Here is a 62,757-nt window from a genome sequence, read left to right on the forward strand (position 1 = left end):
TTCCGGGGCGGCGCCCGGGGCCCGCCGCCCTTGAGGGTGGTGTCGTTGACGTGGAGCCTGGGGAAGAGCGGGCCCATGACCTTGTCCCCCTCGCCGTCCTTGCCGCCCCTCCTCATCGCCGTTCGTCCGCGTCTGGGCTAGCACCACTCGGCGGCCATGTATAGGCTCTCCGCGTGCGGAGTCAAGAAGATCCAAATCCTCCAGAAGAGAACAGGGGAGGAGAAAAGGCCGGGTTTTGCGGGCGAAATCGGATCTCCGCGACCGAGCTTGCTGAGGAGCGGGGTGGTCGGGATTGGGGAGAGGGGCGAGCGGAATTCGGATCGAATATCTGCTGGCTGGCTGTGGCTGGGGCTCGGGGACGGACGGAGCGAGTTGGGAGGGGAAAGTAGCCAGGAAAGAAAGGGAGAGGTGGAGGAGAGAAGAGCAGGCAACTAGGGATTGATTGATGCTACCATTTGCCACGTGAGATCCTCATCCACAACTCATAGCCGAATGGAAAAAACAAACAAATCTATGAAGGTTCAACTAGTAGTCTACAACCAGGCTTGATCGGCACAAGCACTTTTTTTTAAAACACATTATAAATACATGCGCTCATGTAAACGCGCATACACTCACCTCTATGAACGCGCACACACACGCTCTATCTCTATGAGCATCTTCGGACGATTGTGCCGGCGAATTAAATCTTGAAATTGACGAAGTCATCACATGCGTCTCGCTGTCGACAGGAACGTCGTCTCCCACTGAATTAATATTCCGCCTTTATGAGACACACATATATCAATACATATATATGAGATTTATAGCATGGTTGACGAAAACATGGACAACCATTGTTTATGGGTAACAAAAATATCGACAATTGTTGTTTCGTCGCGATACGTTGGTACAACTAACCCCCAAGGTGCAATCTCGTGAGCGAATCGGTTTCATGTTATATAGGCACGCATGTATACGTTATTGGCGTCTTGGAAAGACAGCGAAAGTTCGTCCTTCTCGAATCAGGTCACTTCACACCCACCTTGATATTGCCCACCCCCCTTGATGTACAATTGAATCTTAATCCATGCGTCCTCGACTTTTTCTACACAAAGGTTATGTTTTGGTTGCCTGCATGAGGGTCAACTGGGAATGCTTGAGTCAACCATTTTCATTGAGACATGCTTGTTCGGGTGCAGAGCGGAGCACCGGTCTCTCTCTCCACCATTTGCCCCCATCCTGGTCTCAATTTCTAGGAGGTTCTTCATTTACATGAGCAGGGTGGCCACGATTTAGGACCGATACTAAAATAATCTTGTCCTTGAAGGTTTAACTAAGTGATGTGCTTCGAGATCGGTGTAACCAATCCATGAAGTCGTGCTTCCGAGAATCACCTTTGTTATATCTGCGACAAAGTCCTAGTTTGCCAAAGCGGTATGACCAGGTGTTCACTATGGTGTCATCTATTTTACTCTTTGGACTTGTGTACCTTATGAGGCACGAGAAAAGTAACCATTGTGAGGTTTTAGGAAATATGACCAGTTTGAGTGGTCAATCTAATTTTTGATGAAATCTTCTATACAAACGGCCAGTTCATGGCCTGTGTCTATACGAGGACCGACCCTTGCGGGATAGGGTTAATGACTCTAATCAAATTTCTAGATCCGAGATATATTGTTTTTTCATTGCAAAATTTCCCCTCTCTCATTTCTTGAACAATGTTTGAGGGGACATAGTTGAGCTTAGTTCGGCATCAACCAAGAGAAAATGACAGGACTTACTCTATGAGATTTGACATCTCCCAACCGGCTAGGTGTCTTTCAGAGCATCCTATATTTGGATATACATCAAATAGTTTGTGAAGATTTGGATGTCGCGTCAAGATCTATCCCAAGTGGTTGACCTAGTTTTGAGTAACTAGAGCGCTTAATGAGAAGAAGGTTGAAACTCATGGCACACTTGCCTAATAACCTCGCCAACAAAGATGTAGAGTTGTTGCCCGCAATTTGAACTTCATGATATATCTGATATCATTTTATTTCTAGCTCTGTATCGATTTATTCTATTGCATCTTGTTTGCCAGACCAAGTTCATCCTACTCTTGCATCTGTTTTATTTGCTCATAATCGAAGTATTTTTCATAACTAAATATTCACCACCCTTTGGTTGGCACACCTCGATCTTACTTTCAAGATTGATATGAAATTAGGAGAGGCCTTTGGTCGCATTAGCATTTTGTAAAACTGTCTAGACATCGATAGGACTAACACGAGCTGGTTAAGTTTGTTGGAGATCGGTAGTGGAAACCTAGAGCAAGTGTTGGAGATCGGTAGTGGAAACCTAGAGCAAGGCTTAGGGGTGGACTGTTATGATGCATTTGCTAATTTAGGGAAAATTAGAATAAATGTTCATATAAAAGATAGAAGGTACTCCCTGTGTCACGTAGGAGGTGGCGTATAAAATTAGCAAAAAGTCAATAATTTCAAACTTCGACCAAATACATTGAAGAAAATAATACTAAATAAGTATATTATGAAAATATATCTTATTATAAATCTATTAGTTTTGATTTGGTATTACACATCTTCATATTTTTATACATATTTTTGGTCATACTTCGAAAGCATGGACTATTTAATCTAAGTTTATACGAAGGGCAGAGGTGTACTTATTTATTTATTTGTGACATGGTGAAATATACTACCTCCTCTTTGAAATATAAGCCTTTTTAGAAAGTAAATTAGTTTTTTTAGAATTATATTTTAGAACACATGAAGTATATGCGTGCACACGTACGAATGGTAGGGCCGTTAAGTGGATTTTGTTTGGTTTTGTACGCATACATCACGTGCATCCTAATTGCGTGAAGCTACTTTCCAGAGATTTAAGAATTGTTCGGAAAGAACTCGCAAAAGCAGCATGCATGTGGCAAAGACTCATTCAGGCTTTAATTAATTATTAAGTGGACAGTTTCACTGTTCACTCATCTTGTGGTAGTACTCTGCATTTCTTTTCTCCAGCAAAAAAAAAAGCACTTGACATGCCTTCGCGTGACATAATTAGAAAAAAACAATAAAATTTGCGAAGAAACAAAGAACAATGTGTGACTCAATTTTATCTAGATAAAAAATTATCTTGTCAATAAACACGTCTAGATGCATATATATATAGATAAAATTAAATCAATTAATTTAAATAAGATGGCTTACTAGAAAAGTAATTTTCTAGGACGCATTTGGTAGCTTTCAGATGGTTGGGTCAACCTGGGTGCGGATGAAATTAGCTGATTGGTCGCCCGTGTGTCTCCTTTGCATGAGCATGAACCTTAAAACGCCTGGGAGCGAGTAAGGGTGTGTTCGGTTTTCGGATGAAGTGGAATGGAATGGAACCATTCCATTCCATTCCATTCCATTCCACTCCATTTCATTCTACTCCATTTCATTCCACTTCATCCTTGCGTTCGGTTGATCTGGAAAGGAGGGAATGGAACCACATGGAGTTAATCTAAAATTTAATTAATTAGAGCCTAATTAATCTAAACATTATTAATTAGAGCCTAATTAGAGCCTAATCATGGAGGCGGAGCGAGCTGGGGGAGCGCAGCGGCCGGGCGGCGGCGACCTCGGGTGCGGGTGGCGCGCTCTGGGCCTCGGGTGCGGGCGCGCTCTGGGCGGCGGCGACCTCGGGTGCGGCGGCGGCGACCTCGGGTGCGGCCGGGCGGCGGCGACCTCGGCGGCGACCTCGGGTGCGGGTGGCGAGCTGGAGGTGGCCGGGTGGCGGAGTCGGGCGCGCTGCGGGCCGGAGCTGGTGGCGGAGTCGGGCCGCGCCGGCGCGCCCGGCGACCTCCGCGGCCGTGGCTGGTCGTATCCGCGCCGCCGCGCCTCGGGCCGTGGCTGGGGCGGACTCCGGTCGTCGCCGCCGGCGCTCGCCTGGGGGACTCAGAATCGGGGCGGTTAGCGAGAGGTGAGGGTGGTTAGCGAGAGGACAGCGACCCGTTCCACCTCGTCCGGCCGATTCGGCCGGACGGGTGCATTCCGAATATTGAGCGAATATTCGCTTTTGGGGAATGAGCTGGTTCCGTTCCACAGCAAAACCGAACGCGAGAATCCTTGGTCAGAATGGAACGGTGACATTCCGTTCCACATGATTCTCGAACCGAACAGATCCTAAAAGGAGAACGGTGGTCCATCGTTTCTAGTGGGACTGGCTAGTAAAAGTGCACGGTTGCGAGTGTTATTTTCTTTCTCCTCCTCAAAACTCGTTCATCCAACCCACTAGTGATTAGTACAAGGTTGCTCCGAATCAAGACGAGTTCTACACGAAAAAGATGTGCGTCGTTGATAGGGTTCAGTTTGACCATGGACGCTGAGTTTCATGAATTGTATCTTCTCCATTTCGTGGTTAAATTTGGAATTTTTTAGGACAAATTTCTTCAGATTTATCACACACACACAATCAACCGTTCGAAATCTCCTTTCAAAAGTAGCTTGATCTTTGCTGTTTCCCATAACTTTCGTGTTGCAAATTTCTCGATTTAGTGGAGGTTGAGAAATACATGTGTAGCTTCGTACAAGTAGGTTGAAGAAGAACAAGCGGAAGAGGAAGATGAAGAGGAAGAGGACGCTCACCGGCCTTCTCGTGACCGTCCACTAGGTGCTGTCGGAGCCTACCGTCTAGTAGGTGCCGTCGGAGCTGTAGATGTGCCCGGTGCTCGTGACCGAGGATGACGGCTGCAAATTCCTATAAACCGTGGGTGCGCTCAGCGGCGTCCGCATCGTCATTGGTGTGCATCCGGGCGAGCACGATGGCGCGGCCGTGGTTCTCGTGAAGACGAGGTGGCCTGCCGCCTGCTGCTAGCCGAGGGCGGCGACCACAAGTTCTTGACAACTGTGGGCACACTCGGTGGCGTCGTTGCCGTGTCGCTGGCGTCCACTTGGTCAAGCGCAACGATGCGACCGAGGTTTCTCGTGAAGACGAGGTGGCCTGCCACCGGTGCTCTTGGTTGCCGACGACGGCCACAAATTCTTGGCAATTGTGAACGCGCTAGGCGTCGTCGTCGTGTTGTTGGTGTGCATCCGGCGAGCGCAACAGTGTGGCCGAAGTTGTTTTGAAGACGCCGGTGAAAAGAGCATCGAAGCTTGGCCGGCGCGATCGTTGCCATCGAGGAACCACACTAGTGGCTTATGTGTCCGCTAATGCCAGTTTATGCGTCTCTAATAACAAGCAATAAAATCGAGTGTAGGCAACCAAACAACTTGGATCTGCTTATCTCTCGAGCAAACGGTAGCGATGCAAGTTACCGAACGAAATGCAGAGTTTGCCAAATTCTCGTTTCTGTTCGGCCTAACTCAACTAAGCACTACCCAGTTAGGTCACAAAAAGCATGCAGGCAACCAATCACGCCTCCTAATTATTTTTTTGGCGTCCCCTGTATATATGTAATACGTTGCGTGGAAACTGAAAAGTGCGTGTTTGTTGTTTCTCCGGCCGGCTGTACGTGTCGGCAATGATGCACTCCGATGGAGGGAAGGTGGTGACGCGGCCACGTCCCTGTATTTGTTCCGTGTTTTTTTTTTTTTGAACAAAGGAGGACCCGAAGGTCCCATAGGCTGCTTCATTTATCAGTCGGTGGGTTACAACTTACATCGAGGCCCCTAACAAATCGAGGGATAACAGATAAGGCCACGACTTTTACAGAAAAGACCCTAGGCCTAAAAATGGAAAAGCAATCAAGTCCTTGGTCTTCTCCACCGCTATCAGGAGATCTCGCCGCCCGGGATCGACGCCACCGCCGGGGAACATGCCACTTGAGGTGGTGTCAACTATGGAGCCCGAGCTGAGGTCAGAGAATAACTTCCACAAGAGCACTGCCACACAGCGGCGCCTTGGCGGAGCGGAAGAAGATGAGCTCATGGTGAGCTCGGCACCAGAGCAGCATGTGGCACAAGAGGCCACGGATAGCGGCGGCGACAGACGCCGTCGCTTGTGAATCGCAGTTGCAGCAGCCAGACGAGGCCGACGCGTCGATGGGGCATCACCCACCCCTCCTTCTCCATCACCACCAGAGTGACCAGATCGAGCAAGAGGGAGAACCCCGGCGCGCCATGTACAGCACCCACCTGCAGAAAGCCAAGACGAGGGTGTCGCCCTGCTCCGCCCTTCCTCCTCGCCGCCACGGCCGGCCAGGAAAAGAAGAGCATCATGACGCACACCTCCCCATCTCTTCTCTCCCTCGCCACCATGGCCGACCAAGAGAAGCGACGCGGAAACACGCCCAAACTTCAGAGGAGAGCTCCTAGGGAAGGCCTTATTTTGGGAGACATCGGCTGTGGATCTGCCCGACGCAAGCGGCTCCGTCCACCGGAGCACCACGAGGAGGCAAAAGAGCAGCAACCTGAGCTGGATCTTGGCCCGAAGATCACGCGCTCTGCTCCAACTACAGGGCAGAAGGCCCAAAACCGGCAAAACGCCGCAAACCCTACAAGAGCTATCTACTCCGGCGCCTTCTCCTCTCCATCTCCGGCCGGCTATTCCGGCGGAGAGGAGGAAGGAGTTGCCCGGTGAGGTGGAAGATGAGGACATGTACTGTAGAGAGGTGAAAGCGAGATTGGGGGGGGGGGGGGGGAATGGGGGAGTTTTTTTGTCAAGTTTCTTCCGTGTTTGGAGTAGCGGGCGTACCTACATACATGCTTGGACAGTGAGACAACCACATACGTGCACATATGCAGTGCAGTCTGCGCGCGTCGACATACAAACATTCTCGCGGCCGTCTACATCGCGTCGATCTCGAAGTAACCGGAAAATGAAGTCAAGTAACATTCCTGGTTAACTAGCTATTTACCGGAAATCTTGACACATATGTGGCTTTGCATATCATCAGCTCCCGCTTCGGTGCGCTCCTCGCTTACATGTAGCCTCGAGAGGGAGTGAATACTTGAACTCTTGCTTCAACAAACTCTTTATTACCAACTTCTTTTGGTTTTTTTTTTCTCGAGAACCCGCAGATAACTCTTTATTACCAACTTCTTTTGTTTTTTTTTTCCGAGAACCCGCAGGAGATCTGCGGGTCATTGTATTAAGTGAGAGAGATAGTTTGAGATACAAAGGATCCCCGTTTGGTTGTTTTGGAAGCAGGATCAGCCAACCTCCCTACCTAGCATGCTAGCCTATTCCTCCCCGTAGCCCACATCTACTAGCTAGCCATCCATGCCTTCCTACATGGAGTACTTGAGGAGGAGGTGTTTATGGGACAACCTCCAGGTTTTGAGGATCCCTCTCGTTCTGGCTACCTGTGTCGGCTGGATAAGGCTCTCTATGGGCTTGGGCAAGCTCCTCGTGCCTGGCATGCTCGACTCAGTTCTGTTCTCACTAGCCTTGGGTTTACCCCTTCTACAGCCGATACATCTCTGTTTATTCTGCGGTGTCCCAGTTTTACTATTTACCTGCTGGTTTACGTGGATGATATCATATTGGTGAGCTCCTCGACTATTGCTGTTGATCGCCTGGTTGCCAAACTCGGTGTCACCTTTGCTCTCAAGGATCTTGGTCCTCTTCATTATTTCCTTGGCGTTGAGGTATACACTAAGGGGCCTGGTCTTCTCTTGAGTCAAAGGAAGTATGCTACTGAACTATTACACCGTGCGGGGCTTCACAAGTGTACTCCTGTGTCTACCCCTATGGTCTCTACAAATAAGCTCTCCATTACATATGGTTCTCCTCTTTCAGCATAAGATTCTACTCGCTATCGCAGTATTGTAGGAGGCCTTCCGTACCTAACTATGACATGGCCAGATTTGTCCTTTGCTGTAAACAAGGTATGCCAATACCTTCATGCTCCTCGCTGTACTCATTGGTCGGCGGTCAAGCGTATCCTTCGCTATGTGAAGGCTACACTGTCACATGGTTTACTCTTGTCTCCTTAATCCACTACGGTTGCCCCTCTCTTGTCTGCCTTCTCAGATGCAGATTGGGCTGGTAATGTTGATGACCACCGATCCACGGGGGGTTTTGCCATATTCTATGGAGGTAACCTCATCTCATGGAGTGCTCGGAAACAAGCTACAGTTTCTCGCTCCAGTACAAAGTCTGAATACAAGGCACTTGATAATGCTACTGCTGAGATTATTTGGGTACAAACTCTTTTTGGTGAACTTGGAGTAATACAACAGAGTCCACCTGTGCTATGCTGTGATAATATTGGAGCCACATACCTCTTTTCTAACCTGGTGTTTCATGCACGTACTAAACACATTGAGGTTGATTTTCACTTTATGAGAGAACGGGTTGCTCAGAAGATGCTCCAAATCAGGTTTATCTCCTCCAAGGATCAGCTAGCTGACATATTCACCAAGCCATTACCATTGCCGTTATTTGAAGTTTGTAAACGCAATCTCAACCTTTCTGGAACGGTTGAGATCGAGGGAGGGTGATAAACTATGTAATATAGTCTGATACCTAACATGTATGCATACGGTCAGGTCATGTATAAACCTACGGTATATACCCCTGTAATTATTCTATATATATCAATACACGCCGGCCCTAGAGGAGCACGGTTCATACCCTAATCAATCTATCCTTTTGTCAGTAATATGAAAATCATCGTTCGTGGTTGAGCACACGCCTTCCAATAGAAGGTACTAAACAAGATCAAGGGTGGTTGAGGTTACATTTACTATCAAATTGGATGACGATAATCAAGTTTTCGAAACCGCTTTTGCTTATTTCTCCCTTCGTCCAATCAATTTCTCATTTCGGCTGAAAGAAAGAATATACAAGTTCAGTACATATCGCACTTCAGCAACGCGAACTGATTTTTCATTTTGTTCTGGATCTATAAGTTCTAATATCATCTTACTTTCCCCGCAAAAAAAGTCGGAGAGCTCACAGAATACAAAGAGAGATGGGAGAGAATAATTACAGCTGTGCGCTGCCCAATGCTCATACAACATACAGAATACGGATTCAAAAGTTCTTTCTTTTGTCAGTCTGGTGTTTACATTACGTTTTTTGACGCGCGCACACGTCGCAGCTAATTAATTAAGCTAAACCATGTCATCGGCAAGTGTTAGTAGCTACTACTCGTTCTGACCCTGCCACGACATGACATCTGCACATCGGGCAGGAATTATTGCTCTTGATCCAGCCGTCGATGCAGTTCTTGTGGTACAAGTGGTGGCATGCCGGCATCTCACTGCATGTCTCGCCATCCACCAAGGCGTCAAGGCAGATCACGCACACGGCCGCCGGTACATCAGGTGTGACGGGCGCCGGCGGTAACGGACGGGTGATGTCACGCGCCATACATGCAGGTAATAGCCTGCGAGTGAACCCTAGCAATGTTGTTTTAATCCTGCTAGGACAGGCCGGTGACCCTGAGGACGATGAAGCGTCCGCATGTTCTTCCTTGGGAAGATCATGCTGGAATTTGACAACGTATTTTTGGATGGCACGGACATCACAACGGATGGCCAAAGAATAATCGTGCCCAACATACTTCTCGAGATCTTCCTTCTTTATGTCTACCATGGGGTTCTCGGAACGAGGCTCGAAGGTGCGTGTGAGAGTGAGTGGCTCGCCGCCGCCGCCGCCGCGAGGGAGCAGAGTGAAGCGGACAATGGCGTTGACGGGTGGCTTGAGGTAGCCGCACGTGAACATGAGCTTCAAATGGACCAGGGCCGGAGCTCCTCTGTCGGGGTAGAAGGAGATGCGCCAGCTATGTCCGCCTGCCGGAAAGCCTGCCGGAAAGCGGTCGGTCTTGGCCGGCACGTGAGGTCCGCTCATCTTGCTGCGCGTGTAGCTGTCGATCTTAAACAGGTGAGACCAGGTGGTGGCGACGACGGTCGAGGCCGACACTGTATTGTGGGTGCTCATGCCTGCTTTCCTTTGATCGAGGGATTGCTTGTTACGTGTGGTTATATTGCCCTGCGCGACGCGTGACGGTGATCGCGCAAGCCAGACTAGGACTCGGACTCGATGTCCTAACCAACCTATATGGAAAATAACCAAGTCGATCCGTACAGTACTCGGAACGAGTGCTACTCTATATTGCAAGGAAAATACATCCATGCACATCAGCACATGGGTACCAAGCACCCATAACATTCTAAAAAAAATAGTAATTCAAAAGAAAGATACAAAAATTCAAATCCTTCTGGAAACCAAAGATGATCAAATATTGTACTCGTATAAAAATATTTGGACTCGAAATGATTTCCATTGTATCTTGTGGTTGTGGAGGGGCCGACATGGGCCTTCTCAACCTTATCTTCTAGGTCAACCGTTAGGAGCGCTCCTCTCCGCTTCGCTTTCTCTCTTCCCCATCGCGCAACCCCTCAGCGTTGCTCCTGCAGCCGTCTCACGTGACAACCGCATCATCCAACCACTGCTTCCTCGCCTTAGTCACGCCACATCTCTATCCTCGCTCTGCCCAAGCTCAGCCATGCGTCATCTTTGCCCAGGCCTGCTTCTCCCCCGACAGGCCCACCTTGCCCCACCGGAAACTGTCGGTGTTCTCCAGCCTTGTATCTGGCGAAGCCCAAACACCTCCAAATACCGCCGGTTTCCCGCGTCGCCTCCCGTTGGTATTCCACGTTGTCGGCTATCACTGGTTTCCCGCAAGGCGATGCCACGGTGTTGCTACCAAGATGCGACAATGTTGTTGCCACCGGTAGGGGTCATTGTTGCTACAAGGCATGTCAGCGTTGCTGCCAAGGGTGGAGGCATGGTGCTACCATTGGTGAACCGTCGTAGGTAGCGAGATTTGCTGCGTAGGCACAGGTGCATTGCTGCCATGTGAAGGAGATATGCCCTAGAGGCAATAATAAAAGTAGTTATTATTTATATCTCTATGTTTATGATAAATGTTTATATATCATGCTAGAATTGTATTAACCGAAACATTAGTACATGTGTGATATGTAGACAAACAAGAAGTCCCTAGTATGCCTCTTAAACTAGCTTGTTGATTAATGGATGATTAGTTTCATAATCATGAACATTGGATGTTATTAATAACAAGGTTATATCATTGTATGAATGATGTAATGGACACACCCATTTAAGCGTAGCATAAGATCTCGTCATTAAGTTTTTTGCTATAAGCTTTCGATACATAGTTACCTAGTCCTTATGACCATGAGATCATGTAAATCACTTATACCGGAAAGGTACTTTGATTACACCAAACACCACTGCGTAAATGGGTGGCTATAAAGGTGGGATTAAGTATCCGGAAAGTATGAGTTGAGGCATATGGATCAACAGTGGGATTTGTCCATCCCAATGACGGATAGATATACTCCGGGCCCTCTCGGTGGAATGTCGTCTAATGTCTTGCAAGCATATGAATAAGTTCATAAGAGACCACATACCACGGTACGAGTAAAGAGTACTTGTCAGGAGACGAGGTTGAACAAGGTATAGAGTGATACCGAAGATCAAACCTCGGACAAGTAAAAATATCGCGAGACAAAGGGAATTGGTAATGTATGTGAATGGTTCATTCGATCACTAAAGTCATCGTTGAATATGTGGGAGCCATTATGGATCTCCCGGATCCCGCTATTGGTTATTGGTCGGAGTGAGTACTCAACCATGTCCGCATAGTTCTCGAACCGTAGGGTGACACACTTAAAGTTGGATGTTGAAATGGTAGTACTTGAATTATGGAATGGAGTTCGAATATTTGTTCGAAGTCCCGGATATGATCCCGGACATCACGAGGAGTTCGGAATGGTCCGGAGAATAAGATTCATATATAGGATGTCATTTTATGTGAATAAAAATGTCGCGGAAGGTTCTATGGAAGGTTCTAGAAGGTTCTAGAAAAGTCCGGAAGAAACCACCAAGGAAGGTGGAGTCCACAAGGGACTCCACCTCCATGGCCGGCCAACCCTAGTGGGGGAGGAGTCCCAAGTGGACTCCCCCAGGGGGCCGGCCACCCCCACATGGGAGGTGGGAATCCCACCTTTGGGTGGGAGTCCTAGTTGGGCTAGGATTGCCCCCTCCTATGGAAGGTTTTGGTTCGGGTCTTATTCGAAGACTTGGACACCACCTCTTGGGGTTCTACCTATATAATGAGGGGCCAAGGGGAGGGGCCGGCCACCCCAAGACCACAAGCTGGCCGCCCCCATAGAGTGGCCGGCCACCCCTCCCAAACCCTAGCCGCCCCCTTCTCCTCCATATAGTCCGCGTAGTTTAGCGAAGCTCCGCCGGACTTCTACACCGCCACCGACACCACGCCGTCGTGCTGTCGGATTCAAGAGGAGCTACTACTTCCGCTGCCCGCCGGAACGGGGAGGTGGACGTCGTCTTCATCAACAACCGAACGTGTGACCGAGTACGGAGGTGCTGCCCGTTCGTGGCGCCGGAACCGATCGTGATCAAGATCTTCTACGCGCTTTTGCAAGCGGCAAGTGAACGTCTACCGCAGCAACAAGAGCCTCATCTTGTAGGCTTTGGAATCTCTTCAAGGGTGAGACTCGATACCCCATCGTTGCTACCGTCTTCTAGATTGCATCTTGGCTTGGATTGCGTGTTTGCGGTAGGAAAATTTTTGTTTTCTATGCTACGTTATCCTACACCATGGTGGTGGCACGATGCTTCAATAGGCGAGCCATCGTGTGTGCTGCCACTGATAGCCGGATTTGCTACAAAGCCAAAGCGGTATTGCTGACATTGGTAAGCTATCCCGCTGGCAGAGATAGCCGTGTGTGCAACCAAAGCACAACGCCGTTGGTGCCTGGGCACAACGGCGGCGCTGCTAAGGTGCAACATGAATGCTCCCAGGAGGGGCGGCGGAGATGCTGCAACGAGAGCAGGCGGTGCTTCCGGTCGGGCGGTGCTTCCATCTGTGGGACGCGGCGCTGCAGGAGGACGTTCTGATGCTGCAGTGGAGGGACGGCACCGATACCTACCGGGGATCGACATGTTGCAGTTACACTGCATGCGATGCTATGGGGCCGCCGGAGTTTTTGAGTGACGGAGACATGGTGATGTGATTAGAGTTCCATTGCGGGGCGCTCTTGTGCGAGGTGGGTGCACGCACGGGGTAGGTGGAGGGTGGGGATTTTTTTCTTCTATATATCAGGACACATGGCAAGCAGGGAAGGTGAGGGATCGGGGTTTCAGATCCCCGAGGGACGCTCAGCTCTCCTTTGTTTTATCGGACGTTGTAGGCGAGCGTATGTCTGATGAATCAACTAGATCGCGTACAAAGTCTCGATGACACACGTAGTGAGCAGCGCAGCGTGCATGCTGGGATCGATCGATGTCCTCTTATTAAGTATTGGCACCAACGAAAAATGTATGTGATAGAGAGGAGAAAAACTTTGATGAATTGTTGTTTCCTTCTGTTCATTAGGGAAAGCCCGAGATGGCATGGCGCACATACAATCTAAGTGAAACACTAATAACAATTTCTCACGATTGATGATCAGCAAGTAGAAAATTCCACAAATATATTACATAAAAACAAAATCATGGGGCCACTGATCCTTCAAATCTATTATCTGTCTTAGGCTCTTGTTCATTTTCTTCAAATCCCACTTTAGCTCCGCATCCACAACCAACGGTAGATTGACTGATCTCCCAGGTTGAGCCTCCTCCCTCCCTCACCAAATCACTTAAACCCTCCACTTGAAGCCTATCAGCCTATCAATGTATTCATCCATCCTAAATCCTAAATCCAAAGAAAAAACAAGAAACGGGGAGAAATTAGAGCAAAAGGCTGGGAAAGAACTCAGATCTAACCTTTCTCACCTCTGGCTCCCTCTCTCATTTCACAAACTTGCATTTATAGTTGCCATTCTCATCCTTTATAGTAACCTACCACTTTATTGGCGTGATGCATGGGCAGTCAGGCCATCTTATCACCGGCACTACACCATACTGTGTCATGAGGAGTGGGAGGCTGAAGTGGAGCTCGACATCTCTTGCTAGCCGCTATTGTCGCGATTCATCGCAGGAGAACAAGAAGAGGAAGAATGGGTGATGGCTGCTCCCATCTTGTACTAAAGCTAAGTTGAATAAGTTGTGGGTCCCGCTGATATGTGATGGGTCCCACACTCAGTGGACGAGCTGGGGATCCCACGTTAAGGTGGATATGTTGTGTGTCTCGCACGGCTCACATAATCTGAATTGCTAACTATGTCACTTATCGGGAAATGGCTATTTGGGATATCAGGAGCATTGCACAAGATATATTTGTGTGAACGATGTCGTTGTCCAAAGACGCCGCACACGATATATAAGCCCCTCTTGTAGACCCGTTACCCGGTTATAAACATGGTACTACCTCCTAAAATAAGTGTCTTACTTTGTCGAGATACGGTATTTACCTTGCCGCATTTTAGTTATAGAACATTCATATCTAAAAAAAGTTGAGACACTTATTTTAGGACGGATATGTTATATGTTATTTCATAAAATCCTGATAACATTTCACAATGCAAAACCACGGTCTGGTTTAAGACTCAGACCTGACAACTGAAGTTCTAAACAAACTATCTAGGACTCTTTAGATAACCGAGTTTTACATATCCAAAAACTACTAGGATAGCATCTTCGACCTGAAGCTCCAGGCACCATTGAAAGAGAAGAGTACCTCGCGCGCCATGCCGACAATCTTCTATACGATGATGGTTTTTCCTATGACGGTCAAGTCACACACCTGATCGTGAAGTAATCTTCTTGCAGCTTGGACTTCTCTATAAAATCGGAAAAGCCCCAGCCAGCACCCACTTGCTGAAAATTACATGTTACGATCTTGCTGGAACACTTAGAATCACGGTGTACTTTGCCATCCTTGTGCCGCAAGCTTAATGTGTACTTGGTCTGCACGTCGGTTGCTGCGGCGCCATCACAACGACATAAGAAGGCCGCCGCGTAGCCTGCATGTGCCTGGTCGTCTCCGTCAGGGTAGAACCTGATCTGCCAACTGTAGCCGCCGACGCTGAACGGCCTGGAACTGACGAACTTGCCGACGCCCATGCCCTTGAGAAGCGAGTAGTTTGTCACCGTGAAATTGTGCGCGGCGGTTGTGGTCTTTGTAACGCAGCTCGACGACGTCTCGGCGACCAGCGGCTCAGCAGCCCAGCAAGAGTTGATGTTTCCCATGGCAGAGTTGGCGGACGATCAAATACAAGGCCACGGGTCTGGTTCTGATGGAGAAGTCTGTTTCCTGGCTTGAAGGGAACCTGGCCGTATTAATTTGTAAGGAAGCTATTCTCTGAAGAAAAGCGGAGGACAGACTGTACCTCTACGAGGATCGATTCCGAGTCGGTGACTTGGAGTAGAGAGGAATCCTGTAGTTATGAGTCCAAACTCTGATTTAGGAGGCGTATCGGTCAAGGAGTCATAGCCAATGTCCGTGGGCGAGGGTGACTCCATTGTAAGAGCATCTCCACTCGTCCCCCCGAACAGGCTCCCGGCGAGCGTTTTTTCCATCCGGACGGCGTAATTCGGTCCAGTCGCGCCCCCGGTTTCTCGTTTTCGTCCGGATTTGGGCCAAAATTCATCCGGCGATCCCACGCCATCCCCGGCCCCCCGGGGAGCGCTCGCGGACTCCGGACGAAACGAAAGCGCGCGTGGCCCCAACTTGTCGGCGACAATGGCCTCCGATCTACGGCAAAACCCTCGTCTTCCCGATCTACGGCAAAACCCTCGTCTTCCCGATCTACGGCAATCCCCTCGTCGAACGAAAGCTTTGAACTCTCAAGTGGTGCAACATAGATAGATTATATATATTTCGAATATAATTCGAATAAAACATAAAAATTACATATAAAAACTTTAAAACTAATTTAAACTACTTCTTCTTCTTAGAAGGCCCCGCCTCATCGTCGTCGCGGCGACGCTTCCGGCTCGTCACCTCCTCGTCGGAGGAAGTTGACTCCTCCTCCTCGTCAGTGTCCTCAGCCTCTTCGTCGTCCTCCTCCTTTTCCTCGGCCTCTTCCTCCTCCTTTTCCTCGGCCTCTTCCTCGGCCTGCTCCTTGGCCTCTTCGGCCTCCTGCTCGTCCTCCTTGTCGTCGTCCTCGCTGGCCGGCGGAGGGGAATCGTCGCTGCTGGACGATGCGGCTTTATCCCACCAATGTCGCCATCCAGGCGGCTTCCCCTCGCTGTCGGTGTTCGATGGCCAAGAGAGATCGCTCATGGTTGACGGAGGATGGTGACGAGAGAACAGATGAATGGCGTCGGCCGTCGGAAACCGTATATGTAGGTCTCTCAACGAAAGAGAGCGGCGGTTGCTCTTCCGCGGAGTTCGTGCTCCATTACGGCGGTTCTCGCATCGAGGCCACTTCGACCGTTCCCGACGAGTCGTTTCGGCTCTCCAGTCCACTTCGCGACGGTTCAATGCGTCGAGGGAACTCCGACGATTGCCCTTCCCGGTGACTGCGCCGTCGCTATGCACGCGGTGGGTGCGCGTCCATGGGCTCGCGGCTGGAAAATGGGCCTCCCCAGGCTAAAAACTTCATCCATCCGGCGCTAAGTAACGCCGGATTTCGGCCTGGGAGCCCCAACGGCTGGGGATGCTCTAAGTGTTTCAACCAATGTCCGTGGGCGAGGGTGACTCCATTGTAAGTGTTTCAGTTTTGACAGTGTCATTACATCTGGAGACTTTTATCTAACCGTATGCATTGAGGTTAGTACTCGCTCCATTAGCATCTAGATTGTGTTTTGGGTTTAATCAAAGTTAAAGTTGGTAAAGGTTGACTAAATAGTAAATATTTAGGAAAACGTACTAACAACTGCCACACGGACACGGGTACGGTACTGCTTAAGGCCATGGATAGAGAAAGATTGGACGCAGAAGTCGGAGTTCGTGTGCCACTGCCACACGGACACGGGTACGGTACTGCTTAGGGCTCGCTAGGCTATATAGATGTGGTGGTGTTCTCCTTCCCCACCGCAATCAAAGCCTGAGACACGGCTTCTTCGACAAGGAGTTCTAATTAACTAGAAGATGCCCAGCCCCGACAAGGAGGAGGAGGAGGCGAGCCTCCTCGAGCAGGGCTTGGCGAACCTGGAGCAGCTGGACGTGATGGAGAACGACGAGCGCAAGCCCGGAGCGGGCGGCAAGGCGGCCGTGGACCTCCCCAAGCTTGCGGTGGCTGAGGACGGGCAGGTGATGGTTCTGCTGGACCAGGAGTGCATCAGCGAGTTCTTGAAGTTGTCCCCTCGTCCCGAGGCTGAGAGGCTCTCCCATTTGATTACAGCGTCGAGGCCCTCAGAGCCGCGGGGTTCACAGACGAGCAGCGGATCCAGACCATTGCAACGGCGTTCCAGGCCTTGCAGCTTTTGTGGGACATCAAGAACGACATCATCCAGCAGTACCTCGACAAGGGCTACGCCTACGTTCGGCTCTTTGACAGCTCCAAGGTGATGGAAAGAATTTGTGTGTGCCTAGCTAGTATCAATGTATGAATCCGAGAACGTTTGCTATCAAGTTACTACTCATATTATTTCTGATCCTAAATTAGTATGACTATATTTGTCTATAATAAATGTAATAATTTCATAATATACCAAATTGACGCTCACTACCCAGTCTCGATCAAACGTCGCATTGGTTTCTTAGATTATATATCTTCCCTATTCCTAGATTAGATCTTCCCTATTCCTAGATTACATCTTAGTTAGCCCAATAAGTCCCTAAATCTTCAGATCACATCCGGTAAAATCAGTAACGTGCTCCCGGCGGCGTATGTGCAAGCATGCATTACCGCCCAGGAGGTCCAAGGCACCATGTAGTCAGCAGCGGCATCAATTGACCCCGCTCCCCTCATCGACATCTCCCGTCAAGATCGTGCAAGGGATGGCTGCAAGGACACACACCAGGACACGTGCATATGCGTTGTTCAGCAACTCTTAATGGTGCTAGGGCAAGGACGCGTTGCAGCTCTTCATCGAGCCCAACGCCTTGCCCAATGCAACCTCTTCTTGTAGAAAATGTAGACAACAACCCACTCATTTTCTGCTTTTATCATAATCAAGTACTAGTACATGTATGATCTTTATATCCCCAAGAACTTGAAATTGCAACAGTTATTAGATAATAAAACAAATAAAAGGATTTCAGAACACAGGCAATAATACTAGAGTGGGCAAAGCTGCTCGATCTCCTAGTTTGCCTTGCTGAAGGAGAGGAGCTTGCGTGTGTTGGTGCTCTCCTGCTCGTAGACCTCTGCCTTATACTTGCTATGCTTTCCAGCGTCGTCTGATGCATCGATGATGAGCTCATAGTTCATGCCAGAGACAAGTTGTTGTTTGCCACTAACCACCTCGTGGAACCAGAGCCTGCAGTTTACATACCTTCCATGCTCTAACACCGCCCAGGCGCCGAGTTCCTGGATGTGCTTCTCATTGATGTTCTTGATAGGTTGCCATCCATTCGTATTCCACAGTTGGTTGCCAAATGGCTCACCACAGCCTGTGGCAGGGGCACCGATGACGTAGATGATTGCGGCAATGGCGATGAGGAGAAAGTTAAATGTCTTCATGGATTATACAAGTTTGCGCCGTTGGCCCTCTTGGATTGGTTTATGGGGATTTGGAGGTTGAGATTAGATGGTGTTTTATGTTGGACTTTGGTGAAATGAGTACAAAACAAAGCGGAACGAGACCTCTTAAATAGACAGGACTACGGTTGGCAGAATTAACTAGACACATATCCAATTTCTAGGCATTTAAAGGGCTTTAATGGCAACTTTTAATTGGGTGCCTCCGTTATCGACACATATCCAAATCCGCGTTTGTAAGACGAGATTAATTTGCAGCTTTTTATTTGGCGTGACAGTTACACCTCTTGTTTGCAATTAATTGGATCCAAGAAATAATGTATGGATCCAAAGAATACTGTATGGAGTAGTGCAAATAATCATAATTCTGAACCTTTCCACCTGGAACAAAAAAAAATAGTGTATGGACAATCTGGGACTTGATATGGGTACTGGGCTAGGCTAGACCCCGCATGTTTATGGAGGGCACCGGCCGCTTTCAACCCGCATCAGACTCTATATTGCGGTCAGAGTGGTCGATGCAGGTGGAAACCTTATCCCTCTATGCCGTTTTCCCCGCCCCTCCACTGCACCACCCACCCCGATTATGGCGCCGCCGACTGATCCGCACCGTCACATCGACTTGGCGCCAGGAAGCAAGTCGAACTTACGCGGGGTAGCAAAATTGCCCATTGTGGGAGCTCAACTAGCCACGGTGCCTCCAACGAAAAGGACGAGGCGGCGAAGATCCTCTCCGAGGCAGCGCACCTTTGCGGATCCTACTGCTACACCAAGTAGGAAAGGCCGCCACCACCCATGTTCAGCCGATGGGAGGAGAGCTTTGCCTCACGCTGCACCGCCACCGCCTCCTGCAGCTCCACCTCCACCTTCAGTGCGCGTGCCCCCTCTGCTATTGAAAATGGAGGTTGAGGACTCGGCGGTGCCGGGGGTCGCTCCCTGCAACTACATCGTGGACGCAGACCTCGAGAAGGTCACCTCGCAGCTCGAGGAAAAGGGCGCTGGCTTCGTTCCCCATGACTTCATTGATGACAACCACCTCCCTCTCATTCTCTCGTTGGTGTCGGAGACTAGCCGCCCCTGGCCGACGCAGACCGGGCGGAGGCATGGTGCCCCGTGCTCCAGGAGCTGCACAAGCTCTACAACAACCTCGACACCAACGAGGAGCGAACTCGCGTTGCTGCCATGGCAGTACGCTCCGGTGAGCATCATGGAGCCGCATTTTTGTAATTAGGATGCCGTGGCGGTGAATTAGGTGGAAAATAAGGTGGATTTTGCTGCCGACTAACTGGATGTATGCACTTATTAACTAATTGTATGCGCTGGGTTTTTAGTTTCTCCGCGAAATCTGTATTTAATATTTATAGTTTCGATTACCGTATTTCTTCTACATGACAAAATCTGAGACTGCAAAAAATGAGTTTCTCTGCCCTGCATTCGTGACTTTGTAGGTTGCAGGTAATGGGGTGTGCTAGAGATGATCTTAGCCTCCATTTTGTGGTAAACTAGCTTGGTTCGGTTTTGTAGTAATTCAGCTTTTATAAAACTTGGTTTGAATTCAATACTCCTAAGATCGAATATGGGATTCCCCTTAGTTGAAATTTGGTACTTCCTCTGTGAACTATCAAAAAGAAAAACATGCTGCGCGGTGAAAATCAATGCACTCGGTTTTGGCGGCCTAAAAATCAAGAAAAATAAGCCAAAATACCACTAGTAAAAAGCCAAACATGCCAAAATAGCACTAGTGAAAACCAATTTGCCAAAATAACACCCCCTACCACTAGTGGCTAAGTGAGACTAATATCTTCAAGAAAGACATATATGCCCTTTGACATCTCTGCTCACTTTGACATCATTTCAACACAAGTTGACAAGATTCAGCACAACTTGATAGAATTGCAGCAGCATTTTGACATCATATCAAGTCATTTTGAAATCATCCATAAAATCGACATTGAAACACATAAACGCTGCAAATTCTAAATTTCTTGCGATTGCAATAAACATACTAGGAACGAACATGGGAACAATAGAGGGGCGGCTCACCAGGGAGGGTACGGTAGCATTCGAGGTGCGTCGGAGCAGAGGTTCCGGAGTAGAGGTGCTAGAGCTCTTCTCCTCCTTGCGTCAAGGCTACACGGCCACGCGTCGAAGCAGAGGTTCCGGGGCAAAGGTGCAGGATCCACTCGGAATTTTGAATATTGGTCAAACATTTTTTTATACCACACTTGCAAGACATCTCTTTAAATATGAATTTAATCAGCTAAAACTCAAAAATAAATTTACATACATCTGCAGTTGAGATAAATCATGTATCCTGGAATTCTACATCTTACAAGGTCTACTCTAAGTATAAAATGTAATGCTTGCAGTGTGCACTTTTCTCTCTTTGTGCACAAATACAATTTAAAATCAATTTTATGTAGAAAAGAAAAAAATCTAGTTTGCAAAATTGTTTACCATCACAAGATACACAACTCTGGTGCGCAAAGGGTCATTATCACCAAGAATGCCATTGATTTTGCCATCAACTTGGTCACTCATTTGTGATAAAATTGTCTGTGAATATAGCTCTGTGCCGTACTAGCATGGATGGCTGCAAATTTGTGAGTACTCCAATGTCCAGCACCGAGAAGCTTGCCAAGCACACTGAAACATTACTCTCGCCTGAAGGTACCAAATATTGCAGTACAGTTGCAGCCTTGCGGTACCTTTGTGTCACACACCCATACATTGCATATTTTATTAACAGGGTTTGCAAATATATGCAGGCGCCTACAGATCTTCATTGGAGTGATGATTCTTCTCAAATTCAATGCATCGGATGGACTACGGATTCATCGTTCAACGTCCTTGCATTTGAGTGCGTTCTCTGACGATGATTGGGTTGGATGCCTAGACGATCGTCGATCGATCGATCGGTGGTTTTGCTGTTTTCCTTGGAGCTAATCTTGTTTCTTGGAGTGCTCAGAAGCAACCAGTCGTATCAAGATTTAGCACATAATCCGAGTACAAGGTGCTTGCAAATGCAATAGAGGAACTGATTTGTGTGCACTATGTACTTCGTGAGCTAGGTGTTCCTCAGCTGAGGGCTTGGTCACTTTGATGTGACAATCTGGAAGCTACTTATTTATTTGTGAATCCCGTGTTTCATGCTCGCACCAGGCATATATAGATGTGGACTTTCATTTTGTCTAAGAAAGAGCGGCTCAAAAGGCGTTGGATATCCGTTTTGTGCATTCTAGAGATGAGCTCGTAGATATTTTCACTAAACCGCTCCGAGTCGATGTATTCAGTAGATTACGGTCCAATCTCAATGTAGTATGCGGTAGTTGAGATAGAGGGGGATGATAATGTACGTAGTTATGTAGTAGTTAGAGCTGCCTAGTATATAGTGGTTCACTACGGGAAAAACTGCAGTTGCCGTGCATTGCATCTTTGCTGTGTGTTTCCGCACGGCAAAGATTTCTTTGCCGTGCGCACGTAGAAAAACGCACGGCAAAGATTTTGGCCACGGCAAACACAGACACGAGCGCACGGCAAAGATTTGATTCACGGCAATGACGGAAGAGAGCGCACGGCAAAGAAAGTTGCACGGCAAAGGACCAACATAGCGCACGGCAAAGATAGGCTACACGGCAAAGACGCTAGCACACGGCAAAGCACAAAAGGCATCGCCGTGCACGCCTTTGCCTAGTGTTTGTAACAAACGCACGGCAAAGCAAGTCTTTGCCTAGTGTTTTTAACAAACACACGGCAAAGCAAGCCTTTGCCTAGTGTAAGCGCACGGCAAAGATGTAAAAACTGGATTTCTTCTCAGCTCAAAAGGTGTGTCGTGGTATAGTTATCAACAAACGAACGCTTAGCTTAGTGGCAAGATTGCACGCTTTCTCTAGTCTGCGTCCTAGGTTCGAATCCCAGACCGATCAGTTTGGAGCTTTTTTTTTAGATAAACCATATTTAGCACACGGCAAAGAAGCAACCTTTGCCGTGCGGCGTCGTACGGCAAAGACCTTTGCCGTGCAACATTGGCGAGGCGCACGGCAAAGAAGCCTTTGCCGTCGATTGCTTTACCGTGCGGTCTTTGCCGTGCGGCAACGCACGGCAAAGCCTTTGCCGTGCATATAAGGCCCTTTGCCGTGCAAATAGTTGCACGGCAAAGAAAGTTTTTCCCGTAGTGGTTGTTGTAACTATCTGAAATCAAATCTTGTATTCCCTCCACTTTATATTAAATAATTCAACTTTATCTAGATACATATACATCTAGTTTTCCTTGGAGTAAGTCAGTTTGATCAGTATATATAAGAGGCGCGCAGAGCCACACGGTTTGGTGTGTGCCGCAATCCAATCTCTCTCTATACATTGATAGTGCATGCCCGTTCTATTACATTTGTTGTCTACTAGAGTAGTGAATTACGGGCATGCATGTATAAATTATGAGCTTGCCGTTATTTCTGGATCGGACCGGGCCATGTTCTTTTAGGAAGAACGTACGTACGGTGCGGTACGGTACGTGTACATACGTCATGTTGTGAGTGCTGCCAGGTATGTATACGTAGCGGTCGCACCCGAGGGATCGAGGGCAACGCGCGCACACCCACCCACCCACCCCTTCCTCGTGAACGTACGCGAGGGAATTACGGTAACCCTAAGTCCCTAGCTAACCCGATCGATTGATCCGCCCACCGTAATTTCTCGATACCAAGAAAATTGATGGCAAGCCAATCAGACGTGGAAACGAACCGTTTTTCCTCTCCGCACGAGCGGCGGCGGCGGAGCGAGATCCAATCTTCCCAATCTCCGGCCAGGGCGCTGGGCCTGGTTTCCTCTCCCTCCGCTTGCCGCTTTGGCGGCGGCATGAGGGAGGGGGAACCTCGTTCCTCCGTTCTGGCCTAGTAGTTAGGGTTAGTTTTTGTCTCCTATGGTGTGTCGTTGGGGTGGTGGGAGCGGCGCCCGGGCAAATAAATCTGCCACAACTCCACTCCCACACCGGCGGCGACCTTCACGGCGGCGTCTCGGAGTTGTTGGCAACGTGTGCTTGTCGATCTTTCAGGTCGGCGGCTTGGTCTTCTCGCCGTTCTTCAGATCTGGCGAGATCTGTTTCTCGACGTGTCACTGGCGTTTGTCGTTGTCCACGACGGCGCCGGGGACCGGGCGAGGTGGTTCTTCCGGAGCGAAGATGATGGTCCGGAGGTGGTGGTTATGTCGTTCTTCTCCGACTTCGTCGATGGGAGGCGGCGTACCTTGGTCCAAGACAACGACGGGACGTCCCCCGGTCGACGTGCCATAGCGACATGTGCCTCGCTGCTTGCGGCAGGCCTGTTCATCGACTCACAAAGCCTCGTTGGCGATGGTGCTTTTTTGGATCTTGCAATGGTGGAGGTTCGGCGTCTCTTCTAACGTTCGTCTTGGCGGCGTTGGAATTGGACGGCGACCGCTGGCAACGGTGGTTGCAGGAAATCCTAGAGATCGTTTTGTATTTCTCGATCTTTTAGGTTTTTATCTGCAAATTCAGGATAATCATTTTATCCCAGTTTGTCTTTTAGTTTCCACATGTGTTGCTTCATGTAACTTGGTGTTCGATTAATGAAATATATGTGGTTGCTCTCAAAAAAAAAAAGAAAATTGATGGCCAACCGCTTGCAGGTCGGCCGCCGGCGATGATGGCGGCGCTTCTTCGACATGGCGCGGCGAGGATGTTCGGCCGCTCGGCCCGAACACAGGCGGCAGTTGCCCAGCAGCGATGCCGCCGCCTCGTGCACACCGAGGAGGTTCCATCTCGATCTTAACCAAACTTTGACATCTTCGATCTCGATCTATTTTCGCTTGGCTTCCTCCTGCTTTTTTATTTTATTTTGCTGTGCAAATATCTCACGAGATCAAGGATCAGCAAAAAGAAAAAGATGAATACTTTTCTTGGCCCCTTCTGTTTACAGATAAGAGCAACGTTACTTACCGAATGTAACCTAGTTAAGGAAGCAGCCTCATTTTCCTTTGGTTGATCGCCCCTTCGGCTGATAAAAATACATGAGATGTTTAATTTGTCGGTGCTGCTATTTTGATATATATGTTGCACCATCTCTCCTGTTCTTGCAGCAGCAGTAGTAAACTAGTCAATGATTTATTTCATTAGCTCTCCAGTCGTGTCTCCCAAACCGTTCCCTAAAGCGATTTGGAACGCGCTGGATAAAAAAAAGTTCTCAGTCACGTCCCCCAAACATGTTTTTTGTTCGGCGCGGGCCGACACTGTGTCCGGTGCCCTGAGGCCGTCCCCGCTACACAGGGGACGCTCCGGGCACGCCGGACACAACGAAAAGCGAGACTGGGAGTGGTGGGGCTGACGCGTCAGTGACACATTCAAGTTTGGACATAACCGTCGCCTACCTCGCGGTGGAAGTTATTCGCGCGCAGTGACACACGACCGAAGCGTCGCAGCTTTGCCTTAATGGCGACGTAGGGGCAGGCGAGACGTCTCGTCGGTGCTACGTAGCCTCCACACGTCGCCGGCGTTCGCACGCCACTGTGCTTTCCCGTGCTTTCTTCCTGCCATTTCTCGCCTCTTCCCGCGCTTTCTTCCCGACACCAGCGTCTATAAAAGGCCCCCCCCCCCCGGCTCAATGGCAGCCACCACAGCCGCCGTCACCCCTTTCTACGCCACAAGCCCTCGTCGCTCCACTGCCGTCTCCTCCACCACCACTGTGCAATGATGAACCGCCCCGGCGATGGCCAGCTCCCTCCACCGCCGTCTCCTCCACCACCACCTCGACCACCAGATTCGCAGTTCGACATATCCGCCGCCGCCCAGGAAGAGCGGCGGCGACGCGGGGCGGAGATTTGGCGTGAAGGGCGGCGGCAGCGGCAGGATGCACTTCAGCAGCGGGCCCGTCAGCAACGTGAGGCTGCGGCGGCACGAGAACGCGGCGCGGGAGGAGGAGGCACTGGCGGACACCATTGCGTCGTTCGACGCCGCCACGGCAGAAGATGCGTGGCGGCGCCGGACGGAGGAGATTGGCCAGCGGTGGGCTGAAGAGCGCTGTCGCCAGCGCGAGGAGCGGGAGGCGCAGTACCGTGAACGTCGGGAGGCGACCGAGCGCCGGCGGCGGGAGTTGATGGAGCGCCATCAGCTGGCGATGGAGGAGCGTCAGCAGCGGAAGGCGGCTCTGGCGGCAACGGAGGCGGCCTAGGGGAGGCGGACGGATGCGTTAGCGGCGGAGGCCGACGCGTTGGCGGCGCGCCTGGAGGCGCGAGAGGAGGAGGAGGAGATGGAGGTCGAGGCGGGGAAGAATGAGACGGAGGCCGGAGCGGAGGAGGAGTCGGAGCAGGAGGACGACGACTTCGAGTGGTCCGACGACGACGGGCCGCACCCGGACGAGACGGCCGATCAGCAACGCGCGCTCGTCGAGTCCTTCGAGTCGGAGAAGAAGTTCCACGACGCCGCCCGTGCCCGCGAAGAGGCGCAGATTCACCGCGCCATCGAGCTCTCCCTCCAGATGGCGCAACAGGGGAGGGCAGGCGATGACGCGCTGCTGGAGCAGCGGCGTCTGGCCACCGCCCTACGCATGGAGAGGCGGCGCGCGCAGCAGGAGCTGCGGAGGAGGGGAGGCGACAACGGGGCATGACCGTCGAACGTACCACCGGGCGGTCAGTAGGCTAGGGTTTACATGAAATCTAGCCGTTTTCATTCAAACTTTGTAATATGTAAACAAATTTGAATGAAAACCTTTATTTTCGTGCACTAAATATTCATTTGGGGACGGCTTTGGGGGATGCGACTGAGGAGCGATGGCCCCCAAACGCGGCACGAACAAAACAAGTCCCTTAAACGCTCAATCCGGCGCCATTTGAGGGACGATTTGGGGGACGTGACCGGAGATGCTCTTAGGGATCGACCAAAGTACGTAGGTGCTATTCTGTAACAAACTTCAGTTGGCATTATTCTTCTATTTATTCGTCTATGTTTGTCCAGGGTGCCGGTAAAGATCCGAATTCTAAATTTGATGAGAGACTGCAAATGTTCAAAGAGTACGGTACCAAACATATGCAGATATAAATATCTATCTATTTCTTCTCCATTCCCTATTTCAGGCAATCTCTTTAATTTTACCAACATGCATGCAGGATTGACGCAGAGTTTACAAAACTCCTAAAGAGTGTGGCAGGTGTATATTGTATTTATTGCATACTCTCCGATGATCCTCTTTGGCCTTTCCGCGAAGACGGTCTTAAGAAGGAAGAGGGAGCTCAGACCAATAAGAAGTGAAGAAAACATGTTGTTATGTTTGATGGAAAACTACTATTTACCCCGCTCTCAACTTGTTATCCAGCCATACGTTATCACTATGCTGGGAACGTTTCGGATATGCTATCTAGAACTTTAGCACAAGTTCATCACTTTGACTGCCCTATTTTATGATACTTGTATGACACATCATGTTATCACATTTTAGTTGATTCGTTGGACTGAGCTGATATGTTGGATATGTGGCTATGTCTGACATGTGCATGTGATTCATGTCTCATGGTTTCTAAACCAAGCAGAAATAAACCAAGAGAACTTCCAATAAACTTTGAAATCATGGATGTAGAAATCACGCGAGTTTCACAAGTAAAGGAAACTCAACAAATATTCATATCAGCGTTTACGGATCATTTTCACATCTTATTAAGACATTTTTCATATCGGATTTTACATTTTCACCCGAGTTTCACAAGTAAAGACAACTAGAAATTTTGTGTTGGTGTTTACAAATCGGTTTCACATTTTATTATGACTTTTTTAACATCAGATTTTACTTCCTCACACAAGTTTCACAAGTAAAGAAAACTCGAAATTTTGTTATCGGTGTTTACTGATCGATTTCACATCTTATTATAAATTTTCTCACATCGGATTTAACTTTTTCAAACGAGTTTGAAAAATAAAGAAAACTCGAAATTTTGATATCGGTGTTTATATATCGGTTTCACATCTTATTGGCACTTTTTTCACATCGGTTTTAATTTTTTCGCATGACTTTCACAATTAAAGAAAAATCAAAAAAAAAACTATATCGGTGTTTTCAAATCGGTTTCACATCTTATTTAGACTTTTTCACATTGGTTTTTTACTTTTTCACACGAGTTTTACAAGTAATGAAACCTCGAAATTTTGATATGGGTGTTTACAGATCGGTTTCTCATCTTATTAAGACTTCTTCACATCTGATTAAACTTTTTCACACAAGTTTCACAAGTAAAAAAACTCGAAATTTTGATATCGGTGTTTGCAAATCAGTTTCATATCTTATCTAGACTTTTTTTCACATCGGTTTCAACCTTTTCACATGGGTTACACAATTAAAGAAAACTCGAAATTTGGATAGCGGTGTTCACAAATTGGTTTCACATCTTATTAAGACTTTTTCACAATGGTTTCAACTTTTTCACACGAGTTTCACAAGTACATAAAACTCAAAATTTTGATGTCGGTATTTTCATATAAGTTTCATAAGTAAAGACAACTTGAAATTTTGATATCAGTGTTTACAAATCGGTTTCACATCTTATTCAGACATTTTCACATTGGTTAACTTTTTCACACAAGTTTCACAAGTAAAGAAAACTTAAAATTTTAATATTGGTGTTACATATTGGTTTCATATCTTATTCGGACTTTTTTGCACATCGGTTTCAAAATTTTCACACGAGTTTCACAAATTAAGAAAACTCAAAATTTTGATTTCGGTGTTTACATATTCACATAGGTTTCAACTTTTTTCACACGAGTTCCACAAGTAAAGAAAACTCGAAATTTTGATATTGGGGTCTACAACTCGGTTTCAAATCTTATTCGGACTTTTTCACATTGGTTTCAACTTTTTCACACAAGCTTTACAAATAAATAAACTTGAAATTTTTATATCGGTGTTTACAGATCAGTTTCACATCTTATTCATACATTTTTCACATCGGTTTCAATTTTTCACACGAGTTACATAAGTAAAGAATACTCGAAATTTTAATATCGATGCTTTCACACAAGTTTCATATTAATTTGACAAGGATGGAGGGAGTTTCATTTTTTACGTCAAATGTAAGATCTAGGTACCCCAAAAAAATTGTGCATGTCTCATATTTGTTTGAGAAGGACATAGGGTGTTTCAATTTTTCAATTAGGATATTCCGGTGCTAATAAAACATCTGCCTTTTGCATCTATCGACTCAAAATGTTCGATCAACTTATGTTGTATCAAGAAGTTTGTTTTGGTCATAAAACTGAGTCAAACATGTAAACAAGATTAAAACTACACTAAAAAATGTTAAGCAAATATCTGTGAACCTGACAGAAACTACACCCAAACCACACTGAAACTGCGCTATAAAATGTGAAGCAAGACTGGCCACTGCAAAGTTTGAGATAAGTACAACAAATATTTCAATGAATCTTCAAGCATGCACATGTTTCAGACAAGTTGAGTAAATTTCATAGTATCTATTTCCAGTGTGTTTCCATGGAGTTCATAGTCATATCAAAAGTGTATAAAATTCCACCTGTGGTTCAAAATCGTTTCAGAAACAATTCAGGAAACTTACAATCTATTCCTAAATTTAACTTGCACTTCAATATCTTTCAGACACGTTTAAATAAATTTAACAAATTAATCAAGAACTACAGCTAGGTTTCATAACTTCGGACCACAAAAGCGAGATATATGAACTAAATCGGTTCAAATCCTTGGAACAGAGCATGGAGATGGATATATAGAACCTAAAACAGATACCAAAACTAACTTTCACATCTTAAAGCCCAAATCAATACCGAAAAAATCATAATTACAGAAATCCAATCCCAACCCTTGCTTTTGCATAGGGACGCATTGGTTGGCACCACTTCTTCATGTGCTCGAGCGCATGCTTTCAACCATGAGGCCGTGGAGATATGTCGTGCCTCCAAGGCGCACTAGACCATGGACTAGCCGATGTTGCATCCGTCTAGTCGTGAGGAGGCTCGACCCATCCGGGACGTCGCCTGCTGGTCGATCACTCGCTAACCCAGAGGCGGCAGCGGAGCCATGGTAGTCTTGACCTCTAGGGGCAGTGACATGGGTGTACCGTATTGGGTACTCGATATTACTATCCCTGGTGTGGATCCAGGAGGAGTCTAGAGGGCCCATGAAGCCCAAGAAATGATGAAGCCTATAAACTAGACAAAAATAGGCAAGCATTAGTGTCACACCAGGTAAACCAACATATGGCATATAACCGACCCGGCATTTGACTCTGAGACCTATCCCACTATATGAGGGTTAGGAGGAGCCACCAGGGAGACCTTGTAACTCCACGCATCATTCCCTAATTCCAATACAATCTCGACGAGTTTAGCCTCCAATATCTTTTTCGTCGAATACCTAGTTTGTCTAACAAGTCCACGAAACCACCAGTGCTCTCCTTTCCCTAAAAGCAAGTCCATACTTATGGACATTGCCGAGCTCAACCCTCATAAGGCGGCAAGGGCACCAGAGAAGCATTGACCTTCGGGATTACCTATAGTAGCCTTGAGCGGGGACATGGTTGGCGGATGGTGGGCCGGACGACGGTGGAGAAAAAGGAAGTCTTTAAGGTAGTTGGTAGTGATGATGCTCAATACAAGCTGTTGGTAAAGTCAAGAGGAAGGTATGATGAGCACGGCAGTAAGTTTTCCCTCGGTAAGAAACCTAGGTTTAATTGATCAGTAGGAGAAAGACGTGACTTCTGAAGGTGTTGCTAGCTGAGTATTGGCAGGGCGCACTACCGGCGTCAGCAACAACGTGGAACCTGCACACAACACAATCACAATACTTTGCCCCAACTAACAGACACTGGTTTTGCTGAATCAAAGAGTTAACCGTATGGTGTGGACATAGATGTTTGAAGTGAATGAAACATAATAGGATGATTGTATCAGTGTAAAAGAAAGGATCGGGGTCCACAATTCACTAGTGGTGTCTATCCATAAAGATAAATAACATATTGGGTGAACAAATTATAGCTGGGCAATTGACAGAATAAAGTCCATACATAGCAAGATGACTTCTGTGAGATTTGTTTGGGCATTACAACATAATACATAGACCGTAATCCAACTGCGTCTATGACTAATAATCCACCTTCCGGTTAGCGTCCGCACCACTTTCAGTATTAAGTTGCAAGCAACGGATAATCACATTAAGCAATATGTGTAAAGTAAATAATAGAATTACCCTTGGATAAAATATTGTTGTTTTCTCCCTAGTAGCAACATCACATCTACAATCTTATAAGTTATTGTCACTCTTCCAGAAAACTAGAGGTATGAACCCACTATCGAGCATAAATACACCCTCTTGGAGTCACAAGCATCTACTTGGTCAAAGCATCTACTAGCAACGGAGAGCATGCAAGATCACAAATAACATATGACATCAATCTCAACCATAGTATTCAATATTCATCGGATCCCAACAAACACAACATATATCATTACATAAGGATGATCTTGATCATGATAGGCAACCCACAAGATCTAAATATGAGGCACAAATTAGAGAAGACAACCATCTAGCTACTTCTATGGACCCATAATCCAGGGATAAACTACTCACGCATCACTTCGGAGGCGGGCATGGCGATGTAGAAGCCTCCAGTGATGATCTCCCCCTCCGGTAGGATGTCGGGAAGAGCTTTAGAACCCTCCCGCGATGGGTTCTGCAATGGCGGCCGCGACGAAACTTTTCGTGGATGGAGTCTCGGGTCTTTAGGGTTTTCCCGGGATCATGAATAAATAGGCGGAGGAGATAGATCGATGGGGTGCCGGGTGGCCCACACCACTCCTAGGCGCGGACAGGGCTAGGCCGCGCCTAGGGTAGGTCTGGCCGTCCTGCTGCCCCTCTTCGACCCCTTTCGGACTTCGTCTTCGTTACGGTAAAATATTGACTTCGGCTTTTGTTTCGTCCAATTCCGAGAATGTTTCATGTACAGCTTTTCTGAGACAAAAAACAGGGAACTGACACTGTAGCGTCTTATCAATAGGTTAGTGCCGGAAAATGTATAAAAGTGTAATGAAGTGTAAGCAAAATATAGTAGAATTGGTGTAAAACAAGCATGAAACATCAAAAATTATAGATACGTTTGCGACATATCAGGTAGCGGTGGGGCTGTCCAAGGCTAGATCGAGAGGAACAAGAGAGAGAGAGAGGGGAGTACGAAGCGAGAGAGAAATATCTACCGCCTAGACCGAGAGTGGAGAGAGGGACCCATGTACGCCTCGTATTACCCTATATTGCTTATGCATTTAATAAAAGAATTGGCCCTATATAGTATTGGTATACTAAAACAGTAGAACTCACTAATCATAGAATTACTTTTAATGGAGAAAGGACTTTGCATCGAGCTTCGGCAATTTTCTTATGTGGGTTATATAAACTCTTTTTTATAGAAATGTACCATGTAGCATACGTGGTAATAGGCAACTAAAAATCTAGATATAAATACGAAACTTTGGTTGGAATATATCACAACCTAAAAATGGAAGAAATTAAAAGATGTTTAGATGAGGTTGGCTTGGGGAGGGAGGCAAGGAAACGAAAACGAGGGGCTTCACCGGTTCCGTTCCATCTTTTACCGTGAGGCACCCTGGGTTTCTCAATATTTCCTCCTGCCGTCCCTCCCCGAGGTCCGAGCTGGTGGTGCACGCGACGCGACGCGAGCGAGAATCCCCAATCCAATTCCTCACTCCGATCCACTCCAGCCCTAGCTCGCTCCCGCCGCGAGCTGCGGATTCGACCGATCCGGCACCGTCCCCGCATGCGAGGCTCCGGCGTTCGTCTCGGCGGCCGGTAGCTTTCGTCCCGGCAGGCAGGCAGGCGGCAGCGATGGAGCCGCGCATCGGCAACAAGTTCCGCGTCGGCCGCAAGCTCGGGAGCGGCTCCTTCGGGGAGATCTACCTCGGTTCGTTGCCCTCGATTCCGCCCGCCGCCAGATCCCGCCTTCGTCCCAAAGCTATCGTCTTTTGCCGGATTTTTTCCTTTTTTCTAACAAGTTCTGTCTGTCTCTGTCTTGCGCAGGCACCAACGTGCAGACCAACGAGGAGGTTGCGATCAAGCTCGTGAGTCTCCTCCTCGATGTTAATTTTTATGTGAATTTGGTTTCGATTGCTTCAGATGTGGGGATCTACTGTAGGAGGGATGCGGAGGTCGAATTGAATGCTAGATTTGGGGGAATCGTCATGATTTTCTCGGCTTCGGATTAATACCGTTCTAGCTCCTAGGTTATTCGAATCTGTCTGACCTGTTAATTAATGTAACTAATCCGCGTGGTGGATTGGTAATGTATGGATGCGAGTTTCACATTTCACAAAACAACAATAATTACGATTAGTAAGCAGTTATTTTGGGTGCTGAAGTACGTGTTGTCAGAAACATCCACGAGATTTTGTGTCTAGGTTCTCATTCTGCCCTGCAATGTGGTTTGATTTACTTGTTCAGTGACATGTTTTCAGCGGCCAAAATGTCAACATACCACCATATTTTGTAGCCTGGAATCCGTTTGCTTGATCTGTTAACTGAAAGCTTGCAATTACGTCGCGGGCATGATTTATTTTCCCGACATGATGCTAATGTGACCCCTGCTGTTTCTGCATGGTATTGTTCAGGAAAATGTCAAGACAAAGCATCCACAGCTGCTGTACGAGTCCAAGCTATACAGAATACTTCAAGGAGGAAGTAATACACGTGTTATCTTACTTAGTCCAGTCTCCTGTCTTCTCAAAGAGGAATTGACTGACATCCCCTTCATTTCTGCAGCTGGAATTCCAAATGTCAAGTGGTTTGGTGTGGAGGGTGATTACAATGTTTTGGTGATGGACTTACTGGGGCCAAGCCTTGAGGATCTCTTCAGCTTCTGTAACAGGAAACTGTCACTCAAAACTGTTTTGATGCTCGCTGATCAAATGGTATGCTGTACAATTAACGCTTTATATTCCCGTATGGTCAAAATCATATGCCGCAGAGGGCTGTTGAACCATGGCCTTTGGTCCAACCTTATTTCGGTCTCTCCCATTTCATCATTTGGGCTTTTAACGTCTTCCTTTTTGTTAGATCAATCGTGTCGAATTCGTTCATTCCAAGTCTTTCTTGCATAGAGATATCAAGCCGGACAATTTTCTCATGGGTCTCGGGAAAAGGGCAAATCAGGTAAATGTTATGTTCCACTGGTCTGCCTTTATTGATGGATGCATTCATGGTGCTCTTTTTTGCGGGAAAGCAAATTTGTTGTTCTTATCCACAACTTACTTCTACCTGTAGGTTTATTGTATAGATTTTGGTCTTGCGAAGAAGTATAGGGATACGTCGACACACCAGCACATTCCATACAGGTAAAAACTGTTATCCCATTGTTGGTTTACTTGAAGAGAATTGGATGCATTCCACAGTATTGTCTGAGTTACTGCTGTTCTTCACATATTGACCCTGGGTGACATACGCGGCATAAGCATTTTATGTTCATGTCTCAGTTTTTATCAATAGAAATAGACTATAAATCAGTGGACAATACATTACTAGTGTTATACAACAATTCCAGACAAAACATGTGAAAGTTGTCTATTTAATCACAGAGAGAACAAGAACTTGACAGGAACGGCCAGATATGCAAGTGTTAACACACATCTTGGAATTGGTAAGTTTACTCTACTGTTGGCTGTGTACTCCTTTATTCGGTTGCTGTACATAGTCTCTAGGCCTGTAGTGTTATTTGTTCCATGTAAACTTCTCTTACCCTCCATGTATTTGTCTGGTTAGATATCATAATTTGATGTTCTTCTTCTCCATAGAACAAAGCCGGAGGGATGATATGGAGTCTCTTGGATATGTGCTGATGTACTTCTTAAGAGGAAGGTTGGTTGTTGAACATAACCCCACTTAATGTTCTCGCATCTCTGCCTTATATGCTCTGTACTAACGCATGGCGTTGTTGCTGTCAGTCTTCCATGGCAGGGTCTAAAAGCTGGGAACAAGAAACAGAAGTACGAGAAGATCAGCGAAAGGAAGATCGCTACCTCAACCGAGGTAATAGCATGTTCTTCTTCTCTATAACCTGTGTTTGCCACCATTGGCATGGTATTTTCTTACCTGTGTTTTCTCTTAACTATAGGCCCTCTGCCGTGGATATCCTACTGAATTCGCGTCTTATTTCCATTACTGTCGCTCGCTGCGCTTTGAAGATACGCCAGACTACCAGTATCTGAAGAGATTGTTCAGAGACCTTTTTATTCGAGAGGGTCAGTTTACGTTTTGCATGTTGTGAACTTAAAGACATTCTGCAGATTTAATTTAGTGATTTTTTGATGTTTACACTCCTAAGTGCTGCAAAGTGCTATCCATATTGAACTTTAACAGAGCAATATATGTTTTCCTACTTGCAGGGTTTCAGTTTGATTATGTTTTCGACTGGACGATTCTTAAGTACCAACAGTCACAGATGACCAGTGCTCCACCGCGTGCTATGGTCAGTGCATTGCAACTGCCCCCCCTTTCCTCAGTGCTTGCATATATGGGGGTTTATGTCTGACCTTTTGGTACTTTTCTCTCATGTTAGGCTGCGGCAGCAGGACAAAGCTCTGGGATGGCTCCTATGGCAAATCGACAGTCAGGTATATTGTCTATCTCATGGTGGATTCTGGAGTATCTGATGAGTGTTTTTTGCTTTAAAATATCTTAGAGGCAGTTTTTTTTAATATACAAATAAATTATCATTTGCTATCTTTGATATATTTTGATTTCTAATAAAAATGTATCTATATTAGTTCAAATAATGTATTGTTTGAATAAGATTGTTAATAAATGTTCATGTGTTACAGCCAGCTCGATATTACAAAATGATACTAACAACAGGTGTTTAGGAGTCGGGCTCATTATTACCCGTCCCTTTGCTCTTTTGAGTTAAGTAAATCATATTTGTGGAACCACTTAAATGGTAATCTGAAACGTAAAAATGGATGATAATCAACCCTTTAGACTGTCTGGTTACATGCACGTCTCCTATTAGACGTGGTTAACCGTGCACTGAATCGATGCAGCCACGGAAGAGGGGAGGAGGAGTGGGTGGTCAGACATGGATGCCATGCGGCGCCAGGTCCCACCTCCAGCCATAAATGCCGGCAGCCTAGCCAAGCAGAAGTCGCCTATCAGACATGACCAGTCCACCTCGAAAGATGCCATCGTGAGTTTCTGTCTGCTGTTGCCAGAAAAATATGTTTTGAGTACATAAAAGGATCGGCCTGTAACACCTGACCCTTCTAATAAATGGTGTGTAGTACTCCAGCTCGACATTCATGGGGCGGTCAAGCGGGTCCTCCAGGCGGCCTGCTGTCTCTAGCAGCCGGGACCCAAGCACGGACGCGGAGCAGGCACGCAGCCGCACGACAGACGCGAGCCCGGGCGGCACGTTCCAGCGGTCCGCCCCGCGGTGGAGCCCGCAGCAGGCAGACTCCTCCGACGCAGCCAACAACAACAACCGGAGGTCGTCCTCCGGTGGCAGGCACCTGTCGTCGTCGAGCGCCAACGCTGCCAAGAACTACGAGTCGACGGTGAGGGGCATCCAGGGCCTGAACTTCGACGGCGACGACAGGAACAACTACTAATAGCACCGGGTCTTGCCATGACGGAGGCGCTGAAATAAGAGGCGGTGTGTCTGGTGGGGGTGTGGGTTCTCGGCCTGCTGGCGGCTATATAACCGGCTTGCAGCAGAGGCCGTATCGGTGTTTCACGCGGTTGCCTTTAATTTGTACAGTTTCTGATCTTTGTTGTGGTTGCGCCCCCTCTCATGCAAGAAGATTGTCGCTCGCGGCACTAATTTAGTCCCAAGTTAACTTAGTCCGTTGGACAGACGGACGAGATTCAGTGATGTTGTATTTTGGAGAGATTTGTGCAGCAGGCAGGCTGGCTGGCACATGCCCATGATTTGATGTGCTTGTTTGGAATTTGTTCAGTTAAATTAAAATGGCTGCCTGGGAATATATGATTTCGGCTTATCTAGTATGTGAGATGAGCATTTTTGTTTTGTTTTGTTGGCAAAGGTGAAAAAATGTGCCTGTGTGTTCTTTTGGTAAATATATAAATATTTTGTGTTGTGAACCTAGAGCTGGAAGAATGTGTGGAGCATATATTGTGATATGGCGTTGCTACTACTACTCCTGTAAATATGTTTTGCTGAATGAACGTTGTGAATTTTGGCTGTGGCCTGCCTGGAGGGTGGAGGCGCTGTGCCAGTTTGCCGACCTGCACGACACTGGCGTTGTCGTCATCCTCTTTTTGGACAGTAAGAAATTCTAACTTTCTTCTGACGCTGTGGCGTTTGGATAACCAGACTGGAAATTTCAAATCCAAGGTGGTAATGAATTAACTCCAATTTTAATTCTGTTGCTTGGGTGTGTTTGGAATTTGTTAATGGAATCAAAGGGTGTATCCAATTCTATTTTCTGTTTGGATGTACAAACCACGGAATTTAATGTTTTGTCGAGTTGGGACAATATGAACTTGAGTTCATGTATGAAAAATAGTATGTATATATTAGAATATTTATATACTATTTTAACATACAATAATATTAAAATAATAGAAATAAGGTCTGAAAATTAAATTAGCAGAGGTTATTGGCAAATTTGATCTGGTGTCATACTGCCACTACCTGTGCAACATCTACTGCCTGCTTGTGTGAAGAAACGGCAAGCTTGCTACTGTCTTTGAATTAGTGCAAACAAAATTAGAATGATCCCCCTTGTGAGTTGTGACAGCAGCTAATATCATCCAACATACATAGACGTCTGCAATTAGAAATTCTGCAGAATCCCACCATGGTTGCACCGATATGAGTTACACAGTGCAGTAGAATTTCTGCACCTACTGAGTACAGTAGAAAATGTGATGAACCACATCAACTAAATATATACTCCGTAGAAGAGATACAGAGAAAGTGAACTAGACAGAGCCTAGCCCATGGCCCATGGGCCACGCGGCCCGGAACTCGCCACGAAATTAATTAACCACATCCCCAAAAAAAATCTACTGTTCCTCCGCCTCTTCTTCTTCTTCTTCCGTCGACCTCTCTGCCTCTCTCTCCTCCGCCCGCCCTCCGACTAGGATCGCCCGCGGCGAATCCGGCGCCCATGGCCTGGCGGCTCGCCCTCTCCAAGGTGACCCCTCTCCTCCCGCCTCCCTTCCTCACTCGTTCCTCCCTCCCCCAGCTGACAAGGTTCCTCTTCTTCTTCCTTCCGTCCGCCGGCGGTGCGCCGGGAGGACCCCTCCGTCGTCGAGCCGCGAGTAGCCCTCGCTTAGATCGGTCACGTGTCCACTCAGACACGACGCCGTGAGACACAGCCGCGCCGTCGCTCCCGTAACGAGACTAGCTAGGGTTTAGGCCGTCGCGAACCGGAGCTGGGAAATATTCCCCCACCCCTAGATCTTACTGCTATGCTCTGTAAATCATGGCGATCCGTTCCAGCCCAAGGAAAAAAAGGCGTTATTTCCTGTTTTGCTGCTGAATCCTGTGTATCATTTTCTTCTTGTTCTTGTTCGTTGAATGCCCTGTACAGAATAGTAGAATTTACTGCTCTAGCTCTGTAATGTAAATCAAAAAATAGAACAGAGATTAAAATTACCCTGTTCCAGTCAAAGGGAAGAACAAATAAAGAAATAGAGGCCTTGTTCTTGATCTATTGCGTGCCCTCGGAGGACTCAGTCCTCTGTGCAGAATAGTACTCCACCAAATGGAAGGAAACAAGGCTGAAATCTGAAATCAAATGTTGTTTTGGAGTTTACCCGCTATCCTCAGTTTAGCGCAGGCTGCCTGCAAATGCAAGGCCGTGCCTCACCCCTCTACCATTGTACGCACTTTTTTTTTGCTGTTGCTCGGTTTCGCATATCGTGCCTCTGCTATTTGTCCCTGCTGTTGAAATAGCTCCGCTCAAGTGAACTCTCGATTGGCGTATTTAAAATCGACCTTCTGTTCCTGTTCCAGGCTGGGAGACGGTCGTCCAACGTGATCTACAACGAGCTAGCATCTACAGCTCCTTTCAGAACTCCTGCCAATGGCACAGGTATTGCTTCTCTCTTTCTCTCCCTGCATAAACCTTATCTCCCAAGGCTAAATAAGTGGATATGTGCCCGGTCTAATTAAGCGCGCCCAATATGGCTTTTAACTAACTCTTGCTGTATTCTAGCTTTCCAGGCCCTTTATTTCGAGTGCTTCCCTATGAAGGAAGTCGTGCTTCTTCTTAACCGTGCTCACGTGTGTTTTTGATACAGGTAGTTTTCTTCTTAAGAAGTTGCAGGAGAGGTACCGATCCAGCTATACCGGTAGTTTCTCCCGCATGTTCAGGGACTTTGACACGCCGAGCGATGCTTCTCTCCTTAAAGAGATTTACAGAAGTAACCCAGAAAGAGTCGTACAGATCTTCGAGAGCCAGCCCTCATTGCATAACAACTCTGCAGCTCTCTCTCAGTACGTCAAGGCGCTTGTCACACTCGACAGGCTGGATGAGAGCCCGCTGCTCAAGACATTGCAAAGAGGTACTAGTTTCTGCTAACTATTTCGTTGCGATTGATTGATTTGTGTCACGCACCTTCTGTATGTTTTCAACTGCATCCCTTCATTCAATGCACTAAACCTGATCCTGTTATTTTTGCTCCGCACCTTTAGTAATTTAGTTACTTTGTTTCTGTTATGATACAGCTACCTTTAGTTATTTTACTCTCATCCAGTAACAAATCATGTTTCTCATCAAATGAAGTTCTTGTTTCACTTGCTATACGTGGCGTTTAATATATTTCTACTACTTCGCCACAATTACCTTGTTTGTTAAAACACCTGCTGTTTGTTCAAGTGCATCCCTTCAGTTGATGTGCTGGAGATAATCCTATCATTTTACCTTTAGTTTTAACTTTCTGCTCTCATATTTCAGTGTTAACATTCAGATCTGCAGTCATCTTGTCAACTCCTCTGCACTGTATATTTTACTCTCATCCAGTAACAGATTATTTTCCTTGAAGTTCATGTTTCAGTTTCACCGCCATACGCGCCACTTATTATTTTTATTATTTATTATTTTTGCTACTACTATTATTATTATCTTCTGTGCATGAATGATCACATTAACCTTCCTATGCAGGAATTGCTAATTCAGCAAGTGGGGAAGAAAACCGTAGTGGTATTGCAGCATTTCAGAGTGTTGGCCGTATGACAAAAGATGGTGCTCTTGGTACCGCTGGTGCACCGATTCACATGGTTGCATCAGAAACAGGCCAATTCAAGGAGCAGCTTTGGCGTACCTTCCGCAGCATTGCACTTACTTTCCTTGTAATCTCTGGCATCGGGGCTCTGATTGAAGATAGAGGAATTACTAAAGGTTTGCCATTTTAATGGACGATGGCTATCTCCTGATCTTTAATCAGGTTCACTAGTAATTTGTATTGACTTTTAATTATATTCAGGCCTTGGATTAAATGAAGAGGTTCAGCCGAGCTTGGATTCGAACACAAAATTCAGTGATGTCAAGGGGGTTGATGAAGCTAAAGCCGAACTTGAGGAAATAGTTCACTACCTACGAGATCCCAAGGTGAAGTTTTATCAATCAGCTGTTTCCACTCACCAGTAATTAGGAAAATGGAACAACTGAGTAATATGACGAAAATAAATATGTCTACCCCAAATGACATTGCTACTATAAACATGTTGTGCTGTACTGAAATCAAAACACAGTTAAGTTAATACCAAATTGACCGGTCTACCATATTATAATTAATCATGTCACGCCTTTTTTCCTCTCTATTTGATGTGACCTTTAAGCCCTGAGAAGTAACCACCTTTTCCATCTATTTTGTTCATCCTGGTCTTCTAGGGAAACTTGATAAACAAAAAGCACCTGAAGGCTCTCCTATCTCGGTTAAAACAGTTGAACCACTTTACTTTGCTTAAGTCTCACCTATAATGAAATATACTATTGCTTTTGTCATAACATTGTGCTTTATGTACTACTTGGGTAGCTCTGAGTTGATAAATTTAGTCTTGATCTTAAAGATGTGTATAGTTGAGAGCAATGCATTCGATGGTTGCTACCATATATGTGTTGAGCTGCACTGAAATTTGAACACGGTTAAGTATACACCAAATCAACTTATCTATTACCCTCTCTGCTCCAAAATATAAGGCATATTTTGACCGTAAATTTCTCATACAATATCTAGTCAGTGGTTGCAAAATATTAATCATATGGAGATGCTTTTGAATATGAATCTAATGGTATCCGTTTTGTGCAAGGTAAACTGCATATTATTGTACCAATTGTTGGTCAAAGCATGAATTTGTGTAAGATAAACGGAAGGAACTTTCATCTAATTTATTATTTTGTTCATTCTGGTCTTCTAGAGAAACTAGAAGGAATTTTCATCTAATTTGTCCATTCTGGTCTTCTAGAGAACTCGATAAATCATAAAAATCACTTCCAAGGCTCAACGTGCTTTCTGTTGAAACCTTTGCCGCACTTTCCTTTGTAGCTGTTTAAGTCTCACGGTGAACGAAATATACATTATGACATTGTGCTTTTGCACTGCTTGCACATTGCTGAGTTGATAAAATTGAGTTTTGATCTTAAAGATGTGTGTAGAGTTGCTCCATTTCGTTCGACTTGATATGCCCCTGGTATTTTTTTATTAACAAACACCTTTCATTCTTTGCAGCGTTTCACACGCCTTGGTGGCAAGCTTCCAAAAGGTGTTTTACTTGTCGGCCCACCTGGCACAGGGAAAACCATGTTGGCAAGGGCCATCGCTGGGGAAGCTGGTGTTCCATTCTTCTCCTGCAGCGGCAGTGAGTTTGAGGAGATGTTTGTGGGTGTGGGGGCAAGAAGAGTGAGGGATCTATTCAGTGCGGCAAAGAAGCGGTCTCCTTGCATAATTTTCATGGACGAAATCGATGCGATTGGTGGGAGCAGAAACCCAAAAGATCAACAGTATATGAAAATGACTTTGAACCAGTTGCTTGTTGAGCTGGATGGGTTCAAGCAGAATGATGGGATCATCGTGATCGCAGCAACAAACTTCCCTCAGTCGCTGGATAAAGCCCTTGTTAGGCCTGGGCGTTTTGACCGTCACATCGTGGTTCCTAATCCTGATGTGGAGGGCCGTCGGCAGATCCTTGAGACTCACATGTCAAAGGTAAACCCCCATGTGTTATGCTTGATTGGTTCTCCATACATTAGGTAAGCTGCCGTGCTAACTCACCCATATTTCTCCCTGAACTGCAGGTCTTGAAAGCCGAAGATGTGGATCTGATGACCATTGCCAGGGGAACGCCTGGATTCTCAGGCGCAGACCTTGCAAACCTGGTTAACGTGGCGGCTCTCAAGGCTGCCATGGATGGGGCCAAATCCGTGTCGATGCATGACCTTGAGTTTGCCAAGGACAGGATCATGATGGGCAGCGAGCGCAAGTCAGCAGTGATATCCGATGAGGTGAGGAAGCTGACTGCGTATCACGAGGGAGGGCACGCCCTTGTCGCGATGCGCACCGACGGTGCTCACCCAGTCCACAAGGCCACCATCGTCCCAAGGGGGATGGCCCTGGGCATGGTCACGCAGCTGCCAGACAAAGACCAGACCAGCGTGTCGCGGAAGCAGATGCTGGCGCGGCTGGACGTCTGCATGGGCGGGCGCGTGGCCGAGGAGCTCATATTCGGGGAAAATGCGGTCACCTCCGGTCCCAGGTCTGACCTGAGCCAGGCGACCCAGCTGGCCAAGGCCATGGTCACCAAGTACGGCATGAGCAAGCGCCTCGGCCTCGTCTCCTATAACTATGACGACGACGGTAAGGCCATGAGCACGGAGACAAGGTCCCTGGTCGAGCAGGAGGTGAAGGAGCTGCTGGAGACGGCCTACAACAATGCCAAGAGGATCCTCACGACCCACGACAAGGAGCTCCACGCGCTCGCCAACGCCCTCATCGAGCGCGAGACCCTCACTGGCGCCCAGATCAAGGCTCTGCTGTCGCAGGTGAACAGTAGCGATACTCCTCAGCATCAGGCTGCTGAAGCTCCACAGAAAACACCAGCCACACCAGCCTCGCCCCAGAAGCCAGCTGCAGCAGCAGCCGCCGCGGCCGCAGCTGCAGCGGCAGCGCAAGCTAAGGGAGTTGCGGGCATCGGTTCTTAGCTACACCGGGCCGTGGATCTGCAAAGAGCCATCAGCATGCCTTTTTTTATGGACAGCAAACAATGCAAGTGCTTAGCTACTGTGAACAGATAGCTTGTGGAGTATTTTAGCTAGCTACATTTTACATGATCCTGACTGTTGGTAGAGGGAGCCTGAAGAAGATCCATTCATGGCAGCAGGATATCTATCCCTGATCTGTGTTTGTAATCGGTATTAATTAGTCCTCTTATTCGATCTAGCGATTGAAGTTCCACAGGTTAATTTAGATGGCCGTTGTCGCTATGGTTACAATGATGCCATCTTTACCAGAATTTGCCATTGTAAATCGTGGTTCAGATCAACTGGTACTCTAGCTTGATTTCTTGTTTTGCCAGCCCGTGGCGATCCGTGATATTTCACATGGTAGCATATTGTAACTCTGCAACAACCACACCTCATCACAATTGACTTCCCTTCTGCTGCTCTTGGCTTCTTCCAAGCTATTAACATCCTGAAGCTGTTCTTGGCTTCTTCCAAGCTCTTAACATCCTGAAGCAGTTTAAGCATTCTGCCGCTCTTGGCTTCTTCCAAGCTATTAACATCCTGAAGCAGTTTAAGCATTCTGCTGCTCTTGGCTTCTTCGAAGCTATTAACATCCTGAAGCAGTTTAAGCATGAAGGGAAGTCAATTGTGATGAGTTGTGGTTGCTATGGTTTAGTTCAACCTGACAGAAAATCGTGTGTAGTTTTCTCGAAATAGTGACTTTTTTAGGAGTAAAACTCTCTTTATAACTCAATAATAATCATAGGTACAATTGAAATGTCTGGAGATTGTAGGAGCCACAAGCGGCATCCTTGAATCAAATCTAGAGAGCTAAGAGCTAAATCATAAACATGGACATTCCATGTTTTTCTTTCATATGTGAAAATGATTTCCACAAAGTTCTCACTTCGCGGGAAAATTTCTAGAGCTAAAGCTTTTCGACATGCAATCGAATCTAAGGATGCAACATCATCGACATCCCTCCTGGTCGCCTCGCACGGGCGACTCCGAAGGTCCCCTGCTAACCCTAGAAAGGCTCGGCTTGAGCTCCTCCCCTCGGCCACTACCGGCGCCGGTGGCCACGCCCGACCGTCGAAGGCGGTGGGTGAGGGCGGGCGTGCCCCGACAGCCCCCCTACGCGTGGAGGTGGGATGTCTTCTAGGCATCACAAGGAGCTTCAAAATGGTCTGAATGATTCATATATGGAAAAGTATTTTTAGGGTTCTAGAAAAGCTGTGGATTTTTTCAGTATCGTATCGAGAAAGTTCTAGAAGGTTCCTGAGGGACCAACAATGGGGCCCACACCTTCCGAGGGGACCCCATGGACCAAGTGGGAGTGCTCGGGCCTACATGGGTCCGGGGCATCAGCCCCATAAGGCCCATGCGGCTAGCCCAAGGGAAACCCTAAAGTAGGGACTACCGGAGGGGAAGCTTAAGAGGTAAGTTTTCTCCCTAGGGGCCCTACCGGCCCTAGGATTGGAAAGGAGCCCATATTGGCCGACCCCTTGTTCTATATAAAGAGAGGGAGGGGCAGGGAGTGACACATCAAACCCTAGCCGCCGCCCCCTTTCCTCTCCCATCTGCTCCTCCGCAACAGCTTTGCAAAGCGCCGCCGAAGTTCTCCACCATAGCCTCCGCCGCCGTCGTGTTGTTTTCATGTAGAATCCATCTACCTGTCCATCTATAATTGTTGCATGTGTGCATAATTCGGAGGCACAACTCGTTGTGGTGTTGGTTGGATTTCATACAGAGGGAATGACTACATCTATCGCGCTATAAATGCTTCCACTTTGCGATCTACAAAGGTATGTGTGGATCAATTTCTTTCTCGATTCGATCTTGTATTTGTTCGAATCTCTTGGCAATTTTTTATTTTCTATGTTGCGTGTCCCATCATCAAAATATTGGCGCTGGTAATGGTTCTCGTTTGTCTATAGTTGGTACTTGTACTTCTTATTTCATCCCACGTGCTTTTTATCTCAACAAAGTCCTAGTTTCTCCTCACATTATCAAGAGCCTTATTAGCACCTGCAAATTTTCTCGTGATAATTCTTGCTTTTTTGGAGTTTATCCATTTGGCTTCTCTTAGACGGATCTGGCCCAACATGAGACTCCTCATTTTGCTGTCATGTTTGCCTCACCACTTGCTATCTTTTTACAAGGCATAGATCCCATCTATGATCACCTCAGGATTTTTTGTTGCCGTCGTTGGTTTCCAAACATGTTACACACCGCCTCTCATAAAACTCTCACCACACTATGTACGGCGTGTTTTTATTGATTATCCACGGGATCACAAAGGAGGGTACACGTGTTTTTATTGATTATTATCCAACGGGTATTTCAGGCCGATCCAAATTATAGCTTTGCTTTGGTCTTGTAGAATCAATTCTCCGTCCTAAGTAAGTAGGGAAGAAGAGTGTGTAGTTGATGGAGAAGTATGAAGATGGACCGAGATTCGTTGGTTCCTTTTCCAAGAGAGTGGCTTGACGGATGACACCAACATGGCAGTGCGAATAGAGACGTTGTAACGGTTTAGTGGCGTGACATGTGGGCCCGCGTGGTAGCGTAAGGCGGATCTGGAGATTGAAGAAACACGCTTTGTCCTGTGCACACATACGCCTCAACCCCGATGGATGAGCAGAGCAGTGACTAAATAAAACCCAATTTACTCGTAGACACGGAACTACCTAAGATGCGGGTCGGCCCTGCCGACCCAAGGGGTCACTCGAGGCCGCGGCTCTATTGACCCAAATTTCGTTTAGGGCCGACCCACCTGGCCCATTAGCCCTAAGTTTTTGGGTCGGGTCAGTGACCCGGCGGGTCGACCCGGCCCAGTCCCATCCTGACCGGCGGGGCCGTGTACCGGGTTGCGGCGGTAGAACCTAGGAAAGCCTTGGTGAGAAGCAAGTAATAGCAAATTAATAATATTCGCAAAATTAATAAGTAAAACATTCAGAACAAAAGTAGTAGTGTACCAAAATTCATCTGCAAAGTTAGTATTTGAATGAAAGAGGGGCATCCACTTATATTTGTTGAGAAGGGATTGGCATCCACGGATCCACCGACTTCTTTTAGCAAAGGCTAAGGCAGGCCCAGGAAGGAGGGAGGGAGGGAGCACGGGGAAAAGGAAGAGATAGATAGAGATGCAGGCCCAACCCAGCGGGGTGGAGGCGAAGGCAAGATCGCCTATAAAATAACACCCTTGGGCGGGCATCCATCCAGCCAGCCAGCCAGCCAGCACGACCCGATACATTACTAGGTCTGCACCCATCCGATCCATCCACCCATCGGTTAGACAGAGTCGGACCGCGACCGAGAGTCCCTCCCGGCGCGCGCGTGAGCGTGAGCGCGAGGGAGGATCCCCTCACCCGCGCGGGCCCCACGCCACCACCCCGTCCCCGGCGGGGGCTTCTCCTCCTCCCGCGATCCCCTTCCCCCGTCCGCCTCCGCCTCGCCGGCGCCGCCGTCGCGCCTCCCCGGCCACCGCCACCTCGGGTAGGTCGTCCTCCCCGCCCCGCCCCGTCTCCTCTCCATCGAGATTTGTTGGCTTCCTTTCCCTTCTGCTGCGCCCTCCAGTACGGATAAGGCTGGATCGCCGCCCCGCCCGCGCGCGCCTGCGGCCCTCCTCCGCCGCCGCCGCCGCCGCGCGCGCTCGCACGCACGCAGAGCTCCGTTCCGTCCCGTGCGCCGCGCCGCGCCCGCCGCAGATTTCGAATCGAATTTTAAACCGCCCCCCACCCGCGCGTTCCCTCCTTCGCACGCCACGCCTCTCTCACGAGATCTCACGCCCACAGTCAGTTCCAGACCTCCACGAACCCGAGCCCTCCTGCCCCATGCGCGCGTTGCTATTCGTACTACTATCCTGCTGTTTCTGCCACTTGCTCAGTTCCTTCACAGGCTTATCTAATAACTCCTCTGCTGTTTGCTGCCCAGGTAACGTCCGCACGTGGTCGCGCCGCCCGTCGACAGGCAACCGCTGCTGTGCAGCTGCAGCGAAGCCAGCGCGGCCGTTTTGCCACCTCGGATGACCCATGGCGCAGAGCTCGTCCCGGCTTCACCGCCTGCTCACATTGCTAGACAGTATCCTGCTTGCCTCCTTGCGTACACATGATTTAACTGCTGTTGTTGTTATGTTATCTTCACTTCTAGTCTGTGCCCACTCCATGGACTATGTTATCTTCACTTCTAGTCTGTGCCCACTCCATGGACACAGAAAATAACTAGTTAGGGCTGTCAAGTTGGCCATGCTTAACTGCGCTCTTCTGCCAGCATATCTACCTCATAATCCTGCTTTGTTTGTTACATATGATGACTACCTGCTGTTGCTCTTGTTGTGCTCGCTTCTAGCTCATGCCCGTTCCATGGTCAAAAAATTACTTCGCCATGCTTAATTGCACTGTTCTGGACCCTACCTCCTGCTTAGTGGTGGTCAAAATGAATTCCTCCTATATTCTCATCATCTGTTTTGCAAAGTTTCCTTTAACGACCTACCCTAGCTGGCTCCACACAAGCAACAAGGTTCGCGGCCGCACGCCAGATCGGAGATATTGCCAAGTCGCATCCCCTGGAGCTTAGTGCCTTGTTGAAGAAGGTATGTGGACCAAGTTAATCTTCTGAGATTTGCAAACTTGGACACTTGATCCTTCAAGTGTGTCTGCTTAGTATGCTGTGCTGTTTGAGATATGATGATGTATGGGTACGAAGGAATGCATGTACTTCTAGCTGCTATGCTTGTTTGGCAACCACACGAAAACATTCTACACTTTTTTTTCCGTTGTGCTGCATCACCAGTTATGTATAAGTTGATCCGTCTGATAGAAAATTTCTTGGGCTTACATGAATTCATGTATGCATGCTCAAGATGTTTATAATTACTTTTTAAGGAAATACTTACAACATGCCAAAATGTTTGTGATATTTGATATCCTTCCACGTATTGAATGTCAGATGTTCAGTTTGTAGGATAAATAATATGCCCCCATATATATGATATGAACATATTAGTATATCTGCTCTACTCAGCTTACTGTCGAGTCGACCAGCTTTTGTTTTAATGTATTTACATACGCAATGGTGGCTAAACTTGATGCTGTCATGTGCCAAACTTTAGGTTTCTCAGTACATTCGTAGTAAGAATTGGGACACAAGGGTTGCTGCAGCACATGCAATCGGTGCCATAGTAGAGAATGTCAAACACACGTTAGTGAAAGACTTGTTTGCATCTGTGGAAGCAGAAAAACATGCTTCTGGATTATCTGATGAAACTGCTGATGTTGGGTCAGCACTGCCACCTCCTGATACTGCTGCAACATCTGAGCTTGCTTTTGGAAGGTGAATATTAGTAGTCTTTATTATGCTTTACCCTTTCTATCTTGCTGACATCTCTGAAAATTAAGAAACTAATGCTATTCTTTTTCGTACAGCTTTGATATCAACAGGGTATTGGAATTTGGATCTCCTTTGTTGTCATCAGGTGGACAGGTGTATTCTCTTGTACCATTATTGTCCCTCCTCAATATTTGATGAGCATGACTAAAACTATTTTGGATTTCTTTTGTGGCACGTCTATGAGCTACGTAAAATTTCAATGCATTTTTTTATGGTTCATACGTGCCTCTGTTGTTCGGTACGGCTATCTTATTTTCTTGTTATATACATTGAACAAGAAAAATCGACATTGAATATAAAAATAGTTCTTCAGCACTTCATATTAGGGTGTCCAGTATTTGACTTTAACTCTCTTTAGGATATAATTCTGAGTGGACAATGAAAAGATTTGTCAATGTAATCTGCGGTACCTAGTAGTCATATATTTGCCTAAATTTCTCAATTAGCTAGACTCGAAAGGAATCTCAGCTCGGCAGTTTCTTGACTTGGTCTGTATCAAGATACACTAAGAACTTACTTTTAAGAGTGAAACTGACAGTTCCCTTTTGATTTTTGCCTGTTTTTGTGTTGCTGCAACATTGCTTAATTTTTTTTTGCGTTTTTATTACTAGGAATATGATGTTGCTAATGATAATGGCAAGAATCCAGCAGACCGCTTAGCTCGCCAAAAGCAAAATCTTCGGCGGCGCTTAGGTATGTATGTTATTTCCTTACAATGGTAAAGCGAATCTATTTCAAAGATTTAGTTAATGTTTTATCTTATTGTTTGTCAGAGTTCCCAAAATACAGATTGTATTGACATTGTAGGCTTTGTAGCTTTCAAGATTGATAACAAGCGTTTTTTTTGCAATATCAGTTTTGTAATGCTTGTTCTTGTGTTCTCTACATTTGAATTTCCGCTCATCAGTTCGAATTCATATCTTGGTGATCACTGAAAGTTTAGAAGCTAATTTTAGTGCACTGCTTACATCCACTGTATTTGCTGAGATTGGTTGCTGGGGTTAAATATTATTTTTAAAAGGTACTAATTATTAGTTGCTCGTTCATATCCTTTTGCTTAAAATATGTGATTCAAAACATGATCTGTTATCATATACTACCTCTGGACTTAATTAATTGACGCCACCCACCACTAATGACATGCATCGGCAGGTCTCCCTCCGCGTCGATTAAATCCGACCGGAGGGAGTAGGATCTTTGTGTGCTGGTTTCATAATGTCTGCTTCGCATATTTCCAGTGTTGTTTTGGAACACTTGCATATTATTCTCTTATTCTAATGCAGGTCTGGATGTGTGCGAGCAGTTCATGGATTTCAATGATGTTATCAAAGATGAGGATCTTCTTGCCCAAAAGAATTATTGGGATGCAAATGTCCAGAACAATGGATTTTATTCGTTTAATAGTGGTCAAAATATTCAGCACTTGGTCGCCTCCATGGTTCCTAGGTATCCGAAACATTCTAATTATCGACCTAAGCGATTAAGTGCAAGGGAACGCAATATGCTGAAGCGGAAAGCAAAGAGCAATGCAAAAGATCATACTAAGTCTGCACCAGAGGATGATGAGGTCGCGCTGAAAAATTCTGCATCGTCCAATGGAGCATCTTCTGACCAAGTTGCTGCATATAATGTATGATCAGTCAACCACATATTCTAAGATATACTGGATTTAGTTTTATGATATAGTTAATATATATTAGGTTCCTCATTCCTGAAATAATCTGAAGCATCAGCAAATTTGTTGTCTGCTAGTTTTTTTAATATTTCCAAAGTTTAAAAGTGGAGAATTCTGTTTCTTACCATTCAGTTGCTAGCTAGAGTGTATCATGCCTACATATGTGGCAGGGGACAAGTGGTTAATGCACTTGCGCTTGCCTGGGCTTGTCGGCACTGAACGCATGCACACGTTTGTTAGTTTATCATTGCTTCTGCATTGTCTGGCAGTTTACACATTACTCTTTCAGTACCTTGTCTTCAATCCATGATGATTTGATAATTTTATTTCTCTAATTTCAGGATACTTCTGACACAGTTGTAGATGAAGACAACACGGAGTACAGCGACAGTGGGAGATGGCCTTTTCAACAATTTGTGGATCAGCTTCTTCTTGATATGTTCGATCCTAGTAAGTTCATCTCCTAACTCCTATATTTGTCTCCTTTTGTCTTGCTTATAACCATTAACTGAGTGTTTCCCATTAGTTTGGGAAGTTCGCCATGGCACCATTATGGCTTTGAGGGAAATTTTGACGCATCAAGGTGCTTGTGCTGGAGTATATATCCCTGATCTGAGCTCACCTCTTGCTGATCTGGATGATAGATCCGATTCTGACTCCCTGAAAAGGCCACATGGTATTGATCTTAACGACGGCATAGACGTGGAACAGCTTGAACCAGTTCTGAAGAGACATAAGAAAGATGAGCCAAATTCTTCTGAGATTATTCATGAATCGGTTGCGGAGAGACTTACAGAAGAGAAGCCAAATCCTTCTGAGATTATGGACATTGACTTGGATAAGAAGCTGGTCAATGCGGATGATTCCAAAGCAGAGGCAGGTTTGAGTAATGTGTTCACTATATCAAGTGTTGAACCTAATTCTGCTGATGTAAAGGTTGAACCAGAGTTGCAGCTTGATAATTCAACTGGTCTTTCTAAAGCGGATACATCCTGTACATCACTCCACAATGCAGTCAGCTCGGCATCAACTCCAAGTTCTGTTATACATGTTCATGAAAATTTGAAGTATGTGAAACTGATGAAACTGGCCAAGCACTCATGTATGAAGAATTGGGAGTTTCTTCAAGATTGTGCAATTCGTTTCCTTTGCGTGCTTTCATTGGACCGGTATGCATATCTAGACTTCAAGATACACATACATATATTTCCTTTTATTCGTTATTAGCCTTATTTCTGTACGCCTTATTCTGCTGGCAGCTTTGGGGATTATGTATCTGATCAAGTGGTTGCCCCTGTCCGTGAAACTTGCGCTCAAGCTCTTGGTGCTGTACTGAAGTACATGCATCCTTCTTTAGTGTGCCATACACTAAATATCTTACTGCAAATGCAGGTATGTGTTGTAGACTTGTAGTTATCTGTCTCGTGATCATCCACTTTTAGAACAATATACATTCACTTTTGTTGTCACCGTCATCTCTTTTATTTGTTTTTTCAGCACAGGCAAGAGTGGGAAGTTCGTCATGGGAGCCTCCTTGGAATCAAATACTTGGTTGCGGTTCGCAAGGTGATGATTACTATTCGAGCAACTGATGACTTAATATGATAATTTAGTTCCATATTTCACTATTATGTGATTGGTGACACCTTGGGTTTTGTTCAAATCATGCCAATCTTGGTGCCCCTGAGTGCACTGTTAATGACTTGTTTATTAATACTGATGTATGACTTTGATACCTGATCTGTGCACAAAATTGATAATATTGATTCCTACCTCACCAGGAAATGCTTAAAGATCTGTTTGAGTATGTCCTTCATGCTTGTAAGGCTGGTTTGGAGGATCCGGATGATGATGTCCGTGCTGTAGCTGCAGAGGCCCTGATCCCAGCTGCTGCTTCTTTAGTTAGACTAAATGATCAAATGCTGCATTCAGTTGTGATGTTGTTATGGGATATATTGCTTGACCTTGACGACCTAAGCCCATCTACAAGCAGGTATTATTCTTGCATCATGTGTTATACATGCATTAGCCTAAAGTTGAGCATACACCAATGATTGTTCGACCAGTTCAATTTTGGCTTTTGTATCATCTTCTGAAACTAAACCAACCACCATTACCATTAATCCTGCTGTATATATGGAGTTATTATTTTTTGTTCTGTATAGCTGTTTTCTGTTTTGCTCATAAATTTCTCTTCTTTTTCAGTGTAATGAATTTGTTAGCTGAGATATACTCGCAACCAGAGATGGTTCCGAAGATGCTTGGCATGACAGCCTTAGGAGAAAGAGAATTTGATCTAAACAAAGCTACTCAGACAGCTGAGCAAGAAGACATGTTGGCATATAGTGAGAACCCTTATGTTTTAGCCACACTGACACCCCGTTTGTGGCCTTTTATGAGACACAGCATTACTTCAGTTCGGCGTTCTGCTATACGAACATTGGTAAGAACTATTTGGAATTTAGGATCGACTTTGGTTTCCTGTGCTGATGTATCAGGCATTCACTAGACTTTTCTTGAACCGAGTTATGAAAATTAGCAGAATCATCATTGCAGTCACAAACCTCTACAACCATGTGGTGCAACTTTGTCCACTAAACATTACCAGAGTTTTAGAATTAATTTACTCCCCCAGATCCATAATAAGTGTTGGGGTGTTAGTTCAAATTTAGTCGTTCAAAATTAGTCTAAATTTGAACTAACACCCCAACACTTATTATGGATCGGAGGTAGTATGGAAATTAGCAGAGTCATCACCTTTCAATCACATGTCTCTACAGCTGATGTAGTTCAGCAGCTTTGAACCATCTGGCTAATCCCTTTTCTACTTTGTTTACTAAAGAAACTACATTCCTTAGATTAAGTCGCAATTACTGAGTAATGCAAATTTGCCATTAAGTATAATGATTTTGTAGTGCCAATACACATCTAACATTTGCATCTGCCTGATCTTTTTGGCAACTTCGTTTAGTAAAAGCAACCTTCCTTGGGATCTTTTTCCCAGTCACAAGCATGGAATAATAATGCAATTTCATTGCCATTATATATTGAGATTTTTAGTGTGAGTCACATCTATCATTATTCCTAGTTAACTGTGAAGTCCCAACTGTTTGTAGGAGAGGCTTCTTGAAGTTGGCAATACCGGAAGTTCAGCTGGAAACACCCCATCTACATTCTGGCCTACATCTATATTGGGTGACTCGCTGCAGGTTGTCTTCCAGAATATACTTTTGGAGTCAAATGACGAGATTCTTCGATCTTCTGAAAGGGCATGGAAACTTCTACTTCAGGTTACTAATGTTCTGGACTTCTGGAAAAGAAAGTTCATTAATCTTGTCTATCATAGGCTTATATTAACAAACAAAACTGTCTTTATTGTGTAGTGCCCTGCAAAGGACCTTGAGTGTGCTGCAGTGTCATATTTCAGTAACTGGGTGCAACTTGCTACATCTCCATATGGCACAGCATTGGATTCTACAAAAATGTTTCTGCCAGTTGCCCTTCCCCGAGGTAGTCGTTCAAGAGCTGCTGCAAAGATAAGTTCTGCAAGGCTAGAACATGAAAGTTCAAGGATGATATCTTTTGGTTCTACAGGGGAAAATTCTTCACATGAGAGGCATTTTGAGGTTTCGTCGAATGTTCCAAAGATAATTGTGGGGGCTGATTCTGACAAATCTGTTACTCATACACGGGTGCTAACAGCAATGGCCCTTGGGCTCTTTGCCGCAAAGTTGCCAGTTGGCTCGTGGCAAGTTGTTCTTACTCCACTTGCAAATGATGTCATGTCTTCCTCAGGAGTCCAGAGACAGGTTTGTAATGGCCCCATTATATTAGTTTGTAATATCTTCACTCCTGAACTATTCACACTGTACTTATTTGTTTTGTTGTTCCAGGTTGCTTCTATGGTTATTGTTTCTTGGTTTAAAGATCTCAGAGGAAGAGATCTTGCTGCCGTGGGCGCATTGCTAGCTTTCTTCTCCTCTGTGAAAGAGTATCTGTTGGATTTACTATCTTGCTCTGATCCTGCGTTTCCAACAAAAGACTCTGTGCTTCCATATTCTGAACTTGCAAGAACGTACACAAAGATGCGCAATGAAGCCACTAATTTGTTCCGCTCAGTTGATTCTTGTGCTATATTCAAAGATTATGCCAGCGGCTTAAATTTTAACGCTGACATGCTGAGCGTTGATGAAGCTATTAATTTTGCTTCAAAGCTGTTGTTGCCCACTGAACTTGATCTTCCTTCGGACAGTGAGAAAATTGTCCTGAATAACGTAGAGTCCGCAAAACAAGGCCTGTTGTCTACATCAGGCTACTTGAAATGTGTTCAGGTATTTCAAGTCTCTATATTTTTGTTAGATTGTTGAAGTTCTGTGTTACATCATTCTATGTATTTATTTCTTTTTTTCTAAGTGATCCATAGCAACATCTTCACATATTTTTTTTAATCATTTGATACTATTCTACAGAATAATTTGCACGTAACAGTCTCTTCTTTAGTGGCTTCTGCTGTCGTCTGGATGTCTGGGTTACCAAGCAAGTTGAACCCAGTCATTTTACCTTTGATGGCTGCTATAAAAAGAGAACAGGTAAACATGTAGCTTTGTGCTTATTTTAGCAAGTTCTGCTTCTAGCAATTCAGCATATAAACTTGGATGATTCCATGTCATGCAGGAGGAGCTACTTCAAGACAAAGCTGCAGATGCACTTGCGGAGCTCATTTTTAGTTGTGTTGGTCGGAAGCCTGGTCCCAATGACAAGCTAACAAAGAACCTCTGCACCTTAGCATGCACGGATATTTATGAGACACCTCAAGCTGCAGTCATCAATTCAATGCAGGTTATTGAGGACCAAAATCTGCTGTCAATTGGGAAGCGTTCTAGCAATCACAAATCCAGGGGTCATGCTAGTTCTGGTGGTGAAGAAAGAACAAAAACGGAAGGTTTTATTAGCCGTCGTGGATCAGAGTTGGCTCTAAAGCATCTCTGTGAGAAATTTGGATCATCATTATTTGAGAAACTCCCGAAGATATGGGATTGCCTTACCGAATTTCTTAAACCTGTTGAGATCCAAGATGGCATTCAGAAAGATGATCCAAGTATTGCACAACTAGGCAGATCTTGTGAGGACAAGGACCCACAGTCTGTCATAAACAATATTCAGGTTTGTCCCATTAGGGCTTAATTTGAATTCAGTGTATCATGGCTGCTTTACACAAGATAGCTATATTCTCTAGGCTTAAGTTGTCATGTCACATACCCAATTTCTAATGATGCGCCTGGCTCTTGCAGGTTGTTCGCTCAGTTACACCTCACCTACCTGAGCCCTTAAGGCCTCAGCTGTTAAGGCTCCTTCCCTGTATTCTTGGGTGCGTGCGTCATCCTCATGTAGCTGTTAGGTTAGCGGCTGCCAGATGCATCACATCAATGGCGAAGTCATTGACTGGTAATGTGATGGTAGTTGTTATAGAAAATGCCATTCCTATGCTGTCGGATTCATCTTCTGTGTGTGCAAGACAAGGAGCTGGGATGCTTTTGAGCCTTCTTGTTCAGGGTTTGGCTGTGGAGTTGGTTCCTTATGCTCCTTTCCTTGTTGTACCTCTTCTGAGGTGCATGAGTGACCCTGATGGATCTGTTAGGCAGTCTGTTACTCACAGTTTTGCTGCTTTGGTTCCTTTGCTGCCATTAGCGAAGGGTGTTCCGCTACCGAGTGGACTAAGTGAGCGCTTATCTAGAAGCACGGAAGATGCAGAATTTCTGGAACAACTCCTTGACAACTCCCAAATTGATGATTACAAGCTCAACATTCATCTTAGCGTTGAGTTACGAAGGTCTGTAACTATCATCGAACTTCCTTTGCCAGAATGTAGCTTCATGATAATCAGTTTCATGCATAGATAAATTATCATACACATTGAATCTGCAGTTCGGTTCATATGTCAAAATATGATGTGCCTCTTTGCAGGTTTACAATATTTGTTTTGATGTCCTTTTTTCAGGTACCAGCAAGAAGGAATCAACTGGTTAGCATTCCTGAGACGGTTTAAGTTACATGGAATTTTATGTGATGACATGGGGCTTGGCAAGACACTCCAGGCATCTGCTATTGTAGCAAGTGATATTGCTGAGTCACGTGCACGGAATGATGACAAAGATCCAAAATCTTTGATTATCTGTCCTTCTACTTTAGTAGCACATTGGGAATACGAAATGGAGAAGTACATAGACAGCTCTATCATGAAACCTCTTCAGTACGTTGGTTCATCACCAGACAGGATACTGCTGCGTAGTCAATTTGATAAGTTCAATGTTATCATTACATCGTATGATATTATACGCAAGGATATCGATTTCCTTGAGAATATCTATTGGAACTATTGTGTTCTGGATGAAGGGCACATCATCAAAAACTCAAGATCTAAAGTAACGTCTGCTGTGAAACAGTTGAAAGCGCAACACCGTCTTATCCTGAGTGGAACTCCTATTCAGGTAAAACTTTAGCTGCTCTCCGTATCTGTTCACTTTCATAGCTATTACTGTTTTGTTGTGTATGTTCTCTGTGGAAGCTAATGCTATTGATTAAATTATTTCTTTATTTTGAAACATTCTACTGAACTGCAGAACAATGTACTGGAATTGTGGTCTCTATTCGACTTCCTTATGCCTGGGTTTCTTGGAACAGAAAAACAGGTAGGTTGCGCTTTCAATTTTTGAGAAAGATTGCGCTTTGAATTTTTACTTCGTTGTTATGGCACCGACTCGTAGTAACTTTTGTGATTCTTCAATGGAACTGTTAGTAAAAAAACATGCCCCCTTTTCAAGAATATACTTGAGCTTCAGTTTTTTACAATTCAGTTGCATTAGCCTCCTACTCCATCCGAAAATGTATATCATATTTGGATCTGTGAAGGCAAGAGTTTGACCAACAATTGCTTCATCCATATTTGCTTATTAGTTGAAGACTTGAAGGATGGTCAGCTGATATACTTTTCCTCCAGAATCCTGACACCATAGCAACAGAAACCGTCAGACATACTTTCTTATATATGATGATGTTTAAATTATGATGTATGTGGTAGGCTACAGCATAGGATCATATTCCAACTAGTCCAGGAAGGATAAACCTGGAAGTGAAATACATACATACCAAAAAAAGGAGATTACCTCTTAAATTGTACATACAACCCACACATATGAACCAAAGAAACGAAACACCTTTCGTAAATTAAACCTAGGGTACGTTTGGTTCTACACCCACCAAATGTTTTGCTAGTCAACCTTTTGCTTGCCCATGAGTTGGCCAACAGTAACAAGAAAAATGAACTAGATTGGCCAAAGAGGCAATTGGCATGCCAAATATTTTGCAACCATCCAAACAAAGACCAACGATTTGGCCATGACCAAAAAAAATGATATTTGGCCATTGGCATGCCAAATTTTTTGCAACCATCCAAACGAAGACCAACAATTTGGCCATGCCCAAAGAATTGATATTTGGCCATTGGTATGCCAAGTATTTTGCAACCATCCAAACAAGGAACCCTAGGTCTAACTAAGTTAGCCCTATACAGTTTCTTTCTCTTTTTCTTTTGCTTTCTCTGCTTTTTGTTTTTGGTAGCTTTGCTACTCTTGTATGCTCCCGTCTTCTCGACGGCTTCTTCTAATATATAATGACGCATGCTTTGGCATGTGTTCGAGAATTTTTTTTTGGCCATGACCAAAAAATTGATATGGTAAGTTTTGGCCACAATCCGAACATACCCTTAGTGAAAACAAGATGATATCAATCAGTTAAAAGTAAGTGCTTTCTTGAAGACAAAATCTTTAGTGCTTGTCCAGAGTACACCTATGCTTTCGTGGCAGCTATCATTATTCTTGAAAGTACTTTATTGCTGCAATCTGACCAAAGATTGATTTGCACAGTTCCAAGCTACATATGGGAAACCACTGATAGCAGCTAAAGATTCGAAATGTTCAGCAAGGGATTCTGAAGCTGGCATTCTTGCAATGGAGGCACTTCATAAGCAGGTTTTTTTACCTTCTGTTAGATTTTAGAAATAACACTATGTTATGACCTTTGTCGATGAATAAATAAACCTTGCTATACCAGGTCATGCCGTTTCTACTCAGAAGAACCAAGGATGAAGTCTTATCCGATCTTCCAGAGAAGATCATCCAGGATAGATATTGCAACCTCAGTCAATTGCAGCTGAAACTTTATGACAAATTCTCTAACTCCAACGCAAGAGAAGAGATCTCAACTATTGTAAAAGCAAATGAATCAGAGCAATCTACTGCTCAACCAAAGGCAACTCGTCATGTGTTTCAGGTGCTACACTCAAACAAGTCTCTTGTTTATCAATATTGTATTATCTGCTTTGGTACTAGCCTCTAAATCGATATGCTTTTTGTATGCAGGCATTACAATACCTATTAAAACTCTGCAGCCATCCTTTACTTGTAACTGGGGAGAGCCCACCTGACTATCTTGTGGATCATCTAAAGGAAATAGGTGTGGGAACCAGTGGTGCGCTGCATGAGCTGCACCACTCTCCTAAGCTTGTTGCTCTTCAAGAGATACTTCACGAATGTGGTATAGGATTAGAAATATCAAGTCCTGATGCTTCCGCAGCTGTTGGGCAACACAGAGTTCTGATTTTCGCTCAACATAAGGTATTGGGTCCATTTTGTTGTGGAGTGTCCTCTCTCTTGCTTCTGCTCTTATTTTCATCCTTGTTCTATTCTCAACTATTTGTGTAGGCTTTTCTTGACGTTATCGAGAAGGACCTGTTTCAGTCCCATATGAGAAGGTGAGTTTTATGATTTTTTCCTAATTAGTTGTCTAGATATGAAGCATATTATATTCAGTGCTGCTACTAGACTGTATACTCTGTAAAGTTGAGTAGGGATACCAACTGATTAAATTGACCAAGAACTATTTTAGCTTGGTAGTTTTAGTGTACATTTACTTGCCATTTCATCTTGATGCAACAGTTAATGCACATTACTCTGTTATCATATTCCCTTACTAGTTAAACTGTCTGATTATTTGGTATTTTTGCAGTGTCACATATTTGCGGCTTGATGGCTCTGTTCAAACAGAGAAGAGATTTGAGATTGTCAAATCGTTCAATTCAGATCCAACCATTGACGTGCTTCTATTAACAACACATGGTAAGTTCAACAAATTCCATAAGAACTGGAGTTTTACTCCTTGGTATGCTGGAAAAGGTTGCTCAGATTGTTCGTTTTGTTGCAGTTGGTGGTTTGGGCTTGAATTTGACATCTGCCGACACATTGGTCTTCATGGAACATGATTGGAACCCGATGAAGGATCTCCAGGTTCGTCTTTTGCATCTTGTCACATAGACATTCGTTTTATTCGCATCAGAACTATGCTATTTGTCATATTTTCGCGTTGTCCCCTGATAAGTAGTATTCTGCTCTTACAGGCAATGGACAGAGCACATCGCCTGGGTCAAAAGAAAGTTGTGAACGTGCACCGTCTCATCATGCGCGGCACCGTGGAAGAGAAAGTGATGAGCCTCCAGCGGTTCAAGGTGTCTGTTGCCAATGCGGTCATCAATGCCGAGAATGCTAGCCTGAAGACCATGAACACTGACCAGCTGCTTGATCTATTCACTTCGACCCCTGCTTCCAGAAAGGTAAATCCTTGGGACAAGTCAAAATGCGAATGATTGCTCTCTGATCCTATCTCTCTGTTCTCATTTGAATGATTTGGTTCCGATGTCATGTCCCCAAATGATACACAGGCGTCGGTTCTCCCAAGCAGTTCAATTGGTGAGGACAGTAAAGACTCCAGTGGAAAACCTGGCAAGAAGGGCCTGAAGTCCATCCTAAACGGGCTGGACGAGCTGTGGGACCAGTCACAGTACGCGGATGAGTACGACATGAACCAGTTCCTGGTGAAGCTCAACGGGTGAACATCCGCCGCGAGTGTACAGTGTAAAGTTAAATCAGGCAACATCAGATATCTCTTTTGTTTTTTTTTTCATAGGAAGAAAGAGGGATGATCGCAAGATCGATCTAGAGCAGGATGATGGGGCTAACTTATAGGCGAATTGAGACGGTGAATCTCAGTTTTGTTTTTCGATTTTGTTAGGAGGGTTATCTAGATGCCTGGCCGTGGGTCAGAGGCTGTAAAGTTTTGGTCTTATTTATGATCCAAGTGCAGCTTCTTTTGAATTTATAGTCCAAGTGCAGATTCTTTTGAAAATATTGTTCAAGTGCAGTTTCTTTGAAATTGTGTCTTTTTTTTTTCTAGTAGTTGTGTTTCTGTTACTATAACTAACTAAGAATAATAGTACTACTGCCACGGGGTATTCGTTTGACGATGTGTGCTGGGGACAGTTGATGGGTGTTCAGGATACAGTAAATCCACTGAAGAATAGCTGTTCTCGTCCTGCTCGGCTTCCCGCGACAGCAGAACGAAGTCTCTTTGAAGCTGCTGCTGTTGCCGGGCCCGAGAGGGTGACTGGTGCTGGGCAGACTGCCAAAGCTGGGGGCCGAGCCGCACCACACCATGTCCAACCAGCTTCTTTTAAATTTGGGAAGCGCTGGCCGTCGGTCGGCAGATAAGCTGCTAAAAATCGGTTGTAGTCCGCACCGTAGGATCACGATCCGACGATCACAGCAAGTCGCGACGCAGTTTTGTGTTTGAGCCCCTCGGTTTTTTGTAAATTAACCCGCAGTCCCGATCTTTCCAGTAAAACTAGCATATATATCTATTTGGCCAGGTAACTTCCTAATAATTACAACAAATATGCCACCATGCTAATTTACTCCTAGGCCAGAGGGTATGACAACAAAAATAAATCATCCCGCGTACAATAAAAAATTACTATTACAACAAAAAAATCGAAAAAAGGAATACTACAATAAAGTGGTTAAAACAACATTTTTTGCCATAGATTGATTTGCAACAAAAACAGCTTAACAATATTAACAAAAAAACGCAAGCGATTACAACAAAAATCCATCATCGGTGAAAATTGGTCAAGCAACAATTAACTTTCTACATATTGAATTACAATAAAAATCGATATCTATTTAAACAAAAATCACAAACGATTACAACAAAAAAATCACTTGGTTATTGGCGACAATAAAATCTACAAAAGAATTCCAATAAAAATGTTGGCTGTTTACAACAATAGTTAAATATAAAAAACAACAAAAAAATTGGCTATTTACGCACATGATTTTTTGCTCCAGGTTCATTTACAACAAAAAATAATCTATTTTAGCAAAAGTAACAAATGATTAACACAATAAAATCATGTGTTTTTAGTAAAAAAAAGAAGCTGCCAAAAAATAAGCGATAGCGTTGCGGGCCTCTACCTAGCTTTTTTCTTTTAGCAAAAACAGGCTTGAAGCAAGTTACGGGCCGGGGCAAGAAAAGCGGACTAATGGACCATCATGCAACGCCGACTAGTGGGCCATCATGCAACGCAGCTACTGGGCCAGATTCCCGGGCGAGCGAAGGAGGTGCTGCTGCGCGAGCGAGGGACCGATTTTCTGGCTCCCTTCGGTCGACCGAACGGAAGCGTTTTCCTTTAAATTTATTCAAATTCAAATTGTGTTTTTTCTAGATTTGTTTCTTGAATAATAGTGCTACTGCCAGACGTTAGATACTGTATATCGTTTTTGACGGTCTGATGCGATCAGACAAGATTCCGGGGGCAGCTGATAGGGTAGATTTGGGTAAGGTTAGACTCTGTCTGACCTTGGGATGATCCAAGTCGTCGTCTTGTTCCAAGGAAACTTGAGTTTTGCACTTTTCTAGCGTCGTTGTTGCTCTATGTGAAGTGGTGAGACCTTTCCGCTAGCAGCACTTGGATGTAGTTCTCCGCCTCTTCGGTTGGACACCAGATGACCTATAGGCCGCCTCAGATGCACCAGTGGATTGTTTGACCTGATTCGAGGCTTTTTATTTTCTTTCCTTGGCGCACTGTTTTGCGCCCAGTTGTGTTGACTCTTCCTTCTTTGTTATAATGGATTCGGTGGATATTTGCATTGTCATTTGGAATGCGCGTGGACTTAATTCACCTGTCAGGCGTCTTGCTGTTTGTCAGGCCATCTCGCCTGCGCGAGCAGCCGTTGTTTGTCTCCAGGAGACCAAGATGGCGGTTATCTCTGACCGCGTGGTACGTGAATGCCTAGGTCCGGCCTTCGATGCTTTCTACTATCTCCCGGCAGTAGGCACCAGGGGTGTGTAGGGATACGTTGCATAGAAAACAAAATTTTTCCTACCGCGAGAACGCAAACCAAGCTAAAATGCAATCTAGAAGATGGGAGCAACGAGGAGATGATCGAGACTCACCCTTGAAGATTTCCAAAGCCTACAAGATGAGGCTCTTGTTGCTGCGGTAGACGATCACTTGCCACTTGCAAAAGCGCGTAGAAGATCTTGATCACGGTGTCACGATCGGGCAGCACCTCCGTACTCGGTCACACGTTCGGTGTTGATGAAGACGACGTCCTTCTCCCCGTTCCAGCGGGCAGCGGAAGTAGTAGCTCCTCCTTGACTCCGGCAGCACGACGGTGTGGTGGCGGTGGTGATGGAGAACTCCGGCGGAGCTTCGCTAAGCGTTGCGGGAGAGGTGGAGGAGGTGGGGCGGCTAGGGTTTGGGAGAGGGGGTGGCCGGCCTCCTTGGGGTGCGGCCAAGGTGGTGGTGTTGTGGTGGCCGGCCCCCTCCCCTATGCCCCTCATTATATAGGTGGAACCCCAAGTGTTGGACTACAAGTCTTCGAATAAGACCCGAAACCAAAACCTTCCATGTAGTAGGGAAACCTACCCAAGGTGGGACTCCCACCCAAGTGGGATTCCCACCCTTCCATGAAGGGGGGTGGCCGGCCCCCTTGGTGGAGTCCACCTTGGACTCCCCCCTCTAGGGTTGGCCGGCCATGGGGAGGTGGAGTCCCTCCGGGACTCCTCCTTCTTTGCCCTAGGGAGAG

At 45.9% G+C, this 62,757-nt stretch overlaps 5 protein-coding genes across 6 annotated transcripts in view; 3 read left to right on the top strand and 2 right to left on the bottom strand.

The window, feature by feature from the left end:
- Positions 1-363, bottom strand: part of LOC124706886 (ELF3-like protein 2) — a 3,927-nt gene extending 3,564 nt beyond the window's left edge. Inside the window, exon 1 of the mRNA XM_047238553.1 lies at positions 1-363. This exon is cut by the window's left edge and continues 145 nt beyond it. Within this exon, the coding sequence (XP_047094509.1) occupies positions 1-116 (116 nt within the window). The 5' untranslated portion in view covers positions 117-363.
- A 17,741-nt stretch (positions 364-18,104) lies between these two features.
- Positions 18,105-18,482, bottom strand: LOC124706687 (cysteine proteinase inhibitor 8-like). The gene has a single exon (XM_047238359.1). The coding sequence runs from the start codon at positions 18,480-18,482 to the stop codon at positions 18,105-18,107; it is 378 nt and encodes a 125-aa protein (XP_047094315.1).
- A 13,852-nt stretch (positions 18,483-32,334) lies between these two features.
- On the top strand, positions 32,335-36,529 carry LOC124706890 (casein kinase 1-like protein 2). The gene is made up of 14 exons (XM_047238556.1): positions 32,335-32,441; positions 32,558-32,598; positions 33,145-33,214; positions 33,296-33,444; positions 33,590-33,685; positions 33,797-33,867; positions 34,108-34,169; positions 34,324-34,387; positions 34,474-34,558; positions 34,644-34,770; positions 34,915-34,997; positions 35,088-35,142; positions 35,569-35,711; positions 35,806-36,529. Exons 1-14 carry the CDS (start codon positions 32,366-32,368, stop codon positions 36,130-36,132), a joined length of 1,449 nt encoding a protein of 482 aa, XP_047094512.1. The 5' UTR covers positions 32,335-32,365; the 3' UTR covers positions 36,133-36,529.
- Positions 36,530-37,577: 1,048 nt separating this feature from the next.
- LOC124706888 (ATP-dependent zinc metalloprotease FTSH 5, mitochondrial-like) lies at positions 37,578-43,086 on the top strand. The gene is made up of 7 exons (XM_047238555.1): positions 37,578-37,683; positions 38,508-38,586; positions 38,795-39,058; positions 39,658-39,894; positions 39,980-40,104; positions 41,225-41,701; positions 41,791-43,086. Exons 1-7 carry the CDS (start codon positions 37,657-37,659, stop codon positions 42,691-42,693), a joined length of 2,112 nt encoding a protein of 703 aa, XP_047094511.1. The 5' UTR covers positions 37,578-37,656; the 3' UTR covers positions 42,694-43,086.
- Positions 43,087-46,682: 3,596 nt separating this feature from the next.
- LOC124706891 (TATA-binding protein-associated factor BTAF1) lies at positions 46,683-59,989 on the top strand. Of its 2 annotated transcripts, XM_047238558.1 has the most exons (29): positions 46,683-46,797; positions 47,214-47,308; positions 47,828-48,048; positions 48,141-48,198; positions 48,717-48,798; positions 49,389-49,735; positions 50,122-50,230; positions 50,307-50,949; positions 51,040-51,172; positions 51,278-51,346; positions 51,562-51,773; positions 51,986-52,223; positions 52,897-53,070; positions 53,164-53,290; positions 53,375-53,589; positions 53,674-54,111; positions 54,250-54,369; positions 54,455-54,943; positions 55,072-55,610; positions 55,779-56,268; positions 56,401-56,469; positions 57,703-57,807; positions 57,890-58,108; positions 58,198-58,452; positions 58,540-58,589; positions 58,844-58,953; positions 59,039-59,121; positions 59,232-59,444; positions 59,553-59,989. In XM_047238558.1, the coding sequence occupies exons 1-29, from the start codon at positions 46,749-46,751 to the stop codon at positions 59,721-59,723; spliced, it is 6,123 nt and encodes a 2,040-aa protein (XP_047094514.1). In that variant the 5' UTR covers positions 46,683-46,748; the 3' UTR covers positions 59,724-59,989. The 2 variants fall into 2 exon arrangements, with proteins under 2 accessions (XP_047094514.1, XP_047094513.1); XM_047238557.1 differs by having other exon boundaries at positions 53,164-53,589.
- The last annotated feature ends 2,768 nt before the right edge of the window (positions 59,990-62,757 follow it).

Source organism: Lolium rigidum, chromosome 4 (genome assembly GCF_022539505.1).
Source record: "Lolium rigidum isolate FL_2022 chromosome 4, APGP_CSIRO_Lrig_0.1, whole genome shotgun sequence".
In the NCBI taxonomy this organism is placed as follows: Eukaryota; Viridiplantae; Streptophyta; class Magnoliopsida; order Poales; family Poaceae; genus Lolium; species Lolium rigidum.

Bases quoted from the DNA above. Each gene is read 5' to 3' on its own strand.
- LOC124706687 (XM_047238359.1), bottom strand. From the start codon at position 18,482: ATGAAGACATTTAACTTTCTCCTCATCGCCATTGCCGCAATCATCTAC.
- LOC124706891 (XM_047238557.1), top strand. From the start codon at position 46,749: ATGGCGCAGAGCTCGTCCCGGCTTCACCGCCTGCTCACATTGCTAGAC. The intron at 48,799-49,388 runs GTATGTATGTTA...ATTCTAATGCAG, and splicing joins AAATCTTCGGCGGCGCTTAG to GTCTGGATGTGTGCGAGCAG. The intron at 51,347-51,561 runs GTGATGATTACT...CTACCTCACCAG, and splicing joins ACTTGGTTGCGGTTCGCAAG to GAAATGCTTAAAGATCTGTT.
- LOC124706890 (XM_047238556.1), top strand. From the start codon at position 32,366: ATGGAGCCGCGCATCGGCAACAAGTTCCGCGTCGGCCGCAAGCTCGGG. The intron at 33,868-34,107 runs GTAAAAACTGTT...ATTTAATCACAG, and splicing joins CACCAGCACATTCCATACAG to AGAGAACAAGAACTTGACAG. The intron at 34,998-35,087 runs GTCAGTGCATTG...CTCTCATGTTAG, and splicing joins GTGCTCCACCGCGTGCTATG to GCTGCGGCAGCAGGACAAAG.
- LOC124706888 (XM_047238555.1), top strand. From the start codon at position 37,657: ATGGCCTGGCGGCTCGCCCTCTCCAAG. The intron at 39,059-39,657 runs GTACTAGTTTCT...CTTCCTATGCAG, and splicing joins GCTCAAGACATTGCAAAGAG to GAATTGCTAATTCAGCAAGT. The intron at 40,105-41,224 runs GTGAAGTTTTAT...CATTCTTTGCAG, and splicing joins ACTACCTACGAGATCCCAAG to CGTTTCACACGCCTTGGTGG.